The sequence below is a fragment of the Helianthus annuus genome, chromosome 10 (genome assembly GCF_002127325.2).
Source record: "Helianthus annuus cultivar XRQ/B chromosome 10, HanXRQr2.0-SUNRISE, whole genome shotgun sequence".
Lineage (NCBI taxonomy): Eukaryota > Viridiplantae > Streptophyta > Magnoliopsida > Asterales > Asteraceae > Helianthus > Helianthus annuus.
Window position 1 is genome coordinate 9,675,838 of NC_035442.2, and position 72,089 is coordinate 9,747,926.

The window sequence follows — 72,089 nt, forward strand, 5'->3', positions numbered from 1 at the left end:
ATGAAATATTTAAAATATGGAACAAAAAATACTACTAAGTGACCAAGTCTATAAAATTATAAATTTTAACAAAGCCACAATAAACATTATATATGATTGTTTAATATAAAGTTAAAACATTATATATGATCGTTTAAGTTAAAGTTACATGTCAGTCCGGTCTACATTTTTTACATAGCCAGTGGCGGATGCAGAATTTTATTCTAATGGGTTTCTTTTAGTAAATTCTCTTTAATTCTCGCTATTTTTTTCTAAATTCTACAAAGTTCTCACTAATTTTTTCCAAACGCACTGGGTTCCTGGGAACCCACAAATGTGGGTTGGATCCGCCTCTGTACATAGCCGGTTCTAAGTAACAAACTGGGCTCAAATGTTAACCGGCAAACCATTAAAACTAAACCATTTCGATCATTGACCAGCCGACTTGCTTTAGTTTGACGATTTGATATGTTTCATTTGTTTGTGAACACAATCTATTTTACGTCTAAAATATCTTAATTATATACTTTTATTTATTAATTAACTTACCTAATACCTAATACAAATCATGAGTAACGTTAAAATTATTGACATCCTTTTCAATATCAACATCCTTATACGTTTGTCTGATGTTCACTGTTTATTTTTGTTGGTTTGTATCAAAAGAACAAAAAAAGATCTTCGATATGATCATACATCATTGTGTGATTAAAATAAAAGAAAAACGTGACAGTTCTTTTATTCTTTGCACTAATAAATACTACCCGCGTTCTCATCATGATTCGTATTTTAGTGAATGTTCAAAAAACTATGTTCAGTTTCTTAAAAGTGATAATAATACATTTGATTTCAAAGAATAGCATTCAATTCAACTTGGTACTATATAAGAATGGATCACGTGCAAACTGAATATGAAATGCTAGGTTTTATTTTTAAATATCGATGGTTATTATTATGTGTAAGTTGTATATAAGACCGCAGGATGTGGGTCGGGGAAGGTGGTCGGGATGGTGAGGTGGCCCTCATCCCCGACGGGAAACAACCCCTCCCCCCCCTCGGTCCCACCTCGTCTGCCTCGAAATGCTTCTCTCTCTCTCTCTTAATATTATTGGATGGGGATAAATAGGGAAACCATTTATTGTTGATCGGGGAAGAGGAAGGTGAAGAAGAAGATGATGAGGTGGAGGTAAAGGAAAGGGGACCATAGCCCATAGTCTAAGATTATTAAAACCGACCGGGTCGGTTAGATGGGGAATCAGACCCTTAACAAGTCCAGATGGCTTGGATTGAACCTGTACTAGTTGGACCGGTTGGTTTTTGACGAGTTTCGTTGAACGAGTAGGACCGGTTTTGAGAAAAGAAAAAACCTCGGAACCGGTTATTTTTGTATATGGGTATTTTATACCAGTAACTGAACACGACCCTACCCGTAGGGTATGGATAGGGTATACATTTTGAGCTCAATACTCGTACCTGAAACCGTACCCGATTGATACCCGGAACCGGTCATACCCTATACCGGAACCCGGTTATACCCTATACCCGATAACGGTTTTTCTCATACCCAATAGAATACCCTGATATTTAAAGTATATTTTTATGTTTACTTTACAACTTTTATATTTAGGTTTTCTTAAAAATGCATATCATAAAACAAATAATTTGTATTTGAGTGAGCTTAAGTTATTTTAGTTTTACAAAACAAATAATTTGTATTTGAGTTAGTTATTTTAGTTTATTTTAATTATGTTTTACAAATTACAAACCAAATATAACTTTGACACGAATTTATTTTTGAGTAAAATAATTTAAAAAAAATAACTTATTTTTTAAAAACTGGGTATTAATACACGGACCCGTACCCGGTTATATCAGAACCCAATCATACCCTATCGAGTACATAGGGTATGTTTTTTCTCCTCAATACTCGTACCCGAACCCTGCTCAGTTTCTCTCAAAACTTGATTTTTCAACATCTGGTCATACTCGGAACCGATTCTATACCCTGAACCAGGTATTAAAAAAAAACCATTTCTACACCTCTATTTGGTAGCTTTGATGGATTTGAACGGAGACAAAACTTGGACTAAATAAAAATAAAGAACAATAAAAAAAAAGTATTTTGTTATCAATACTGGAATAAAATGAAGAATTTCATGAGAAATTATATAAGGGTGAATGAGGTGGTAGAGTGGAGTGGATGCGGTGAAGTAGTTTACCGCAAAATGGACCGTCGCCGTAACTTGTTACCTCATGCTGGAAGAGGAGAGAGGGGGTAGTGGTGGGCTCCACTCTCTTTCAACCAATCACACATTTTCTTTTTTTAAGAAAAAAAAATATTTACCACTCACCTAGAGGGGAGCACCCTTGTGGTTGAGGGGAGAGAGAAGTTGACATGGACGAATTTGATTGGCTCCGGTGAGAGCTTACCAATCACCTAGACCCCTCTCACCCTAACAATTTCAGTAGCTTCTTAGCTACAGTATATATATACCCTCATTTTTAAATTTAATTACAAAACTACCATTCCCTAGCTTCAGTGACGGATACAAGAACATTTTTCACCGGGTTACTTTTGGTAGTTTCTCACTAATTTTTTCCAAATCATACGAGATTTCCACTATTTTTTCCAAATCGAGGGGTTCCCGGAAACCTTCAAAACACCCTGGATCCGCCCCAGCCTAGCTTTCCATTTGGGTGGTGTTGTGTGCTTTTTTGTTACTGATGTTGCGTGCTATTACTTTTAGATAGGGTTGTAAACGAACCGAACGAACACGAACAAGGCCTTGTTCGTGTTCGTCTGTTAAGGAAATAAATGTGTTCACGAACGGTTCATGAACACTTACCGAACGAGATTTTATGTTCGTGTTCGTTCATTAAGGAAATGAGCGTGTTCGCGAACGGTTCACGAACACAAATACATTTGGCGAACGCGACGAAGGATAAAGATAGATGGCCCAGAGAGTAGCACTCGATCTTGAATCCCTTATTGTGGAACAGAGGTTGATTGTATTCGTGGATGTAAATATGAGAAATGAAAGGGAAATGATGCATAAACAAGGTGAAAGTGGGTTTCTTAGTTTAATTGTTAGGGAAATAAAATAAATAAAAGTTTAATAATATAAAAAGTACAAATAAAATATAAGAAAGTACAAAGATCTTCAATTCAAACACAGACATAAGAACATATACGAACACAAATCAACGAATGTTCACGAACACGTTCACGAACACCTTACCGAACGTTCACGAACACAATCGAACAAACGAGACCTCTGTTCATGTTCGTTCATTTAACTAATCGAACGAAATTTCTTGTTCATGTTCCTTCATTTATTAAACGAACGAACAGAAACGAACTTCCTGCCGAACGGTTCACGAACTGTTCGCTGAACGTTCGGTTCGTTTACAGCCCTACTTTTAGAGGAAGGGGATGGTGGTGGGTGGGTGATTTGTTGGTGCACGGAATGTCTGTTGACTTCGTCTGCATTAAGTCTTAGGTCAAGTTTGGTCAAGATTGGAGCTTGAGAGTCAAATTAGGAGGTTTAGCTTTTATGTACATAGGTTAGAAATAGTTCCGCTTTTATGTACATAGGTTAGAAATAGTTCCGCTTTTATGTACATGTGTAGAAATAGTTCCGCTTATGTGTCAAAAAGGTTTCGCTTATATGGTAGTTTCGCTTATCTGTCATGACGAATAAGCGAAACCACATGGACTATATAAGGCAGTCATGAGCGAAACCTGATAGTTAGTCGTGGACGTTGGAGCGGAACTAGACCATTGCTTGTGTAACCGAACTCTGTCAAAATTGTATCAGAAAGCAATAAAAGAGAAGGAATTGAATAGGAATAGCTGTTGTAACTTCATTTACATTGATTCCGCCTTCGTACGTGAAGATGAACGTTCTCAACTGACTGTTTAGGGTCGGAACACGGTCCAACAAGTGGTATCAGAGCTCAGGACGAGGAGTTTATACTACTACAGCTTGATTCTACAGAATTCTCTTATTTCTACTCACTTTCTCTCATACTTTCGATTTAAACTGGTTCCTACGGTTGAAATGGCTTGATTTTTTAGCATAACGTACGAAACACTGTAATAACAAACCCTAGAAAGTTTCAGGTTAAAACACGGATTAAAAATGGTCAAAATCAGTTAAAAACATAGTTCCGCTTTTACGGACATCGAAGTTAGTTCCGCTCATACGGACACGGATTAAAAAGGTTCGCTCGAAAGAACCTAGTAGTTTCGCTCATACGGTACTTTGGCTCGAAATATCAAGTTAGTTCCGCTTATTCGAACAAGTTAGTTCCACTTATTCGAACAATTTAGTTTCGCTTATTCGAACAAGTTAGTTCCGCTTATTCGAACAAGTTAGTTCCGCTTATTCGAACAAGTTAGTTCCGCTCATACGTAAAGTGAATAGTTCCACTTATTCGGACAGTGAATAGTTCCACTTATTCGGACACTGATAGTTCCACTTATTTGGACACTGATAGTTCCACTTATTTGGACACTGATAGTTTTGCTTATTTGTAATAATCAGACATTGATTTGACTTCGTTTATTTGTCATTGTGTTTCAAAATTTCGAAAATTTTTCTAAGTGTTTGTTGAATTTTCAGGTAATTCACAAATATAAGTTCATGGCAAAGAATGAACCTATTCCGTGGAAAGACAATCGTACTGAAGAGCAGAAGTATAGATATAGGAAAATGATTGCTGAAAACAGAATCATTAGAATTTCTCGTATCTATCTGGAAGCGAAGAGAGCGAGAAGATGGGATCCGAAAAGGGAGTGTTATCTTGATGAGTATGGAAACATTGCGATCGATGACAAAACACTTGATATCGAAGCCATAATCAAGGAGTTAAAAGAAGAAGATGAGTATTGGCAGAATAAATGGTGGGGAACTGGAGACGAGAAAGAGAAAGAAGAGAAAGAGAAGAAAGAAAAAGAAAACGGAAAGATGAATGGAAAATGCTCGGAATGTGAAAAATCAAAAACAGTTAATGTTAAACTTCTGAAGAATGTAGAAAGTTTAACATTGGAAATCAAAAGCTTGAAGGATGAGAAAGAATCTGACAATAAACAGATTCTTAAAATTCAAGAAATTTGCGAGAGGTTGAAGTCTGAAAATGTCAAACTGCTTAGTGATGTGAATAGTCTGACATCAGAAAACAAAATGTTGAAAGAAAAAGAAAAAGACTTTGAAAGCAAAAGGAAATCTTCAGAAAATGAAGATTTCTGGATAAAACTGGAAAACAAGAATCTGAAAGAAAATGAAACAAAATTTCAAGAACAGTTAAAAGTTTTGGAAAATGAAAAATCTGTTCTTGAAAATATTAAAATTGAAAATGAAAAATCAATCAAGTCTCATCTTGAAAGAATATCTCAGCTTGAAAATGAAGCTGAGAATTCAAGAAACAAGATTAATGAACTTGGAAAGAAATTGAAAGGTTTTGTGACTGCATCAGATAGTTTGAATTTTCCCTGTCCAAAACCGATCAATTTTGTTCCAATAAGTGACAAGGTCACAAATTTTGACAATGTCAAAATTGAAGATTGTGATGATAAATCTGATAATGAAAAAGAAAAAGAAGAAAAAAGAAAAACATTTTTGAAATTAAATGAAATGTTTAAAAATACTGTTTTACATTCTACTGAGAAAGGTGAATGTTCAACGCAAAAACCTATAAAGAAGAATGTGGAACAGAAACAAAAAGATAAAAAGTTGAAAAAATTTCAAAAAGAAAATAAAAGCTTATCAGATCAATCATCCAATCACAATAAAAAATCACAAAAATTTAAAAATCAAAACTCAAAAATAGTTGGTAATAAGTGGTGCAGGTTTGACCACAGTGCTTCAAAGTCAAATCCAACTTTTCGGAGGAGTGATGACTATCACAAAGCCAGACAATGCTATGATCTGAGCGTTTGGTGTGAAGGTGGTACATGGTATGATAACAGGGTGTGTTACAACTGTGGTTATCAAGGACACATTGCTGTTAACTGCCGAAGATGGAATTATGAGACGAGAAGATGCTTTAACTGTCAAATTAGAGGACATCTTGCCAGAGATTGCCAAATGAGATCTAAGGGAAGATCGAGGGCTGAATCTCAGAAAATGGCAAAGAAACCAGTCAACGTCAAGCCCAAAGAACAGAAGGTTCAAGAACCAAAAGTTCAGGAAACAAAAGTAAAACTTTCTCAGGGGTAAAAAGACAGACTGCGAAAGAAGAGGAAGAAGGCCAGAGAGTATCTGGAAAGGATTTTTGTCTTCGGGTTCACCGGACAGGTTGAATAAGAGTTCTGATGAATCAACTCACTCGATTGCAAAATCAAGCAAAATGAATTCATCAGATACAAATCTACAAATCTGAGGACAAAAGAGAGAAAGGAGAAAAAGAAAGGTGTCGGCGATGAATCTAACAGATCAAAGTCAGACAAGCCACATTCAGGTAATGATTCTGGTGTGTCGAAACCAGAAGAGCCAGTTGTTGAGGTAAAAACTGTCAAACCCAAGGCTGGTCAGGCTTGGGTGAATTTGTTTAAATGAAAAACCCTGACTTGCCGGAGTTCCCAGGTTGGTAAGCGTGGAACATGAATCGGCATATTTCTTGAGAAATTTCACTTTGGTGATTTTTCGTCTTACATGTGGTAAATCAGGGACATTAAGTTGTACTTGATTTTCTACAAGTGATGTTTGAGATTTAAAACTGATATTGTAAAATCTGTTAAGTGTTTAAAGGAGAACAATATGATGAAATAACCCCGAATTTGTAAAAAAAAACAAGCAAAACTATGTTTCCGGAAAAACCATTTTGATTAAAACAAACTTAAGTGTTTTGAAATCTAAAATGGGAAAATAGTTTGTTGTCAGGGGGAGTTCTGATTGTTTATGCTAGGTGGATGGAGAATTGAAGCAATTTGATATCAGTTTGTCATGTTTCTTGTACAGTTTGTTTTCAAATTTTCCCAGAAAATCAAATTGAAACATATTTTGATTTTAGGGGGAGAAAAATTTTAAAAAATTAGAAAATTTGAAAATGTCAAAAACATTGAAAAATTTAAAAAAAAATGAGTTTTTGTTGAAACAAGAGGAAATGATAGAAAATCAGTGGACTATCACAGCATGCTAAGGAAATGAACTGTCAAATGTGATAAACGGTCTTACTAGAGATGTGACGATAGGCTCAGCTAGACTAGTAGATTTGCGATAACGATACAAACATAAAGAAAAAGCCTAGTTCTAGTGGAAAACATGATCAAAAGCATAGTACTTAGTTTTGTCCTTCTTGATTGTGTACCTACTCAGTAATCGCTGAATGCTTAAAGAGCATAAAAACCGGTCAGTTTGTGAACTTTCACAACTTGCTGAAAGAGTTGCTGTGATTGTGCATTTTATTTTGCAAAGATTTAAACTTGTTTTATTTCTTTATTTTGTTTAAGCATTGGACATCCTTTGCGTATACGTGAGTATCGACCTGGATGTTATTGCCTAAACATTCTGCTTTATTTTCTTTGGTGTTTCGTTTAAGCTTTGGATCACCTCTGCGTACACGGAAGTATCGACCTGGTGGTTAAAGCCTAAACAACTTCAACTTATTTTTATTTTCTTATTTTGTTTAAACATTGGACTTTCTCTGCGTATACGGAAGTATCGACCTGATTGTTAATGTTTAAACATTCTGCTTTGTTTTCGCACATATCACAGTTGATGAAAGTTTAAAGGCATTACTTGAGTTAGTGTATTGCATGATGAGGGGATATGCTGAGATCGTGGGGTCCATAAGAATTTAGTGCAAAAATAATATATCTAAACGTATCGGTAAGCATTTCGAAAGTTTTTAGATTGAGTTTAAGAGGACAACTATATCGTCAATCTATGTGAATCGTTTAGAACTTAAAATGATTAAAGTTTAACGGTGCTAGTGATTTGTCTCGTGAACTGATATGATCCTCTTTCAAAAACTCTCAAAAATATTGTTTGTTTATATTTCTTTACTGTTTTCCATTCAAAATCAAAAATTCAAAAAGATTTTTGGCAACTGATGTTGAAGAGCTGATGTTCAAAATACTAAGTGCTAAACATGATGAATTGGATTGGGAGAATATGTTGAAAAACTTTGAATGTTATATACAGATGTTTTGTAAGGTTGTATGCTTAGTTAATCAAGGTCATTCATTTGAACTTGATGTCACTATACAGATTGATGAATTAATGATTTCTACCAGTAAGTTTCTTAAATCTAACTATTATAAATTTGTGAAACTTATGTTGAGGTAGAGAATGTGCAGGTTAAACAAGTTTTGGACTTCATCATTCCCACGGAAGATAATTGTCAAAGCTTAAACCAGATCAAGATCTCAGACTCTAGCATATCGAGAGGGGGAGTCTGTGAAAGGGGGAGTCTGGATCAAGAGTCAAAGGGAAGATGGAAGTTAGAGTCAGGTAATAATCCTGAAGCCTGTGAAGATAGAGTGCTTATGATGAGAAGACAGAGAGTTGGAGAAAAGACCAAGACTGAAGACTCGGAGCTGAAGACTTCGTCAACATCCAAGGGAGAGTCTGTTGGTGCATGGAATGTCTGTTGACTTCGTCTGCATTAAGTCTTAGGTCAAGTTAAGTCAAGATTGGAGCTTGAGAGTCAAATTAGGAGGTTTAGCTTTTATGTACATAGGTTAGAAATAGTTCCGCTTTTATGTACATAGGTTAGAAATAGTTCCGCTTTTATGTACATAGGTTAGAAATAGTTCCGCTTTTATGTACATGTGTAGAAATAGTTCCGCTTATGTGTCAAAAAGGTTTCGCTTATATGGTATTTTCGCTTATCTGTCATGACGAATAAGCGAAACCACATGGACTATATAAGGCAGTCATGAGCGAAACCTGATAGTTAGTCATGGACGTTGGAGCGGAACTAGACCATTGCTTGTGTAACCGAACTCTGTCAAAATTGTATCAGAAAGCAATAAAAGAGAAGGAATTGAATAGGAATAGCTGTTGTAACTTCATTTACGTTGATTCCGCCTTCGTACGTGAAGATGAACGTTCTCAACTGACTGTTTAGGGTCGGAACACGGTCCAACATGATTTTTGTTTTTTTTAAAAGGTCATATTAATTAATTAAATTAGTGGTATTTATCTCTTTTAAACTATATCTATGACTTACGGTATAAAGTTGAGTTTGTCTACGTTTTACACTAGGTCGTGGTATAAGTTTGTATTTGTCTTTATATTCGTTTCATGCCACATGGCGCTATGAATTCGCGTTTTGCTTTAAGATTTTTTTTTTGATCGTCGTTTGCTTTGCTTATTACTCATCACGTTTTATGACCCCGTAACACGGGATTTAAAGACTAGTTATTATCATTCTATGTTAAAGATTTTTCATTCTTCGAAAAATGTGTTTTTACTTTTTATCTTTCTCGTTCTATCTTATAATGACTTTCACAAATTAGTCTAACTTTTTGTTTAAAACTAGGGGGAACACCCGTGCGATGCACGACATGCATAATAGTTATTGTTTTTTCCTGGAACGACGACTGATATAGATAGTGCGTGACACGGTACGAAAGTGCGAATATAGTATAGATTTTTAAAACAAAAACCGTTTTTTTTAAAGTTAGCCGTTTGACCATGGTTATTTTGACCAAAGTCCACTCCTCGTTCGGCGCTTTGTGGTAGCACTACCAGTCAAAAAAAGGCCCAAAACGCCCGAGGGTACAGTGTTCCCCCGCGTTTTTAAGACGCTTTGAGAGAGGTTTGCGCCCCACCACATGTGGTCTCACAAAACTTCAATTCTATGGACGTGTGGTTTCTCAACCCTCTTCAAAAGACGTCACAGTTTTCAAATTTTTTTATTTTTATTTTTTCTTTTTCATTGTTTTAGATGGTGTAAAATAGATGTTAAATATATATATTATACTACATACACATATACATATAAATTCAGTTTTGACATCTAAAAGTCAAATTGCAGGTTTTGTTCCCTTTTATAGATAAGAAATCAGTTTATTATTTATTACTAAAATGTTGTATTAACTTTATTCTGCAACATATTCTTTATAAACTATGCTTACCTTGACATAACCTAATAGCTATATTTCCTTATTAGAAGTCTCTTATAATTGAAAATTAGTACATATTATTACCTTGCTGGTGAACACATTTACTCTATGTTTAGGGAACAATTTGATTAGGTTGCTGATATTGAATTGAATATCACACCAAATTACAATAGCAGTTTATATTGCTACTATTCACCCAAATCAAGCACCTTAAATAAGTCAGTGTTTCTCTATATTCAAAAAACGAACTATAACTGACGATTATTAAATTGCAACAGTCAATTCAATCCAAATACTGCAATAGAAACATAAAATCTACCACAATTCGTTGGTTAATCACGTATAGTTCTTAATCGATTAGAATCAGAAAAAAGGAAATTGACTCACCGTAACTTAAAATCAGGAAGAAGGCGAACAAAGGGGCGGAGTTTTTCGAAATCAATGACCCATGTCTTTCATTGTTATTCCTTGAATGAGGTAAGCAAGACCCCATACTACACACTACATACACATACATAAAAATTGGGTTCTATATTATTTGTATAAACACCGATTGGAAACCCTCACATTGCATTTGATGAAACCCTAATCAATATAAACACACACACTAACACTCACGAATCGAATCGAATTTATAAAAGGAAAAATTCGGGCTGTTTTTACCTCTTGCTGCTCCAAATCTTCATTACCATACATTATCTTCATCTTAGAGATATAGATATTGCACTTAAAGGTCTCAACCATCAAAATACGATCCAAGAGCTAAAAAATGGTTCCTAATTATGCAATGGTTATCATTTGAACCTTATTCCATGAGACTTGAGGTAAGATGCAAAGAGCATTCTTTTGAGTTTTAAACCATCTGTAATTAAGTTCATTATTTAATCATTATTGTTGCAATTATTAGGTATTATAGATAATAATACCCCATGAAATTACCTTTTAGTAATTTTCGTTTCTAATTGGTTAGCATCTTTTAAGTTTTAAAACCATTTATAGTTATAATTAAATTCATAATAACGTTGATTAAGTTTTTTTATATTTAATTATTATTATTATTATTATTTATTTTTATTTTTATTTCATATGATGTTCATCAACTATCTGATAAAATTGCAAAAAAGGTTGTAACCTTATTTGTATGATGTTTAGCAATTACTAAACCAAATAATAATGACTTAATTATAAAATTCAATCAAGCAATCGGTTACGGAGAACTTGAAATGGAAAAGCAATGTAAATATGAGGAAGGTGATGATGTTCAACTAAGTCAAATGATTTAATTCTTTATCAAGTATTTAACAATACTTAATTTATAAAGTTATCAATTTAATTGTATTTATCAATTTATACTCATGTAGAAAGACTAATTCCCTTTATTAACTTCATTGAATTGTTGTACTATAAGCATAATATGTTGCAATTATTTAAATTTGGTTGGAACCCTTGTGAAATGCTTTATACGATAGTATAGATAAACGCAATCAATTTAAATCTTTTGCACGGGTTGAAAACATCCGAGCCCTTAAAGTTTGCTGTCCAATCCTGTCAAACAATACCTCCTCAAATATTTCCTCTGCATCTATATTGCCTATATATAGTATCAATTAAATCACACAAAAGCATCATATGTTTAAAAAAAATAGTAAAGTAGAAATTAAAAAAGGAAATACCAATAGGCCAAATAAATGTCTATCTCCAAATGAATAACTTTTCTCGTACCCACCCTTTTACACCTCGATATACATGAAGCTGCAAAAAGGAAAAAGACTATAAATTTATGAACAATTAAACAATACATTGGTAAATGGTTCCAGATACTATAGTCATGCAAGGGTACCTTGATGAAGTATGAAGTGTCTGTCTTTTTGTATCCAATAACCTGTGTGTATACTTTATATGTAATATAAAATCATATTTTGAAAAAAAAACCACTAAATCACCAAAAACATAATAAAACATCAATATAAACTCATAGATTATGTAAAAGAAAACTGTTATCCCATTTGAATATTTTAAGAAACAAACCAAAGTTTTTTCGAATAAATGTTGAAATGGGTATAAAAGAACACACCTTTCCACCAAGATAAATAAATTTCATATCAACTTATCTCTTTCTTATCTCTTTCTTTTCGACTCTAACCCGCACAATAGTAGACAAAGGAGTTGATGTTGAGTGAAATGGTGAATTTATAGCAATGATAGGAGATTCCTTAATCGGTCAAATTTATTACATATTGATTGAAATTGGACCTTTGGAGTGCTTTTGCGGTTTATCCCAATAGGTTTCGTTTATTAATTGCATTTAAGAACCGAACTTATTATTGTATTATTATAATTAATTGTGATTATATTCTCATTTAATTATTTTTTTATTTTTTAATATTAATGTAGAAAGACCATTTCACCCCTTACTAACATCATTAAGTTGTTGTACCATAAGTATAAAAGATTGTAATTACTTAAATTTGGTTGGTATCCTTATGAAATGCTTTATAATATAGTATAGATATAGATAGATAGATACAGATATAGATAATTTTTATTTTTATTTTTTAATATTAATGTAGAAAGACCATTTCACCCCTTACTAACATCATTAAGTTGTTGTACCATAAGTATAAAAGATTGTAATTACTTAAATTTGGTTGGTATCCTTATGAAATGCTTTATAATATAGTATAGATTAGGTTCTAGCATTAATGTACTGTACTATATGTTAATATGGTGTTTCATGCATTGCTTTGTTGCAAATTGTGTTGTTTTATTTGTAAATTATTATTATTATTTATAATAATCTAATTAATTTAGCCAAAATCTTGTTAATAATATATTAGAATATATATATATATATAGTTATTTTAATACTTTTATTATTTTAATATTATAATAATAATTCCTTTTTTTTACTGTTTAACTTTAATTTAATGATTTTTTAGTATCACGGGGTGGGATAAGCTTGGTGTCAACCGGTACTGGTATCGAAAATACCGGTACGGTCTTGTTTGGTATCGGTACAAATAGTAAATATTTTAATAATATATATAGTTTTTTATATATTTTTATTATTTTAATATTATAATAATAATTCTTTTCTTTACTTTTTAACTTTAATTTAATGATATTTTTATGATACTTATGATCTTTCGGTTTAAATTTTATCTTAATCTATTAAATTCTGATACTAATATCATGGATAAGTTCTTAATATTTGATATCATTTGGATCCCTTTACCTATTTTTTTTATTATATGTTTTCTTTGAAAATATATTGTTGTGTTTTTATTACGAATTATATTTGAGCTACTTTTAATATATTAGTTACTTCGAAATTTAAATTTATGGTTACCTTGTCAAAGATCATTTTATAGAATAATCATAAGTTTGGAATAATTATCTTTAAACCAATTATTAAAACAAATTAAGATCAAAGTTAACTTTAAACTAATATACCTTTATCTATAATATATTATTTAGTATAATGTGTTATTGATGATATTAATTTTAATGATTATTGATATATAATTATTTTATTTTATTTTATTTTTTATCTTATCTCTTTTTTATTTAATATAAATTAAATGCAATTAATAGGATTTTTATAGGATGATGCATTTAAAACAACCATAAATTTTGGTTTTAAAATAGAACATATAACTAAACTTTAGAATATATATAGATATAGATAACATTGATATCTAAAAATAAAAATAAATGTAATTTATAAACCAAAGTGTATTAAAAATATCTGGATATATATTGTACGAGTTAAGTTATAGTACAAATAAGTTAAAAACAAGAAGTGTAAGTAAGTAATCACTAGAGAATGACAAGTGTCAAAATGGAAGTAGTTTTGTTTAAGAGAAAAACTCACTATGCACATACAGGTCATATGTTATTTCTCGCTATTTTTTAACATCCGTGACTTTTTTATACGTCATTTGTTTTTTTAACTTACACCATAAAATCGAACTTCTTATAATCTTTAATACGAATACCCGATTGTTGTATTTTTCAAAAAAAAAATGAAAACCCAGTTGCGTATTACAAATAGATATAGCGTAAAACACAATAAGTATCAAACTAAAACCACAATGGAAAGTAGACTAAAAACACAATCGATGACAAAATATAAAAGACACAACGGATAACATACTAAAACACAATAGAAATAACGTAAAACACAATGAGTATCAAACTAAAAACGCAATAAGTAGACTAAAAAAGTTGATGTCAGCAGATAAAACACGCAATAAACAGCACTCTAAAACATAATGGAAAACAGACTAAAAACACAATAAGTAACATATTAAAACACAATGGACAACATACTAAAAACATAATAAACAATAGACTAAAACACAATGAACAGCAGATTAAAACATAATCGACAATAAAACAAAAACACAATAGACAACAGATTAAAACATAATGGATAGCAAACTAAACACAATGACCAAAACCTAACACAATATATAAAAGACAAAATTGCAGAAATTAACCTTTATGTTATACCCAAACTGCACTCCGTACCTTTCACTATGAAATTGGCAAAAACCAACCTTTATGTTCATGTTTTGATACAGGTTCAACCTTTACCACTAATCTCGTCCAAAAACTCAGTTAACTTACCTCACATGCTTTGCATGTGAGGGTATTATGGTCTTTTCAACCCAATCTTTTTTATTAATAAATTAAATAATATACATATGGCCATCATATAAAATCTTCTTGTTCATCTCCCAGCCCCGACTAGAAAACCCAGATCTATGTTCATCCCCCAACATCATAACAGGTCATACCAGTTTGTAAGTGGTCACAGCTGAACATAAATCAGTTAGTCAGCCATGTATACACAGCAACAACAACACTCATATGTAGCTAGCTTGTATAATCATCATAATAAAAATGAACGCTAGCAAAATTCAACTTTGGCAATATGGCAGCACAAAATTCAATCACTTACATAGTTTCAGCTTCTTAAAGAACAGTGAAACAACAGATTTAGGGAACGGTTTAGAAGCAAGACAAGTAGGATAGTTCTCAGGTTGTTCAATCACTTACATAGTTTTAACTGCACTTCTCCTTTTACTTCTAGAGTTACCTGCACCATCCCAACCCATGAATTATCATATTATAACTAACTTCATGAAGATTTTGACCAATCAGATCCTCCAAAACACTTTCCATTGACCAGAAATTCAAGATCAAATTCATCCATTACTCAATTCTGGAGGCGGAGCTACAGCAACCACCGGTGGAGGAGGAGTAGCTACAGACATCGGCGACGACGAAGGCGGAGTTGGATTACCACTACTCAATTCCGAAGACGGTGGTGCTAGTGACGGAACCGGAGGCGGTGGAGCTAGATTCGAACTTGAACCAGATGACGGCAACGACGGAGGAGGATAGAGATCAAAAGGATTGGATGCACCGGAATCAGGAGTGGAGGCGATTGGAAAGTCCACCGGCGGCGGTGGATTGAGATTCGATTGAGAGAAAGATGAAGATCTTTGATGGTGTAGGGAGAAAGAGAGAGTAAAGTTATAAAGTTATAACTTTTTGTTTGATTTAAAAAAATATATTAAATAAAAGGTTTGGGAAAAGACCATAATACCCTCACATACAAAGCATGTGAGGTAAGTTAACTGAGTTTTTGAACGAGGTTAGTGGTAAATGTTCAACCTGTATCAAAACATGAACATAAATGTTGATTTTTTGTCGATTTCATAGTGAAAGGTAAGAAGTGCAGTTTTTGTATAATATAAAGGTTGATTTCTGCAATTTTGTCTATATAAAACCCACCTAGTAGAAAAACACAATAATCAGAACTAATAACACAATGTATAGAAAACCCAAATATAACACATTGTGTTATATGTTCTGATATAAAAACGCAATGGATAGAACCCAAATTAACATTTTGTTATAAGTTTTGATAATAACACAATGTATAGAAACCTTAGTAAAAACGTAATGACCAAAACTAGATTGAAAAACACAATGACCAGAACCTTTAATACAATGCAAAGAAAACCCAGTAAAATGATTTTTTTTATTTTATTTGTATATAGCAATATCAACACATATTAAAGATAAAAAACGTTTGTTATTATGGTGAAATTCTTTTATTAAATGTCGTATGAAAAAAGTTATGAACGCTTTAAATTGATAGGGGAATTGACATGTGTCTTACATTTGGATAGCAAAAGTCAATAAATGTAGTATTCCCTTTATGCACTTCTACTATTTTCTTTTCTCTAAAACTATTCTCAACCCTCCAAATCTAAGATCGATGGACTAAAATCTTTCTTACATTTCTTTTTTATTTTACACTTTATATTTGATTATAATCCTATAATGCACTTCGAGTTAATATATAATTTAATAAGAATGCACAAATTTAGTTCCTCGTCACCACCACAATTCTCCTCCATCGAACCCCTGTCAAGAGAAAACCTCAGCTATCGAACTACCACAAATAACGACTCATCGTCTACGCTCACCATTTGGACCACCCCTTCCTCGTGTCACCACAGTCACACTCCCCTTCACCTATGAGTCCCAAAGTAAAAACACTAAAATCAACATATGTTCACCAAAAACAAAAAAAAAAGACCTTTATGCTACGAGTCCTGTCTCTCAATCCGACCACCCAACTCCATCTTCCGTGTATCAAACCCCGAAACATGAGCCACCCCAATGTGTGTTTCCTCCACACCACTCCTTCGTTCATATACCAAATCAGTTTGCTACAAACCCATTTTAAAGTTGTGTGACATTGTGTAAATGTCTAACAAAAAGGTGGTTAGACAATTGTTTTGTTATAGACAGTCAATGTAGGGGTGCCATTTTTACTGGACCAAAATAACCCGGCCACACCCACATTAACAAAAGTAAGAATTTAATATAGATTTTTTGTTTCCAAACATTTATAGGGTGTCATGCACCATCAAGGTATCTCTATCTAAGGGAGTATAAAACGTAACTTTAACTTGCACAATAGAAGTTTTGTATCCTTTTCAAAGTTTTAAATGCGTTACTTTCTAACTAATTAACTTTTTAACGGCAATTTTTTTTCTTGACGCTAGATAGCATTTGAATTTTTTTAAATATCATTAAATTTTAGAACTTATAAGAAAAATATATTAAAAGGAATCATTTGAGTATTTATCTTGATGGCCAAAAGATCAAATACAAATAGGTTTATTGTACAAAAGGTACGCAAGACGTGAAAAGGTAAAAAAACAGGACGAAATTTTCATAATTATTTATTCGTAGAGTAATTATCAAAATTACCTTACAAATGATCTTGTAGGGTAATTTTGTAAAATAATCTTGTAGTGTAATTTTGATCTTTCAGGGTAATTTTGTAGAGTATCATAATTACTCTACAATGATCTTGTAGGGTAATTTGGATCTTGTAGGGTAATTCCGAGTAAAATAATTACGAAAATACCATCACGTTTTTTTTACATGTTCATGTCTTTCGTACGTTTTGTACAATAAAACTATTTACACAGGATCTTTACCCTTATCTTGATAACCCAAATAAAACATAAATAGCCGGAATCACTATTTTAAAAGTTAACTTGTACACGAGTTTGTTTAACTTTAACAAGTCAACGTAAAGTTTAGGTGCAGATCATACCACAAACTTTTTTTTTGGCAAAACACAAACTAAAATTATTAACATAAAAACTTAATGTTACCAAAAATTAATATTATTTAAATTTGTAAAACTCTAGAAATAAACTTCTAAAGTTTAATTAAGTGTTATAATTATGAAGATAGCACCCAAATGAGATGCTAACAGTTTAGGAAAACCAGATGTCCTTGATATAATTTTTCCAATTTTAATATTTACACACCCTTCTCCTCTATCTCTCTTAGATGTTAATATCTCTCTTCATATATACGTAGAGAGAGATAGAGTAAAAAAGATGTAAAAATAAGAATTTAAAGATGTGAGAATAGAATAAGCTCCTATAAACGATATCATGACACTTTGATTTGGTCAAGTATCATCTACCTGTTAATATCGCTCTATAATTAAATGACATTTCTGGTCCACAATACATTATCATCTAATGAAAATTGGTGGATGGTGGCATTTATTATGATGAAAATATTGATGATGACATTGTTATGATGAAGCATAATAAAAGATGAAAGGGTGTACAAAATGATGTCGATACAAAAATGCTATTAAAGGGATAGACACAATGCTAAATATCTTTGCGGACCATCTCATAAGAATGAGATAATTTGGTTTGGTTATGAGTTAAAACTAACACTATATCAATATTTATGTTTCTTAATTTTCAAAAGAGATCGGCTTTGCATCAAATAAAATATTAATATCCTTTTTACTTTCTAAAGCGAAATAATCAACACTAATATGTATTTTATAAAAAAAATATAATTTTCAAAGTAGATTGGTTTTGCATCAAATAAAATATTAATATCCTTTTTACTTTCTAATAGGATTGTGTAAAAGAGCCGGGCCGAGTCCGACATCGACTGAGATCGGGCTCAGCTCATTATGTTTTTCTAAAGCTGGAGTTCGAGCTCGGTTCGGTTAGAGCTTACATATTGAGCTCGAGCTCGGCTCACGAGTAAAACCCAAAGCTCGAGCTCGGCTTGAGCTATTTTGAGAACATCCTCAAACGAGCTAAAAGTTCGACTTGAGCTCGTTTCAATATCGCTAAAACGAGCCAAAGCTCGGCTCGAGTTCGGCTCGCCAATGTTATCATCATTATTATTATATTATATTATATATATAAAACCTTGTCTGGGCTCGTTTAGGCTCGCGAGCCTAAACGAGCTTTGTATTCCAGGCTTGAGCTCGGGCTCGTTAAAGCTCGATTCGTTCGAGCTTTTAACTGAACCGATAACGAGTAGCTTTCGAGCCTCTGAGCTTATTTACACCCCTATTTTCTAAAGCGAAATGATCAACACTAATATGTATTTTATAAAAAGATATAACACACTATTTTTACTTTCCAAAGCGAAATGATCAACACTAATTAAATGTATTTTATAAAAAGATATAACATACTAATTAGACATATAGCAAACTCTTTATAAAAAAAAAAAAAAAAGGCTGGTTTTATTGTCAGTTCAATAAATTAAGGTATTTATACACATACAATTATAACCGAATCGTTTGCTTTGTAATTTGTAATCATTCTTTATTACGATCACTAGGTGTAGATCGTTATCCCACTTGGTAAAGACACGTGCTTCTTTTATGAAGATCCCAAATTCAAACTAGGACAAAAATAATAGTTTAAAATAATTTGTGTAAAATAGAGTAGGCATAACATTTATCGTTTGAAAAAAGAAAAAAAATCCGCTAGAAATCTATGCGTTCATGTAGTAAATGGCCTATTTATTATTTGTTATTAAATTTTACTGTTTTTTAATAAATACTAGGGGGAATACCCGTGCGATGCACGACATGCATAATAGTTATTGTTTTTTTCCTTGAACGACGACTGATATAGATAGTGTGTGACACGGTACGAAAGTGCGAATATAGTATAGATTTTTAAAACAAAAACCGTTTTTTTTAAGTTAGTCGTTTGACCATGGTTATTTTGACCAAAGTCCACTCATCATTCGGCGCTTTGTGGTAGCACCACCAGTCAAAAAGGCATAATGTAAACCTATGTGCTATTTGAGTAAATATTTATCGATGATTCATATGATAGTAAGATGGTGTAACCTAAGCGAAGCCCCTCTATCATGATACTTAAGATGCTTAGATGGTTATGAATAATTCACAAGACGATATATATGATAATACAACCTTTATGTGGACGCATTCTCTCATGTTATTCCTTTTTACTTAAAAATTTTGCAATTATTAAACATTATGATGCATTTTTTAAATAAAAAATATTAGAGTATTATAAAGGTTATGTTCGTACAAAAATCAGGGGGGGTCGCTTCTTGTCATACAATAACAAAAAAATGATTTTGACCATTTTTCCCTTACTACTTTCTCATGTTGTAAGACCCAAACGTGCAAAAAAAAAAAAAAAAAAACTAATAGAACTGGGACACAAAGCAACTCCACTTTTGGTCAACTCCAACTTAGCCCATTTCTAAGTTATTTATTTGGATATACTCAATTTGAGATAAAATATAAATTAAAATAAACCTATGATAATCAAAATAAAATAAATTCACCTGCGAAGTGTATATCTTTGTTGGTGAAATATTCCTAAAACAGAATCTGAGGTCTGACTGCTCGGCATCTGCCTTAATTGTAGATGTAAGAAGGTTGACCGTGTGGCGTGCCACATCATGAACACCGCCATGATAATGGGAAGATAACACCTACTAAGCAATCCCGGACCCGATTCAGGGCGATCCTGTGTGGCCGGCGAGTGAATTTTGTGCATGTGTCGTGCCGTCTTGTATAACGTGTTTACTTGTAACATATGTGCGGCATAACAGTTACATTATAGGCCTAATAAGGATACTAATTAATATAATGGGGTGAACATCAAAAAGTTGCATGGCCACATTGCGGTCGGTGAGACAATGCATATGAAAGTTGGGGATGACCTTTTAATTTTTTCTGGCTGGACATTTCAGTTGTCGCTTTAGGAGTTTCTGTAAAAACACTTCGGTTGATGATTTTAGCGGAACAATGTTACAACAATAAAATTGGATATGTCTAATACAATATTATATTAAACCAGTTTTTTTTTTGTGTTTTACAACGAAACAGGTATATCTAATAATTATTTGTTGTGGGACATCAAGTAAAATATCAAGTATTCACAATATAAGTTTTAATAAATAAGATTCTTATTATGATTTCACTGAAAGAAGAAATATCAAGTATTCATAATATTAACAACTCGTGTTGCTGTTCAACCCGTATTGACCTGAAGCATGATTAAAAATCAATTTAAGAAAATAAATAATAAAAACATATCCATACTGAAAATTCAAAACCCAACATGAAGTAACCTCAGTTAATGCAGGCCCATACACCTCCTTCTTAAATTCATGTTTGTGTGCTTGTACCCATTGATTAGCATCAAAGATTTTTTCAGCTCCAAAATTTTTTAACGCCTGTAAACGTTTATTTTTAATATTTTCCATCTCCCTTAATCTACAAAAGATACAGGTGAAAATATTAAACCGGGCGTCAAAGAAGATTATTATGCGCATACAATGCTGAATTAAATGCACTCTAATACCGAAGAAAAAGTCAAAAACATACTGAATGTTCAAGACCCGGACAGAAAATTACTCGAAACCGAACCTTAGCCATTTGTAGAGGCATAATTCCGGTTCCTGAATTTTATAGATTTCGGGTATCGGGTCGGCTCTTGAACACAGGATAACTGAACTAAAGCATGTGGGCCGATTTTTACCAGGCAAATAGAATGGGTCGGTGCTTAAGGAGGATAAAGTTTCAAATGTGTCATCAAATCATAAAAGGGATGACTGATTTAAAACTCTTAAGTTGGTTTGCTTCACGTGTTAAAGTAATTTGATAAACCCAATCGAGATCACTTTTGATAATTTAGTTTTGTAATTTGGCTATTGTGTATAAAAAGTTGAATTAACCAGATCAAAACCATATTAAAACCCAACCCTTATATCATCACTATGAGCAATCTTTTTTGTGGTACTGATAGATTGTGATCCAAGTAGCATAATCAAACCTGACAAACAATGGGGAACACTTTTAAATTTACGACATCAATGCTTACTGTAGTCACATTTAATTAAAATGATAGCCTCACACACGCATTTCACCGAACAACTTGTATGCATGTATTGAAAACAATGTAAATGAAGAACAATATTTCTATTCAGTTCAATCGCAGTAAATAACAATAGCAAAATGAAGAATATGATATCAATTCAATTCAATCCCAATAAATTATTGTGAATTCAAGATATCACTGTGAATGGTGTGAAGCAAACTAAAGTTGCAGGTTTAAGATACCTTGAAATGTAGAAGATGATAGTCATAATCTGGATTCTAGAACGAAATTCAAGTATTATTGATCGAATTAGAAGGATTCCAAATACAGGGGTATTGATGTAGAACCGACGACCCGATCTGCCTCCATATCACCGACCTGATTAAAAGCGGGGTTGCCAGTCACCGGAGCACCAGACGTGATTACTGATTTCAAACATCAGAGCACCAATTAGAGAACTTAGATACAAATTTCAATTTACTTAGGATATGGGGTCACTTAGATTAGAACATAAATTTGAAAAATTTGGGTTTAGGATCAATCTGTTATTCACTTACTTGAAGATTGTTGTTGATGTTCTGTTGTTGCAATCGTCTGATGCGTTGAAACCATAGAAAACTCAAAATCAAACACCAAAACCAAGAATTATAAATGCAAATAAAATTCCACAATTGTAAATCACTGATTAGAGAGAGGTGGCTGGCGGAGGAGACGTACCGGAAAGAGGGAAGAGGCCAAGGGGAAACAGGGGTGATCTGAAGAATTTGAGATTTTCGGCATATAGGTAAAGAGAGTAGGTACAGATTATGAATCGGTGGCTTTCAATGAAACCCTGGACAACGAATGGTTCAAGGGCAAACTCTTAATCTGCTGGAAAAAGAAAACATAAAAGATAATTTAATGTAAAACTCCCATTCAATTCAATGGGTGAAAACCCTAGTTTGCCCGTCAAGTGTCTTAAAGTTTTAATTTTACTCTCTCCCAAATGGCTTAAAGTAGCTTGTACATGATGCTTCAAAATTTATACGTGTAGTAAAATTACAATATTGTACATCACTTCTTCTTTTTATAATAGTATATAGATATATATTATAATATATATTATAGATATATAATTAAAGTCATTGATTATAATGATTAAAGTAATGTAACTTGAATTAATTATAGGTTGGTGCATTTAAAACAATCATAAATTTTGGTTTTAAAATAGAACATATAACTAAACTTTAGAATATATATAGATATCTATGAAAACTATAAAGAATGGTTAGAAAATTAAACGTGGTTGTGAAATTGTTTGTAAATACCATGTGTTTTAAACAAAAAGGTAAAGGCATATATAATGGTTATGTATATACTATGAGCTTTTTGAGATTCTTGTGGCTTTTCAAAACAAAATCAAATTAACGAATATATAAACGTTGGATTTTAAGGAAAAAGTCAACCAGAAAAGTAACCAACCATCCATAATTTATTATAGGATCGACCATATGGGGCATGAGTATCTGTTTTATTTAGACCGAATGTTAGTCTCTTTGGAGATCACCTGTTACGTAGGCGTCATGTCATCATCGGAGGAGGACCATTTCCTTAGAGACTACCTAAGGGTGTGGAGAACTACCCAACCTCACAATAAAAATCAATATAATATATTATATAATAAACATGGAGAGAGATGGAGAGAGAGAGAGAAGTCAGAGGGCCCCACCACTTTGGTCCGTCTCCATCGTTTTGGAGAGGACGGAGAAGTCGCGACGGAGCAACCGGGGACGGAGGCGACGACCCGGGACGGAGGTGACGGGGGAGGCGAGGCCCATACCGGGCGGTCTTATATTAAAGAAAGTAAAAAAATCGGTTTTCAAAAACATGTAATAGCAAAAATTTTGTTATTATAAGGGATGTAGACATATATTACAGATGTAGTAAAAAATCAGTTTTCATAACTAGGGATGAGTTCGGTACCGATACCAAAAGTACCATTATCGAAATTCGCTAAATATGGATATCAGTATTTGAAGATAAAATTCGGTAAAACACCGGTACCAAAAGTACCGGTATCAAAAACGCTAAAAAGTAGGTATCGATTCGGTATTAGATACCCGGTACCATAAGCTCATCCCTATTCATAACCATCACCCTATTTATAACCATTAGGGATGTAAACAACCCGAAACTATAGGTACTCAAGATGTACTTGTTAACATATTAAATAAATATAAGTGGTTGTTTGTTTACCTCTTAATGAGGCTCTTAATGGTTCAGACATTTACCTCTGAATGGTTAAGCATTATGCAGAGTTTGAATGGTTAAGACCTCTAATCTGAATTGGTCAGACATTTGCCTCTGAATGGTTAAGCATTATACCGGCTCTTAATGGTTCAGACATCTTACTAGTTCAGTGCTTAATGATTCAGACCTCTTATTGATTCAACACTTAACCATTCAAAAGTTAACAAACAGCCCCTAAATTTAAATGAGGAGAAGCCTAGATTAAAGTGTGTTTACTAAACGAGCTCAAACTCAAGTTTGACTAGGCTAGCAAACTTAAACGAACATTTTTATTCATTTGAGTATAACAATTTATATGTAATCTAATAAATACATGTTAAATAACAAATACAATTATAGAAATAACTATATAGAATATAAAAGAGTTAATTGCTCGGATGGTCCCTGTGGTTTCACGTTTTTTCACGTTTAGTCTCCATCTTTTGAATATAACATGTATGCTCCCTATGGTTTGTCATTTTGTTACTCGGATAGTCCCCCAACATTTACTCTGGGGACTATCCGAGTAACAAAATGACAAACCATAGGGAGCATACCTGCTATTTTCAAACTAACTGATATCTACTCAGGGACTATCCGAGTAACAAAATGACAAACCATCAGAGTATACCAGCTATTTTCAAAAGGTGGGGACTAAACGTGAAAAAACTTGAAATCACAGGGACCATCCGAGCAATTAACTCGAATATAAAGTATTTCAAAGTCGAGTTTGAGTTAACCATATTACATCGAGTAATTGAGTCTGTGTTTTTTAATAACAAATTTTACTTTACTTTATTTTATACCAAAATCCTAAATACTTCTCTTTACTCAGGTTTGAATTTGAGACGAGACGAGACGTTACTCCAAAAAAGCATATGTCATAAAGTGGGCTAACGCTACATGCTTTATTAAATCAGGTTTCTTTAGTTATATATTAACCCCATCTTGGAAAAAAATGTATTGTCGGCGACTCAACTAATTTAAAATAACAAAAGTCAAAACTAAAAGGAACAGCTTTATGTATTTGACTTGGTTCTATAGTGACAATGTGACATCATTAAACTAAGCATGCATGAATGCTTACAAATAAATATATAAAAGAATCATTACATAGATATAAATAAATAGTATTTGCACACACACTATTTATTTATATGCTTGTATCATTTTATAAATGTGTCCCCTAAAAACACAATATTTCTCTTATACAGTTATACCTAAACTTTTTTTTTAATTTGTTATGATTTAATGTAGTTAAATTGATAAGATATTAAGATAGTTGAGTTTTTACCTAATCTTTTTTCAACTACACACATGAAATTTTTTAGATAATTTTTTTTGTTGCAAAACTAGTTGAAAATGTCAAGACAACCGGATTTTTGGGTGGAAAACAGATATGGGTTAAAAAGTTTGAAATGGCCTCGATGGTGTAAATTCAAGTTCGATACTTTGTAGTGTGCTTCGAGTTCTTCACAAGAAGTTGCTTTCGTTTTGTTTATAACGTTCTCCACCGTTCGAAAAATATAGATAGTATTGTTCGAGAAAAATATTTTTCAACTGGTCCATCCCATAACAAACATTCGATTCTATGATCTAAGTAAATACTAAGGTATTAATATTCCATGCTTCAATCAAATCCTTGTATTCCATTCTAAATCTACAAAATTATTGTTTTTCTAATATATGCACTATTACACATCAAAAAGTTATGTTTTGAAAAAAGAAAAAGAAAAAAAAAAAAAACAGCTCCATCGAAATGACTTTGTAAGACCTTTTGTTGCCAATTATTTTAGTAGTTGTAGAATTATTTAATAAGTAGGTAAATTACTCAAATATAAAACATTATTGTAAATGACATGTATTTTAATTACATGAAAAACAATAAAAACATTATTAGTCACAAGAATACATAAATTTAAATTGATGGTTACCAAACCTTCATATATTTTTTTATACATTTAGTAATTTATAAATGAAACTAAAAATCGAGTATTACCTATATTTGTTCTTTGATGGCAGGGTGCATGGGCTTTTTTCATGGTCGTGTCTTTGTCACAAATTGAGTAGTCAACCCTTTAAACAGGGTACACGGTCCTTTATGATTACTGAAAGGGGAATTGGCCTGTAATAATCCCACCTAGACTTTATTGGCCATTAATAATCCCACCTCAGAATATTCCCCCCACCAGTCCCACCTTTCACATATTTTTCCTACAATAGTCCCCCGTTAAAAAAAACTTAACGGAGTTAAGCTTTTTTCCAAATTACAAACAAATTTTTTAGGGCTTTTGATCAGAACGATGATACGAGTCCATTGATGTAAAACTTGCCTCGAAACGGTGCTCCAAGTGACTTGATTTTGGTTAATTGGAAATTTAAACACCCGAATTGAAGCGTCGTTTTCATCGTTTGGAGCACCGTTTCGAGGCAAGTTTTACATCAATGGACCAGTATCGTCGTTCTAATCAAAAGCCCTAAAAAATATGTTTGTAATTTGGAAAAAAGCTTAACTCCGTTAAGTTTTTTTAACGGGGGACCATTGTAGGAAAAATAGGTGAAAGGTGGGACTGGTGGGGGGAATATTCTGAGGTGGGATTATTAATGGCCAATAAGGTCTAGGTGTGATTATTACAGGCCAATTCCCCTTACTGAAATTATGACCATTTTTAAATGGTGTATGAGTGAGCAACAACTGTATTATAATATTAAATAATTATAATTATAAGTCAATCATATGTTCGTAATTTGTGGGTTAAGATAAGTGATTATGAGAGTTTTAGTAAGCCATTCCGGTCATAAAGTCCTTTTAAAAATATTAAATATTGTGAAGTATTAGTAATTGATTTTCTTCTTTTTTTCCCATGTTAAGATTACATGAAGTGGGGGTGGAGAGGGGAAGGCAAGCCCTATCATGCCACCCCATGCTCCTTGCCCTTAGGCGTTGGTCCCTCAAATTCTTAATATGAAGATTTCGATAGGCGTTGCGTTGCTCCTTGTTTTCACCCTTAGCCATTTACTTTTTAGCCCCTTTGCTCTTGGTCCTCTTACCTTTCATCACTCCTTTTTTTATGATGTGAAGGGCAAAGCCTTCAAAGTCTATGTGATAGGGCTTTGTCCCGTTACCCTTGCCCATGACTCTATATAGTCTATTAGAGTTACTATATTTAGTTGGTTTAAAATTGGCATTTTCAATAATATCTCGAAAACTCAACATCTTTTTATTTGGTTTAAGTTTAAACTACTAATGCGACCTGCGATCGATGCGTAGCGGGCCTATTACAAACATCAAATAGTTTAGTCCAAGCGTTATGTCATACGATAACCATATAAAATTGCATGTTTTGACGTACTCGGTTAAACTTAATGTAACCTATCTAAGTATTGCACTTGAATCAAAATGTAAAGTAAATCAAATTTATATCATACAATTATAATGTAACACACAAAAAAATGTGTGTATAGAAAAATACCTGAATGTGTAATCAAAGGGGGCTTATCATAGCTTTAAAAAATGAAAACCACAAAAGGGAAAAAAAAAATAAAACACATTCACATCAAGGGGCAACCATGAGTGTTTTGCAAAATAGAACACACTCAAGGCCAATGAGGTAGTGGTGGAGTGGTTGGGAAAAGACTTGGTGTTCCTTGTGACCTAGGTTCGACTCCCATTCTTGACTCTTCCCATTATTTTATGCGGCATCCAGGTGAAGAGCGAATATGAGTGGCGCCGATTCGTCTTGGATGGGAGGCGAGGTTTTACCGATTATTCCACTGTCGTGCCTTCGGGTGGGTGGAGGTCGGGTTTCCGCGCATCTGAGAGAGCCAAGGGGCTGGTGGCGGTCGAGTAATCGACCTTGGCCACAACGTCCGGTGTCACGGTGATTGGCACGTCGTTCCTTGCCGTTTAAAAAAAAAGAACAAAGTCAGGAGGTTTAAATGTCAAGGACTATGGTTTTTAGTATAGATATACAATTATAATATTAATAATAATATGGTTGTACTTTTGCCCGTCTTACATTGCTAGGGTTGAAACATAGAGTAACTCTAATTTATACTGTCGAATAAAAATGTATTATATTTAACCAAGCTCGGTATGGTACAAAATTTACGTCGAAACGTAGACCAACTGGAAACGTATATAAAAAAACACGAAAACATATTATATTTGAGCTGACTCGTTTCCGTAAAAAGTTTACACCTAAATGTAAACCAACTCAAATTTATACCAACACGTATTGGTCACCATCAACAACTAATAAAACATAACCTCATCACTCAATCGACTTCTTATTTTCAAGGACCCGTTTGAAAATCGATTGAACCTTTGCCTCTTGCGTGCTCACAACCTCGCACTCCAAAAGCATCTCCAGCCGTGACTATCTTCAACGACTACCACCGTGTCAGTTTCACCACCATTGCAACCCCGCGAGGGGTTGCTCCCCCTTGAAAAATGACTCTCAACCGTCAAGCTTTGATACCAATTGTTGAAAACCAGGCCCTTGATCGAATAAACAAACACGTGATATGAACAAACTTGTTCGACTCTTTTATTATTTATCAATGAAAGCACACAAATTACAATGACCCTAACCATCTATTTATACTAAACTTGTTCTAGTCCTAACCCAATTCAAACTAATAATCCGATTCAAACTAATAATCAACTAGATAACCCTATCTAATTAAATCTAACAATTATCTCTGATTTAAATATACAAGACACAATAAATAATTCACTATAATTATCTATAACCCGTCTTGATATTTATCTCCTTAATTCAAGATTAACTTCTTCACGAGGATCGTTCATTCTTTGATCATCTAACCAGAGCGGTTTACATGAAAAACATTTGATAAAAAACAATTACCTATTAGTAAGTGAGAACATAGCATATTCGTGTTGGATGTCGGATAATAGTGAATCCAGTCATCTGAAGACTCGTTATCTGGTTGTCCGTTGTTGTGTGGTTCAACGAAGTCAATTATGCGAATGTATCAACGTTGTGTGGTTCAACAAAGTCGATTATGCGAGTGTATCAACAAACAAATATGCATTGGATATTTGGATGAGATTCAAGAAGTTTAAATCACCTTCGTCATCATGGTGCCATTAAAATGAATGATTGCAAAGATAATATTAGTTAGAGACGAACATGTCGGGTTTTTTAAAACCCAAACCGGTTCCAAACTGTTTTTTTTTTCTTTTTGGCCGGTTCTTGGCCAAACCGTTTCAGTTCGGTTTCACCCCAGTTTGGTCGGTTTTGCTAGCGGGTTTTCAACGCCGGTTTTGTTTCGTTTACGGTTCCAAACCGGTTCATGCGCGCACTTTTATTTAATCATTTTTCCGACAATAAAAGTTGAAAAAACATAAAATACAAATTTTATTAAAACTTTCTTTTGTAGTTTTTGAACTATTTTAGGATGAAAATAACCGGTTATTTTTATATATTTTAAACAAAAAAATAATTTAACATTTTATTACCGGTTCCAAACTGGTTTGCCAAAAACCGGTTCGGTTCGGGACGTGGAGAATACGAACCAGTCACAAAACCTACGGTTTGTATATCAAACCGAACCGGTTTGTACAATATCGGTTCCAGACTGGTACGGTTCAGTTTTTGACGTGGAGAATGGGATGCAATCCCAAACCTACCGTTCGCATATCAAACCAAACCAGTTTGTATGATATCAGTTTCAAACCAGTTTCGGTTCTGGTCAGGTTTTAAGAACCGGCATGGTTTTAAAAAACGTTTGAGGCGTGCGCCTCAGGCGCGCCTCGAGGCGAAACGGCCAAAAAACGAGTCTGAGGCGCGCCTAATGGTGTTTTTAATGTATATGCGCCTCAGAGGGGCTGAGGCGCTAAGAAAGCTGCGCCTCAGGGGATTTTGATAGTTGTTTTTGATGTTTTTGACTTTTGTGTCGATTTCAAGCATTTCATGTCTTGTCTTTTTATGTGTGTTTTGATGATTTTGATGAATCTGATGATGAAATTAGTTAGTATTATTATTTTTATAATATATATATAATTTTTATATTTATTTATTAATACCGCCTCGGCCTTACGCCTCGTTTCGCCTCGAGGCTTACGCCTTGTGAGGCGAAGGGAAAACGCCTCAAAACTCGTTTCCGTTCTTTTAAACCTTGAGAACCGGTTTGGAGATTAAAAATAGACCAAACTGGTCGCACAAGCAAACGAGTTATAATCTCTCAAATCCTGTTTGAGCAACATATTTACGATTATACATCTTAATGAAAAAGATTTGCCAATGACATATGCATATATGTTCACTATCATACCAATTACATCTTTTTAATCTACAAGACAAGTGCCACAAATTAAAATAAAAGGTATCATTGTTTGAGAATAAAACAATTGTGCAGCTTTAAAATTTGTGAAAAAAAAAAATAATCAGACAACTATTTCTTATTGATACAACACATCTGGAGTAAAGAGTAGAATTATGCCTTTTTTGCCTCTGCCAGCAAACCTTCAAGTTCCCCTTTCCTATGTAACTTAACGGTATCTGCACCGGATCACAAAACGACATTGCAGTATTATACTATTATACAACATCATAGATCGAAAAGATCGGCTATTGTTGTAAGTAAATGTGACTTATAAGGTAAATAAATCATAATGATAACGCTTACATATACAGCTAGGACAGTCATCCTTGTTTTCTAAGTAGATATGACTTGTAACGTAAATAATTCACGATCACAAAATAAAATGTCTCTATCAACATCTATGGATGTTAAATCATGTGTATACTGTCATATATGATTTTGGTTTCATGTGATTACCGATTTTAACACAAACTATTTTCCCGAATCTTTAAACGAAAAATAACGTGTTTGCATAATCATGCATAATGATATCCAGAGAGAACGAAAACGACAGGAATAGTTGATAGATGAAGTAGCCAAAAAGCATATGGTAAAAAAGGTACCCGTACAACCGCCGATGTGTTTGCCCCCTGTTATCACAGAACAAGATAAATGAACAAATTAGAATAAGAAATTAAAGCACAAAATTTATACTGAACGCTACTGTAGATATATTTTATTTCTATTTTCATTTCAATATTTCTTCTATTGAGTGTTGTTAAATGTTAATATTGTGAAAAAAGTGATGGAAGGTCAGCACTCAGCATTTACTGCATCATATTCAGCAGCAGACACATATCCTAAATTGTCTGTCGCTACGAAAAAAAATATATGTTTTAGCGGTGGCAAAATGGGTGAGTCGACAGGTTGAGTCAGATTCTCATGACGCTTTGTCCATTTTTTTTTCCTTTATGCCTTAATAAGTAATTAATGTGTTTACTATATAATTACAAAATAAGAAGATAAATCATTACAAAAATAATTCAATTTTTTTTCTTTAGAGGTTGTATGCACTTAAATTCACTTTTGCGCAATTTTAACCCATTTGACTTGTTCCCTTTTCCATTTCAGACAAAACATAGCCCAACTCGACCCGTATATACTAAATGGGTCGAAATCACCACGCCTATTACATTTTATATCATGCAAATTCGGGCACAATATAAAATTTAGGCAATAACTGCTATGTTCGAGGTTAGTTCAATACAAATTAGAGCATACTTAGTTCTCAAGTGGAGAATCATATGAGATTCTTAATGCAACTACAACATACCAATAAAAACATTTGGAACGGTATGCTGCCCAGTAAGCCGTTCAAGAACCTTCTGTAGCTGAGGTCCTTGTGCACCTGAGAAAAGAAAACGATAAAACTACATTCAGTATTTCTAAGTCCTAACAGTTAATTTTCAAAATTGCCTCAATATTATAGTTCATGTATGTATATTGTATAATACTTCACATAATCACATTTAAGGCGCCTTCAAGGTATAGGGAAATGAGATTCTTCAGTTTCCAACTAAAAAGAATATATTCGTTTATTAAGTTGTGGTTATGTGATATGTAGCCCACCATACTTTATGCAGCAGTCACCTCACGTTCACATGCTTTAGCTCAATAGCTATGCAGTTAATGCGGAAAAATATCGGTTACCGGTCAAGGACCGATATTTGAGATATCGTTTATCGCGGTGGGATATCGGTAATTTATGCACCATTTAAACTTCGCTTTTTTTTGCTGTGAAATGCAGTTTTGTATAAAAAAAAATGTAAAAAATTGACCGAGACGAGATATCGGCGAGACAACCGATATAGATTATACAAAATATCGGCGATATATCGGTGTTTATAGCCGATATAATCGCTGTCCGAGATAACACCGATATTACAAACCGATATTTTGAGCTACCACCGATAACCGCTACATCGACGCTATAGCACCGCTACTATAGCGCCGCGATTAACTGCATAGCTCAATAGTTCCATTTGGTTTCCTTTTATTTAGTGTTATAGTTTAGAAGTAGTGGGTGTAATGGGATTAGTTTAGTTGTTCTCTTCTTTATTTGTAAGCCTATATAAGCGTAGTTGTCAATAGCGATCGCCACGGTCGATAGCGAATAGCGTGGTTATAGGTCCATGCTCGCTATATGGTCTGTAGCGATGGATAGCGGACTTCAATTTTATTTTATTTTTTGTTTTTTTCTCAATATAAATAGCAACTAAATATAGCTATAAAATAGCTGGATTTTAGGTTTTTTGTTAAATATTCATGTAAAATAGCGTATATACCAGGGTACTTTGATATAATATACATATAAAAATTTTCAAAATTCTTTTTCTAGTGTATCGCTATTTATAAAATAGCCCCGCTATTTATCGCTATTCGCTATGTAGCATATAGGTACCTTATCGCTATTTGTCGTTATTCGCCATTAACAACTATGTATATAAGAAAAAAAATAGATTCAAAGTTGTTCTTGTTCTTCTCTAATGTTCTTGGGAGATTAGTTGTCTCAAAAGTCAAATCGGCTTCTAACATTATGTAGACTTCAAGATAACATACGCATAGCATGTTGGATTTAATCAAAAAATCTTGACTATATATACAGTATGTGCATATTACATACGATTTAAACGAAACAAATGACGTACACACCTTGAATTCACATTTCTGTAAAAAAAAAAAAAAAAAAAAAAAAGCTCCCCAATACCAAAAATCTCCAAATTAACTTAATAACATGGTATACCTTCTTAAAAGCTTACAATGGTTTCAAGACTCTAAGTTACAGCCCAAACAGGACTACAAGAGAACTCGTGTCATTCCAAAAGACTAGTCTGGTGGGTGATGGAGCCCATTTGGTCTATAAACCCCACATTCGTTACCCATACTACTGATGTGGGACGAGTCCCATACCTAGCAATGGTTTCAGTCCGTATCACTCTAATTCACTTTCAGATATTTTCAATGTATGATTAAAGTTTTCGAAACTTAAAGACTATAACAGCTGCACCAAATGTTTAAACTCAAATCCAAACCCTAATTACAATAACAAAAGTACACCAAACCCTAATCAAACAAACTTCTAAACCTAACCTACAAGATCAATTTAACTTCCAACTCTTTATTTCACTTTTTCCCCAAATACATATATAAAAAACAATAACACTTACCCATCTGGTCCAATTCAACAACAAGCGGCTCCACACCGAGCCGATTAAACAACGATTTCACCTCAGAAGAATACCTTCACAATCAAACCAAAAAAGTCTGAAATAAATGAATTACAAAATATGAAAAGAGAAAACCCTAAGTGAACTTACGAACACCAGGTTTTGGAATAGACGACGACTGGATTATCAGTGACGGTTTTCTTGACAGACTCCTCTAATCGAGATCCGAATGAAGCTGTCATGGCGTGGATCTTGAGCCCACCATGTTTTGTTGTTCTGGTGGTGGTTGTTTTATATAATGGTTTTGGATATTGAATGGTGGTGAATGAAAGGGAAGAGGGAGAGTTGGGGAAGTGAGAGAGAGAGGTGGTAGAGAGAGAAACAGAGGTGAGGGATGAAGTAGTAAGATGAGAAGAAGTTGCTGCCATTGATGAGGATGGTTGTTCCTTTTGGTCTGTGTGTGTTTCTGTCAGTGACACTTTTTATGTGGTGATCTCAAAGGGGCTTTTTCTTGTTAGGTGAGGTGGCCTTTGCGTCTAATTTGAACCTTTTCTTTGCGTAAAAGCCAACGGATGGAAGATTGGAAGGGACCAAATATATTATTAAAAGTGTTGCTTGGTTGTATAAATTTGGTTTTAACTAGATTTACCACCCGTCGTAATGCGGTGGGGTCGTAAAACCATGCCGAATAGCATCAATATCACACCACCGTCAGCGACAACCAATACTGAAGTTACGGTGTATTAATGTAAAGAAATTAGACTGTAACCTAAAACATAGAAAATAATAATTAAGTCGATTTAGGACCCCGCACGTTGTAACGAACCTGTCAAACAAGGAAAAGATAGACGACGTAAAAACGTTGAACCACACATGCACGTTGAGCCATGTTAACTCGCAAAATCTAGTACGAAACATAAAACGAAATGTTAAAACGTTGAACCACACACATGTTTCTGGTTGAACCCGTTTAGCTAAACGTTGAACCACACACATGTTTCTAGTTGAACCATCTAGGGGTGTGGATTTCTGACACAACCCGAAAACACGACACAGACCTAACACGAAATTTGTGAGTTTGGGTTTAGTCTAAACTGATTTGGCTTAGTTTCTGGTTGAACCCGTTTAGCTAAACAGGTCAGGTTCGGGTCAACCCGGTCGGATTGGCAGGTTAACCCGTTTAACCCATTTCTATTATATTATATTTTTTTTTCCAATATGTTTTATGTCATAAATTAAATTTGGTGTGTATTTTATGTTATAATCATAGCTTAAAAAGTGAAATTGACACAGGATTTTTGATTTTAATGTAAATTTATTATATAATTTTTTATGTAGTAGATGTTAATTTTAATATATTAATTTGCTGAAAAAAATAAAAAAAAATGGGTTGAGTGGGTCGGGGCCAGCCTGCGAATGTTGGGGTCGGGTTCCGGTTCATACGTTGACACGAGTTTCAGGTTCGGATCGAGTTGAATCCGCCAATCTGCAAACACGACCCGTTTAGCACCCCTTAATTCCCGTCCACCCAAATAAAGGAGTCAATAATTAAACGACTTTTATTCTTTTTTTCAACTTAAAAGGGTTGGGAAAGGAAACCTTATCCACTTCTCCGTTGATTAAAAGGATTTAAAGCATAAGATTAACATGAGTGTGAGCTAGATAATTTTCAAATTTTGCAATAGAACTCTACGTGACATTGAATCTTTTTTAATAAGAAAGAATGGGGGATGAACGATTAGAATAATTTATAGAAGAGGTTACCCTCCTCCATAAAGCTTATGGTTTGTGCTTGAACCTTTACCACCACTTCGTAAGCAATGCAATACTTGTATCTCTAAACGGGATGAGCCCCAATCCACTGCCTCGTTTGGAGTAGTCACCTTTTTCCAACTCACTCAATTAGCACAAGACAAAACCTCTTCCGGATCCACCTTTATTCCAAAAAGCTTTGATTTTGCATAGTTGATTTTCAGACCCAACACAAGATGGAAGCATATAAGGAGCCTCACCATATTAAGAACATTCTCTTTAGACTATTCCCCAATAATAAGCGCATCATCTGCAAAAAAAGAGATGGGAAATATACGGGCCATTATTCGGGCAACTAAAGCCTTTGAAAATCCCAACCTCGCCTTTTTGAGCATACACTCAAAATCCTTCCACCCCCAAAATAAAAAGAAATTGTGAGAGCGGGTCCTTTTGTGTTATATCCCTAGAAAAGGGAAACTCAAATGAAGGGGAACCGTTCACTAGGACTGGTGATCTCGCCGATGATAAAATACCCTTAACCCAATTCCTCCAACACCTAGATACCACCCGACCAAATTTCATTAATTCTTGAGACTCAAACCCTCAAAACTTAGATAATAAAATAACCTTTAAATACAACCTAAGAAGCTTCAAACCTTATACACAACTAAAAATCCTCCATGAAACCAAAGAATTAAAAAAAAAAAAAAAAAAAACCACCCTCAAAACAATCTTTTTTAACACCAAAGCAGATATATCACAAAACACCACTACGAAAAAGTAATAAAAGAAAAACTAGGTGCGCCCGATGAACAAGAGGCAGGATGTGCGTTAAGTATATGGGTGTGCGTTAAGTATACGGGTGTGCGTTAAAAAGTTGAATTGTATTTATTTAAGAACTTGAGGCAAAGAATGTACATTTAGCACAACCCTATTTAAATGATTTACGTTTTGTTATGCCCTTGGTTGTTGCATTGTCGGGAGAAACGTATTGGGTCAAAAACTCGTGTTTGTAATCCTTGATAAGTTGGTAGTTCAATCGACTTGGTTGATAAAGGGTTCTACATGCACAACGTTTGATTAAACAGTGAGGGTTGGATAGATTAACGGATAAAGAGGACTCGACATGAAGCATTAAGTAGTACACCACGGTGGTTATTATAAATGTATACTCGAACCATTACTTTAGAACACCAAAACCAACAAATGGGATTCAAGAATTATAACAATAAAAAAAAACCAAGTAAAGTTGTCATTCACATCATGATGTCAAGAGATCAGCTTGATAAAAACGTGCACATTATTTAACTCATTGTCTCTTTACTTTGACTTGATGCTTAATTGCTTATTAGTAACATGAATACATGATAGTATGATGAACATGTGATAGAATAACATGATCAACTAATGTGCCTAGTTGCATGATTATATTCTTAAATGAACTACAAGCTTCAAAACACTTGGATTAGAGTCATGAATTGCATGATTATGTGATGATTGCCTGAACGGTTAGGAGATTGGGGGTCAAGTTGTGTTGCCGGTTTCTGTTGTTATTAGGAGGCAGGACTCATAGGAAGTAGCTTCACAACGAAATAAACACATATGGAAGCCTCACACTCGTGGTCGGAGGCATCTAATCTTATGCCTATGAAGATCAAAGAAGGTAAAGACAGGTCGATAAATGCTTATCCGCTGCTAAATATGGGCAGAACTGGGTCAGAACCAAAAGGGTTGTGGACAGTTTGGCTCCTAACCAGAACGAGCAGCACACGTGGTAGGGTTCATTTTGGCACGGTTATCACACTTGGGGTTATTGGCAACACAAGTGTCTAAAAGAACCCGGATGGTGATGGTGGAGCAGGTACCCATGACTCACGGATCTGAATAGCTTGTATCCATTCGTCACATTTGGGTCGGATCAGGTAAACACTCATGCATACACTCTTAATACGCATCCTTCTGGAGTAAAGATAACGGGTGAGATTCAAGGAGAAAGATTTGAAGCATTGTTCATCTCCCAAAGACCCAAGGACATCCTTGTTTGTAGTAATTTAGTACCTTGTTGCTTTCAGGTTTTCACTGGTGGTTCAGGAACAAGTTGCCTTCGAACGCTGTTTGTGAACTGTGGATGGTTACCTCAATATGGGCTCTGGCCCACCAATGATAGCCATTGGTATTGAGCCCAATCACTTAACTACCTTTCGGCTTTCGGCCACTTGTTTTTTTTTTTTTTTTTTTTTTTTTTGACAGGTGAACTTCACAACAGACGGCTAATTCACACCCGCAAGACGCAGGCCCGCCACCACTCATTACCAGGACTATGTTGTCTTAACTGGGCCCACGCCTGGTCGAGAGGGGCGTTACGCTGTCCCCGAGAAAATTTCCAGCCTCCTGCCACATGACAGGAGTTGCACCCTCCACAAGAGCCAACCCTCTCGAGTAAAATGCACTGTAGTATGACTGATAGGAGGTTGCAGATGTTTCAGTTCAAAATAATTTTCCATTCAGGAAACATTAGATCTAGCATGTTTTTATTGTTCCCGATGTATATGTACAACTACGAATACAGCGATGCAATTCAAATTAAAAATAAATTGAAAAGATGCCAGAATATTGAGCAAGAAATAACAAGGAAACAGTGAAGTTACTATGATAAAGGTGCTAAGCGAGGATCTGTGAGACGTGGAAGACCAGCACGAGCTCCTAAATCTCGACACGCGATAGCTGCCTGTAATCGTTTATACAGAAAAAAAGAAAACACTGATGAGAACATATTTTCAAATGTAGTGAACTACACTATGGACAAATTTGATGACAACTGTAAATTTTCATAACCAAAATATTAAATGTACTAACCACTTGAGCTGCAAAAGGTAACATCTGCTCTGGTGGCTTGTTGGTGCAAATACCTACAAATAACATGAACAATAAGACTTATCAATTATATCAGCTGCTTGGGGCGTTTGGTGATTAGCTTTTGTACCATCTAAGTTCCTTCATTTCATAATTCAATTTTGACCTTTTGGAAATTAAAACCTTAGCCTTCATGAGGTTAAACTTTGACATATATTTTCCCATCTATTTTATCATAAATGTCTTTATTTTTAACAACAATAGTTTACACTAAACAAAAGGAGTAAAATGCCATTTTCGTCCCTGAGGTTTGGCCAGTATTGCAACTTTCGTCCAAAGGTTTGTTTTTCCGCATCTGGATCCAAAAGGTTTGAAATCTTGCCATTTTCATCCGGCTTGTCAACTCCATCCATTTTTCTCTGTTAAGTCAGAGGTATTTCCGTCTTTTTTTTTTGTTAACGTAAAGAGCAATTCTGTCTTTTTCAGGGTATTCGGTCTTTTTACATAAAGTGAAAAAGGCCAAATTGCCCTTTAAGTCAACAAAAAAGACGGAAATACCCTTGACTTAACAGAGAAAAAATGGATGGAGTTAACAAGCCGGATGATAATGACAAGATTTCAAACCTTTGGGATCCAGATGCGGAAAAACAAACCTTTGGACGAAAGTCGCAAAACTGGCCAAACCTTAGGGATGAATATGATGGCATTTTACTCAGAAAACAAATAAATAAATAAAAACTGATGAAATGAACTGATTATAAATACGCACCATACAAGACAGCTCCTATAAATGCATCCCCAGCACCTGTTGTATCCACGAGCTCAGACTGTGGTATCTTTTCAGCTGTACCCAGGAACAACTTTCCACACACGGTCCCAACTCCCTTTGCATGCAATCTTGTAACGTCCTAAAGCAAAAAGTAGATTGCGCTCCACTATTAACATTCAAATTATTAATTTATTTCTCAGATGGAATATGAATTTCAGTTGTACTACTTATGGCTTACTAAGAGAATTTTTACACAGTTACCATTAGAGTTTGCAAGTTGGGCCGGTTAGGAGTTTAAAATGTCATGTTTTAGTCGGGTTGACCCACAAGCACTTCTTTGTCCATTAATAATTATGAATATAAAAACTATTATTTAATAATCAAAATCTTGCATTAAAAGATTTAGGAGGCCATATTCGTTGAAAGTAGACGTTGGGCGACTTTCCACCTGTGACATGCTCCTCTGTTAGCTAAAACCAAGGGTGCTAAACGGGTCGTGTTTGCGAGTTGGCGAGTTCAACCCGACCCGAACCCGAAAATTTTAGGCGAACCCGAACACGACCGAACCCGAAAATCATGTCATACATACGAACCTGAACATGGCCCGTTCAACCCGAATTTTTTTATTTTTAACTTTTTTTCCGCAAATTAATGTATTAAAATTAAAACTTACAAAAAAAAAACACAGATGTATATAATATAATTATACTTAAATTATAAAATCTTATGTAAATTTCTCTTTTTAAGTTATAATTATGGCATAAAATACACACCCAATTAAATTTATGACATAAAATATATTGTAAAAAAATATAATATAATATAAATGGGTTAGACAGGCCAACCCAACCCGTTTAGCTAAACGGGTTGCGGGTTCAACTTGAAACTGACCCGAACCGGTTTAGAGTAAAACCCAAAACCGTGAATTTCGTGTTAGGTTCGTGTCATTTGAGATAAAACACAACCCAAATCGACCCACTCATAAATAAATGAGTCGCAAAAATAAGATGCATATACAACAAGAACAAGTAGAGACACACAATATTTGTAAAATAAAAATGAGATATGTAATTGTTAAAGTTGTAACTACCGATGAAACACATGATGGCGTAGCGGTTCTACTGTCAGATTGGCACTTTAATTTCTCAACTAAATCATCTGCATCTATTTCTTCAGCTTGAACACTCTCTCCTGGAAGTGAAATTTATATCAAAAGCTGTGTTATACTGTAATGAATATTATTTTTTATATACACACCTTCGACGCTCCTCTGAAGCATCATACAACCATCTGCACCTAAAGTAACAATCACAAATTTGACCTTAGGCAGCCTTAAAAGCATCGAAACAAGTGCACTTGGAACTGTTGGTGCGCCGGTCCATGTCTGAAAAAAGTAGTAAGTTTAACAAAAATTAAAAAAATACAAAAGTACATTTCGGGTATTAGAACTTTAATTGATTACATAAAATTATACTAGAAATAAACCCATTCTTGATTATAGAGAGAAGTAAGGATCAAAAAGTCTGCTACAATTGTATTATACTAGAAACAAACCCATCCCGTGAAAGCACGAAAAGTTAAAAAAAATAGTTGAGGGATTTAGCCGCTTATAAAGTGAAAGTATGTAGGTTATTTTCAATAATTATGGAAAAAAGAAGGATAACAAATGTAAGGTGAGCAATATTATACACACACAACTTATCGGCAGCAAAGAACAAAAACTCAATTTAACCCAAGAAAATTTCCACTTAAACACAAATGGCCCTTTTTGCTGCATATAAGTTCCCTGCAGGTTGCTGCAGGGATTAAATACCCCAAAAATATATACTACTAATTGGTGCTAAACAGGTGGGGTTCGCGGGTTCAACCCAACCCAAACCTGAAAATTTAAGACGAACCCAAACCTGACCCGAACCCAAAAATCGTGTCATACATATTAACCCGAACACGAACCAAATATTCATGGGTTGACCTGAACACGTTCAACCCGAATTTTTTCATTTATTAATTTTTTCCTGCAAATTAATATATTAAAATTAAAATTCAATACAAAAAGATACAAATGTATATAGAGGCCGGTTATCGTACAATTGGCCCTTAACGTACGATGCGTACGCTGTGAAAATACAACATGCGGCTTCACAAACCTGGACAACCTATATCATGCGGCTTCATAAACCCGGACAGCCTATAACATGCAGATTCACTAAAACCGGACACCTATAACATGCGGAGTCACAAAATCGGAAAATATAACATGCGGATTTCCTAAACTCGGAAAATACAACATGCTACTTCACAAACCCGGACACCTATAATATGCGGCTTAACAAACTCGGAAAAATATGACATGCGGAATACTCATCGCGTACGCTCGTACGTTAAGGCCAATTGTATTTTACACTTTCTCAATGTATATAATACAATTACATTTAAATTATAAAATCTAATGTCAATTTCTCTTTTTTAAGTTATATATATGGCATAAAGTACACACCTAATTTAATTTATGACACAAAACATATTATAAAAAAATATAATATAATATAAATGGGTTAAACGGGTCAACCCACCAAACCAACCGGGTTGTCCCGAACCTGACCCGTTTAGCTAAACGGGTTCGCGTGTTCAACCTGAGACTGGCCCGAACCGTTTAAACTAAACCCAAACCTGCGAATTTTGTGTTAAGTTCGTGTAGCGTTTTCGGGTCGTGTCAGATATTCACACCCCTACTACTGAATACGACCCAAAATTTAGGACTGAATCAATCACAATAAAAACTGAGGGACTTAAACTTTTCATAGGGTAAGTTATAGGGTTTTTTAAAAGAGAACCATACAATTTGCAGTTATACATGGGAAGGAAGCAACAAAAGGTAAAATTTGAAAGCATCAACAGCTTGCCTGGGGAAATTTTGCGGAACACACAACATAATCCGATAAATTTAAAAGATCATCCAGTCCTTCTCTTGGTCTTTCAGCATCAATTAAAATAGGTATTTTTCTTCGATTTGCCTGCACTGGTGACATTGAACAGGGATGGTTCATTCATAGTTATTAAAGGCACTAGGCGCACTCAAGGCGCATAGGGCTCGCCTGGGGCCTAGGCGCAAAGCGCAAAAAAAGCGAGGGCCCGAGAAAAATAAAGCGCATAATGAACAAATTTAAAAAATATATTATGTATTAGAAAAAGAATACTATTCTTCAAATAAAATAAAAAAAGTCTATTATGTAACACTTTATATCATCTAAGTAGTACTAAAACATTAGTGTATTAGTGTAGAAAAGTAGTTTTCCTTGATTAAAAGTAGAAATTTGGCTAGAATCTTGTCGGAATTTAGCCGGAAACTCTCCGGAATCTAGGAATCTTGCCGGAATGTGCGCCTGAAACACCATCTGGAGAGTTAAAGCGCAATTTCATCGACTTAAAGCGCAACTGCCTCGCCTCACCTGAAAAATGGGCCTAGGCGCAAGAGGCGATGGCTTTTAACAACTATGGGTTCATTTCCATTTACAACAGAAATAGGGATGTTTAGATTTGCGTTTTGGGACTCGTTATTAACTATAAAATAATAACTTCCAAAAGCCCATCCAAACACCCCCTTAATCTGTTGCCATGAAATTGCAAAATGCACAGCTAAACAACTTTCAAAATATCACAAATCACCTAATATTTACCTCATGTGCAAAAAGTAGAGCAGTGTCAGGCAAGCGTACATCAAAATAAACAAGCTTTACCCCAGCCAATGCAGCTAACATAGTTGAATTGGAGATGTCATCAGGAATCATTGGAGGCGAGCCTGGAGTATGAATACAAGTTCGAGTTTTCCTGGATACATATAAACCAATAGACCATTCCATTATGAAAACACACTTTTACATTTTGCAGATTTGGATGCAACTCCCTACAAGCGTTGAAACGCTTTATGAAAATTGTGCGGTTATTTTATTTAACACAAACTGCAAAACATCACAATATTCTATGATAGCCCATATAGGAACAAGTTCACAATGTTTTCTGTTAGCAGAATATAGTCAACCGTATAGTCAAACCAAAGTTATTCTTCACAGAAGTAACTAAATGAGAAGAGATGCTTACGTTTGATTGTCCACAATCACATAGGTAAATGGTGAATTTCCCTCTTCAGAAACCTGCAAACAGAAAACTGTACGTTAATGTATGCAAAAGGAAGAATGTTGAAAGATATGTATTTAATATATTATACATGATCATTACCACAAAAAAAGATACATCTACACCATCAGCTTTTAGTTCCTCCAATATTCCTCTCCCTTGAGCATCATTGGCAACCTGATAACGTAATATATGAAAACCTCAAAAACCTTCATAATAGCTCAGTGAATAAAGTTAAAAATATGCATATTTCTAATTTCAGTTTGTTCGGATATTGTATGCATACCTTGGATATTAACCTTGCGTTCAATCCTAAACGCGCTGCACAAGTTAGAGCATTTCCTGCATTACCACCTCCTTGTACCTATTAATGAGCGTGTAAATTATAAGACAGTAAAAGCGTTGAAAGATATTCCAGTAACTTCAATAGTTCTACACCATTATCAATGATGGTAGCAGGATGTGCATATACAAAAGGTCGGATTTTCCAATATATTTCACATCACCAAAAGTAACCCTTTCATTAGGAGTAAGGGACCACTATAGAAGACGACTAATCACTTTTCTTACAATAACTGCTAACACCACCTTGCTGGTGATATATAAGCGTAAATTCTCGCTCAAATAGGAAAAGTAAAGAACAATATAATCATTGAACACAAGGCAATTCTCCGACCACAGTGATTAGAATAAAGCTTGGCCATTAACTCCAAGTTAGGGAGTATTTTCATTTTTTTGTTAACTTAAAGGGCAATTCGGTCTTTTTCACTTTATGTACAAGCATTTAAAATACCCCTGACCGGATCCGTTAAACCGAATTGCCCTTTAATTAACAAAAAAGACGGAAATACCCATAACTTGACGGAAAAAATGGATGGAGTTAACGAGGCGGAAAGATTGCAACACATTATTTACCTCTCAGTTTTACTTTTAGACATCCAAATACATAAAAATTCAGTTAACAATTTCACATGAATGCACTCTTGATCACCGAAAACCTCACCAACTATTAATACAAATGATTCACAAACTTTCAAAACATTTATCATCTACAGTGAGTACCTTCAAGCTAGTGCTTCGGATCTTATCATCCGGTTTAGGAAACTCCGCCACAGTAGCCAACAGATCCACTCCCACTCCACCAAATCCAAGCTGTATTTACACACATAATTAACCTATTTTAACCTAATTCTACAAACTCAAATCAAAATCACAATTCAACAACACGATAATAAACACATACCACGGTAGGACTCTCAACCTGCCTCACCGTCTCCGATGACATTTTAGCCCTAAATCTCCGCAAACTGAAATAGCAAAATCACACATAAACAGACACACACACTTTAACAATTCAAATAACAATAATAACAAAGGGAATTGAATAAGAGAATAAGAGTGAAGAGAGTGAGTGACCTGTGTGTGGTGGTTAGGGGAGAGCGTGAGGGAACGGAGATATAGGTCGGGAGCATGATGGCAGTGGTGTAGAATGTGGGAGCCATTGACGCGTGTAAAACAGAATGATTGCGTACGGCGACTCTAATTGATTTTGGTATGATTGATCTGGATAGGGGAAGGGGGATGATGCATGTTATGTAGTGGCCGTTTATTCTGTTTAGTGGAGAGTGAATGGGGCCCACCACAAGATTTCGTAACTGTCACTAGTGGCTTTTTAACTTTACAAGTTTCACATCCCATCAACCAATTACATTTCTCACCTGTGTGCCATTTTAACATTCGATTAAGGCAATTAAATCTTTTTGGTGAGGAGGGAGCTTTATTGTGGTTATATCACAAGATATGTATGTGAGTATATGTGTGAGTGGGGAAAGAGGGGGCATGGCATGATAGTTTTCACGGAGAATCAAAATTTCAACCTCATAGCGCCGGTTGTAATGGTGTTACCAGACGCTATGACCATCTACGGCGTCATATCACGTGCCATTACAGAGGGACTAAGAGTATTCGGTGTGGAGAAGCATAAAAAGGGGACATTATACGATATGTGGCAGTCACGTCAACACGTGTCAGAAATAAGTGGTGTGGTGCAATAAATGGAGACGTGGAAAGTGGCTTTTTATAAAAATAAAAAATAAAAAAATAAAAACTAACCAATTAAAACCAACCCAAAATTCATCCACCAATGAAACGGCACCACCTCACCCACACATTTGCCCCAACGCCGGTGGAGATCCTCAAGCCCCAACCACAACGTCATGCTCCACACCGGACACAGGGTGGTTAGGTTAGCTTGGCGTGGACTGACTTCCACGCCGGGTTTCAACGCCCACACCATGTGGTCTAATTGTTTGACTTTGATTGTTAGCGTTTTTCACCTTCTCATTGGCCCGCAGACGCCGACGGTGACCCGGCCCGTCACCATTCCAGAGGAAACCCATCACCCGAAGGCCCATTATGGTAAAACCCCTTGTTCAACCTCAGAGCATTTTTCTCTGGGTGAAACACGAACCCATGACCTCCACTTTAAAAAATTATAAGGCTGCCAAGGTCATTACCGCTGACCCGGTTTGTATACATATATATAAAAGTTTTGTCGTTAAAAAAATAAGATGTCTCACCTATCTATACATGATAATAAATAGATGTAAATTGTCTTCACGGGTTGGGTAGATAGAATTAGGATAAAGAGAAATAGAATAAAATGATAATGATAAATAAAATAAAACCATTTCTAAAAGGGGAACCAAAAAATGTTACTTTGAAAAATATGGCTAATGACTTGATTTACGGAAAACAAAGATGACGAAGAACTGAGCACAGATATGAACATATACATCACAACTACTATACTATCCATCTTCCAATTGTAATATAATTAAATCAAGATTGTCAAAAACTACAATCCCTCATTTTACCCCAATTTATAATCATCAAACATCATACAACAAACCCTAAAATCAAACCCAATTCCACATCACTTTCTAAACTTCATCGATCGCTTCTGTACACTTCAAAATCAACACTCATTTCCCCCGCTAGAACGAAGCTTCACTCCAGAAAGGCTTTGACAGCAGTCCACCGTGCTCACTCATACTTCCCTTTGACCTATAAAACAATGGCTTGCTCCTAACCGTCCTAAGCGGGCCCGACCTGTTCCCGTGACTAATAGGCAACGCAACCCCGACCCTGTTATCGAAACTCGAAGCTGAAAACGCTCTGTTTTCCAAATCTTCAAGCGGGCCTGAGCTGTAGTCCATTGTTATAAATGATGAAGCCTGACCGAAAGTCAATCGTGGTGTGGCCCCACCACCAGCATTCCACCAACTGCTGTCTGACGGGGCGTGGTCCCCTTTGAAGTCTGAGTCAACCACTGAAGAATCTCTTTGAGTAGAGTTGTCACCACATACTTCATCTTTGTCGTTGTATATGAGCTTTAACGCTTGAACAACTTCACCCATGAATGGTCTTTGCGTGACCTCCGGGTGTACACACATGGAAGCTATTGCGGCTACTTTTGCCATGTCATCGAAGTCGTAGGTCCCGGATAAACTGGGGTCCACGAGCTGTTGTAGACCTTCTCTGCTTGTGAGAAGCGGGCGGGCCCATGTCACGAGGTTTTCTTCGCCGGGAGGTTGTGCCATGTCAACGGGTTTTCGTCCCGATAGAAGCTCTAATAGCACGACCCCGTAACTATAAACGTCACTTTTCACTAATAGGTGACCTGTCATTGCATACTCCGGGGCCACATAACTGCAAATGAGATACAGAGATTTTAAGTAATTGTAAGATAACTGATCATTCATAAATGTGGTAGAAAACTATCAATAGTACAGGTGGCAATTCATGAATGGTCGTCTCGGTATGGTGACTATGGTCAATGCAATAAGTTTTTCATTTTCATAGTGGACCCCATTTCGATAAATTTCATGATTAGCATTTTCCGAACATGTATTGAGTAATTTGAGTCGGCATATTTAGGCCTATAAACGAATCGAACGTTCATGCACTGTTCGTGAACTTGTTCGACGGGAAGTTCGTTTATGTTCATTTATTGAATAAATGAACGAACATGAACACAGTTTTTTGTTCATCTGATTAAACGAACGAACATGAACACATGTTTTGTTCGTTTCATTTGTGTTCGTTTATGTTCTTTACATTTGTTTATGTTTGTTCGTTTATGTTCGTTTCAATTTAAATACATAAGTAGTTATATTTATATAAAGGGGTAACTTTGTAGAATAGTAACCAAGTTTTAGAAGTGTTCCAATTAGGTCACTCAAGTTTCAAAAGTTTTCAAATGAGGTCACTCAACATTCATTTTTCATTAAAATTAAGGGTTTTTTCATCCATTTCATAGGTAACCATGGTGATGTGGATTTTTGTTTCTTTTTCCCTTTTATTTGATGCTAACGTCGAGTGATGACGTGGATTTTAACTTGTTATTTTAATTTTCAATGTAACTAAAGTATTTCTATTTTTGATAAATATAATTTCCTATATTAAAATAATCCGACCCAAGCATTTTATGCTCCATTTTTTTCTTGACACATGGAAAAAAGGACATGGCTCGATTTGAATGTTATCTAATTGGGACAAAAACGATACGAGTGACCTAATTAGAACACTTTTAAAACTTGGTTGAACTTTTTAACTACTTAATACTAATTGGTAATTGGGCTTTCTAGTAATAAAAATGGTTTTTCCAATGGGATTTATCGTAATTAATCACTAATATATATAAAAATTACTTTATGTTCGTTTGTGTAGTAAATTATGTTAATTTGTATTTCATTAATGCTTCTTCAATTATGTTCAGTTGTATTGTTTATTGTTTGTTAAATTATGTTCATTTAAGTTCGTTTACGTTTGTGAACTGTTCGTTTAGGTTATAAACGAACGAACATAAACAAACACGAACATGCCCATTTTCTTAATAACCGAACATGAACAAAAAAACGTGTTCTATTATATGTTTGTGTTTGGTTAAAGTTAAATGAACGAACACGAACAGCATGCCTATGTTCGTGTTTGTTCGGTTCATTTACATACCCGAAAGTTCCCATGACACGCGTAGAAATATGACTACTTCCTTCTGTAGCTTCTCTTGCCAACCCGAAATCTGATACCTTAGGGGTAAAATCGTCTTCTAGCAGAACATTACTGGCCTTAAAATCACGATGAATTACACGGGGATTTGAATCTTCATGAAGATAAGCCAATCCTCTTGCTGCCCCAAGCGCAATCTTTAATCGTGCATCCCAGTCAAGTGGTCCTTTTTGCTTATCCACACCTAACATGTCCACACATTGATCTTTAAATTATAGTTACAAAAGTTTCTTAATCATAGAAGGGTGTTACAGTAATTTGATTATGTTGGAGGGAGAGAGTTCTTTTGTTGCACTTGTACATTTTAATGCATTAAACCGCCTAAACTTTTATTCAAAAAATCATATTATTAGTAAAATAATGGGTATTGGGTCAACCCAACCCGTTTTGACCCGCACCAAAAAAATTACCTGCTTTTAATCGTCACTCAACCCACCCGACCAGCCAAGTTTGTCACCTCTACTTTGCAGTCCCTTATCAGATACATATGGAGTTATGGACACACACACACACACACACATATATATATATATATATAATGTAGAGTAAACTTTCATTTTGCTCCCTGTGGTTTGGTCATTTTAACGGTTTTGCCCCAATCCTTTAAAAATAGTCATTTTACTCCTCGATCTATGAAGCCCATCACGATTTCCCTCACCGCCCCAAACGGCATCCATTTTAAACGTTAAAAACTGTCATGTTTCAGTCTAGTTATGGTCATAATTGTCCATCATGTGTTATGCACGTGACAATTTTTAACGTTTAAAATGGATGTTGTTTGGGGCGGGGAGTGAAATCGTGATGGGCTTCATAGATCAGGGAGTAAAATGGCTATTTTTATAGGATTGGGGCAAAACCGATAAAATGACCAAACTACAGGGAGCAAAATGGAAGTTTACTCTATAATGTATCCAAGAAACTTGTGAAATAAGAATTAGGTGGAGAATTTGGTTGCCTGTGTATTTCACTAGAGCACATGTGAATATGAAATTTTGAAGTTCTGAGAATAAAATATAGATATATACAAGGTGATATAATTGGGTGACAGCCTAACCGGTCAAATGTGTCAATGTTGAAAAAGGTCAAGGGGTTTGAGAATAAAATATAGAGATATACAACTTGTGATATAATACAAGGTGATATGATTGGGTGTCGGGTGACAGCCTAACTGGTCAAAATGGGTCAGTGTTGAAAAAGGTCAAGGGGGCTGGGTCTGGTTGTGTCGACCCGCTAACACTTTATTGACTTTTTTTAAATATATACAAATAATTAATACATGAATTATGATTACAATAACAAAACTATTACAATAATCTGATTACTTGCACTAAAATCATACTTTATCCTATTTTCAACCAAGCTCACCCATTTCCCGTTTAACTACCAATAATATTGTTTGATCCATTTGAGATAAAATACAAGATAAATAAACTGTTTTGGAGAATTGTCATACCATGCAAATGAGACTCGACGCTGCCATTTGGAACAAGCTCATAAACCAAGCACCGTGTCCTTCCTTCAATGCAGATACCGATGAGTTTAACAAGGTTACGATGGTGTAACCGGCTTAGCATCTCGACTTCTGCGATGAACTCACGATCTCCGTTTTGATTATTATCTCTATTAAGCAATTTCACAGCAACTTCACTTCCATCTTCAATTATCCCATGATATACACACCCGAACCCCCCTTCACCCAATATTTTTCTTGAACTGAACTTTTCAGTAGCCTTGTCCAGCTCAGCTAATGTGAACGTTTTCACCGACAGGAGGGACGTTGGCATTGCAGAGAAAACAGATAACGTTGAGTTTGATGGATCACTTGATAACATCGCTCCAAAGCCTACTAAAAAGGTTATATAAAGGTGATGTTCATACAAATTAATGGACAAAAAGAAATTAAAAAACAACAATTTGACATAAATATGACAAAATCATCAAGTCACGGGTTGGAGCACGAGTAAAAAGAGGTAACTTTATAGATGGGTCAAAACACTTTTTGTCTTTTCCTTTTGAGTATTACAGAAATTAATGTGTTAATTATCATTACAAATCGATGGGTCAAAACACTTTTGGTCTTTTCCTTTTGAGTATTACAGAAATTTAATGCGTTAATTGTCATTACAAAAAGATGAAAATGCCATTTTCGTCCCTGCGGTTTGGCCAGTTTTGCGACTTTCATCCAAAGGTTTGTTTTTCCGCATCTAGATCCAAAAGGTTTGAAATCTTGTCATTTTCATCAGCCTCGTTAACTCCATACATTTTTCTCCATTAAGTCAAGGGTATTTCCGTCTTTTGTTAACTTAAAGATGGCCAAAACTCAGGGACGAAAACGGCTTTTTTACATTATTACAATACTAATCTAGCTATTTGAACAAAATAAATTTACGTGGTTATATGAATTTTACTACAATTTAGCAACTTCCGGGATGTTTCACATATCTTTAATTTAGCTAATATTTAAATTTGGCCCATTAAAAAAACCCAAATCAACCCATTAACCAAAAAATGTATCGAAACTGTCACACGCAGTTTGAACCGCTAAATTAACAAGAGCTGCAAAGAGGAATCCTCTTTATATTCACTTCCCCCATAAAATAACGTAATCATATATTCATATTCATCATAGTTTTTAATGTTAACAGAAAGCACAAAATCAGGTTTACTGGAAATCAAACTGTAAAAGTCAAAATGATTTTGAAAAATAACAGATTTACAAGACTTACCGCGTCTCTTGCTGGTTGGTGTTGTAAAAACAGGGCCGACTGCGTTTGATGATCTACCTAACTTTCTGTACTTGATAAAAACAGATATAGCCGCACAGCAAACAACCAAAAGTACGACTGCAGACAAAACAATCACAAAAATGGTTCTAGGGTTCATTTTCTGACTTTTTCCAACGAAAGTTGCGGTGATCGGATTTTGTTGATTTCCAGGACTTCCATTTGGTCCGTTTCCGGGGAGATCTCCATATGGTGGTGAAGAGGGAAGTCCTGAAATTAACTTTACGTAATTAGAACAGTATATTTAAAAAATAAATAAAAAGAGTAAAATGCCATTTTTGTCCCTAAGGTTTGGCCAGTTTTGCGACTTTCGTCCAAAGGTTTGGCTTTTCGCATCTGGATACAAAAGGTTTAAAATCTTGCCATTTTCATCCGGCTCGTTAACTCCGAAGTGCTCTTTAAGTTAAAAAAAAGATAGAAATACCCCTGACTTAACAGAGAAAAATGAATGGAGTTAACGAGCCGGGTGAAAATGGCAAGATTTTAAACCTTTTGGATCCAGATGCGAAAAGCCAAACCTTTGGACGAAAATCGCAAAACTGGCCAAACCTCTGGGACGAAAATGGCATTATACTCGTATAAAAAAATTGTTAAAAAGTTGTGGCCTTACCTGGATAAGTAATATATACCACCTCATAATCTCCGAAAAGGGTTCGGTTTAATGCAAGTTTTTTCCGCCAGAATCTATCATAAGTGAGTAAAGCAGTTGTATTATCGAATTTCTCTCCAAGTGGAACCAAATTAATATCAACTGCTGTTTTATCCTGATCTTGACTATCAGCACTGGCACCTGTTATAACCACTTGACTTTGCGTCAAATATGTGCCTTGGGCAATCTCGATTTCTAACTCGTTAACAACGGGAAATACAGCGTAGACAGATACTTGCAAAAGTAGTCTGACTTTCATAGGAAAAACACAACCGCAAGGTGAACCAATGGGAGTTGAAGTTAGTGGGTCCGTACAGGTTTGGTCACAACCTGTCAGAGATTATAGTTAAAGAAGATAAATGAAAAATGGGTAAAGAATGTCAGAAAATATACATAGAGCATGTAAGTATTGTTGGTCAAAGCCCAATAGTGAGATTAATAACACCCACTAGTCGTAATATTGCTCTATTGAAACATTCCTTTTATACTTTTATTTCAAGCTAAATGCTTACTACATGTTTTACTTTTAGCTTCAATATGGAATTGCTGGTATTACCTTTCTGGTCCCAATTGCTGCCATCTAAAAGAAGTAACAAACCTTTACCTAACCATAAAAATACATGCACACTTACCATCTAGCCATCGACATTATTGGTCAAGATTTGTTATATAAACAGTTTCCGCTTGTGGAATTAAGTGTGAATGTATTAGTACGCACATGAATAGGAAGGTTTCTTGTTGGTATTTGATTAAGTCATAACTAGTGTCTAATAAAATAAGACAACATTTCTCGAATGGTACAAGCATATTGATTTATTAATCACAAGACCGCTTACTAGTTCATTTTAGACTTATACATGTTATACAGATTTATTTTAGGAAAACTTAGAATGAGTTAACATGATTCATGAGACTTGTGATGATGAATCTCATTTCTATTAACATATAGTCAACCACGGTGTGCTAACAAACAAGAGGATAACACACACACACACACACATATATATATATGCAGCATCTTTATACTGATAAATAACTAGACTTGTATACCTGGGTGAGGCGATGGGGATGGAGGAATCACATGAGTGATCTTCCCACGATGAAAATGATGGCGATGTCGCTTGCGAAAAGTGGGACCCGCAACAGGACCTAAATTTCAAAAGAAATTTTAGTAAGCATATAATTGTAAAAAAAATCATAATAAACATGCCATCTGCAAGTACCTTGAATTGTTGGAGAAGGAGCAGGTACAGATGAGGGCCCCATAAAGGGCTGAGGTGGAAGTGCATATGATGTTTTAGTTGGAACGACTGATGAACTCATTGACATCAACCTCACTGAAAATATAAAGAAAAAAATGAAAATTGTTTCAGCACCGAATATGTAAACATCAAATTCATTTAAAAAGGCACCTCGACGCCTGACGGAAGAAAATTTCTCAACACAAAATGCAACAGACCTAAAAAATGAAACTGAAATAAGCAATATATGCAACCTAATGTGCAAAGGTTGAGTAAGAGTATCTTGCTCAACAAGAGGCGCATGTTGTTTAATTAAAAAAACATACGTAGGCGATTAATGGTATGTGTAAAGTATGGACACCAACAAAAAACTGATTTAGATTAGCAAACCTGACCTTTGATTCATTAGGGAAAGAAAATAAATACCCGAAACATAATCATACAACTGTATCTTAATAATTAATATTAACAAATAACAAATGAAAACTTCACTTCATTCATTCTAAAGTTATTCGCAATTTATATTGCATCACATGTACTTTTGCAATAAGTGGTGATTAGGCATGAAACAGCTCATTTATCAAGCAAATTGAAACAAGATGTAATTCACGAAATGACACAAGCTATAACAATTTTACTATTCCAGTCATAAATTTCCATCTTTGAATATGGTATTTATGAAATTCTTACCTTTGAGATGTTCAAACCCATTTTTCTTCACAAACATAGGTTGGCTTGGCAGCAGGGAAGGAGACAGATTGATGTTCAGGAAAGGAATGCCTGAAATGGAAGTAAATAGCCATTGAGCATTTGAACTTTACAAGAAATATTTATTTCATCTTTCATAGAGATTGTTCTTCGTTTGTTAAGGCAAGTAATTAAAGAAGAATCCGCAATAGACAACTTCTACAAAACAATAACATCACGAAAGCGTGTAGAGATTGAGGATGAATGAAAACTTGTGCATACAATAAACAAGCAATACTGCACACATACATACGCTATTACATATATATGGTGTGCTTTTTTAGTAAAATGCATACTAACATAGCATTGACAATTAAACAAACCAAATTAGCTTACTCACTGGACTGTGGATATTGCTATGTAGAAAGATAGATGTTAACAAGCAATGCGCATGAACTTGCCAACACGGATAGAACCACTTTAAGGGGACATTGAAAATTAAACATTCTTAAAGTAACTTTGTCATTATCCCAAATGAAAAACTGAAAATCAACTTTTTCAAGTCTAAATCCAGTACACGGAAAAAGACACTCTTGCAAATCAAACTCTTAACTTCTTTTAGTCATCCAACTCTCCAAGAATATACACAACTTCAATACAAAAATATCACATGGACATACCCATGCTAATACACTATACTCAGTCAGCCATGTCACTATTCCATGCCCTTTGACTTCAAAAGTCAAATCAACTACCTCTCAATTCACAACTTATACTAAATTCCAAATTAATAGAATAAATACCCAACTAACTAGAGTAACCTTCATAAAAAGTCAAGTATCAAGACTACAACAAAAATTTTCGTAAACTACTCATACAACCGATACCGATTTCACATTTTAACGGAATTGAGTTCAGCATCAAATCTTAGCATATTCTTATTCTTAAGCAACAGAATATATAACTTCCACATTAACCAGGCACTCTCAAAACATACAATATGAACACACAAAACAAGTAATCCGATATTTTCTCTATAAATATAACCAATCAACGGTCAGCACTCAGCACGCCCAAAATTACAACCAAATCATGACTCTCTACACACAATTTAAACTAACATTCAGCAATTTTCCTTTACTGCAATTCATCTACTAGTGAATCAAACAACAATGCCCTAAATAACTTGCAGAACAAGAAAAACAAAACGCATAAACTGTAAACATTACCGTAACAAACAGTAGCGGAACCGAGAGTAACGAAATGAAGCACAAACACAAGCATTAGAAACTTCAACATCTTGTAACAATAATCTCACACATAAACACCATCGTCAAACCAGCAAAGCTCGAATCAACTCCACAACACTGAACTCGAAGCTAGGGTTTCGCACGCGAACTAAACTCCACCGACACACACCTCCGTCCAATCGTTGAGCGCCACGTAAGCACACCATCACTCACAACACTTCTCGAGCAAAATCAACTGAAAACCTAGCTCATTCACCGCAATGCAGATCCATAAGCAAAATAGTTGTAGATACTGAAACTGAAACGGAAAGTGAGTGAGGTAGAGAGAGAAAAAGGAGATCTAGAGAGAGAAAACGGTTGTAGATCTTGTGGAAAATTGAAGAAAAAGTGTGTTTAGTGTGTGTGTGAGAGAGTGTGAGAGAGTGTGAGAGAGAAAGAGGAAGAAGAACTAAATGACAGTATTCAGCTGAGGGAGAGGAAACAGGGGAGATGGAAAGGGGGGTGGGGTGGGGGGTCTGCGAGTGAAGTGGGGTCGATTATTATTACACGCTCCAGGACTAGCAGATTACATAATGAGTGTCTGGTCTACGCGCGTTTGTAGGCGCGTGCTGAAAAGGAAAAGACTGTACGGGGATTTTATTTCATTTTATATATTAAAGAAAAGAAAAAGAATAGAAGGGTCTGTTTTTTGTTTTTGGTGATAAGTTGTTAATTCGCTTTTTAAAATCATAATGGGTTTGTTTGACTTGTTTTTGTTTGTAACAGAAGCGATAATTAATATTTAATTGAATTTAGTTTAATTAATTATATGTTTATGTTTATAAAATTTAAAAAGTTTATACGTTTATGTTACTCAAAAGAGTAGGTGTTTTTTATGCTCGTAATTGTGCCTTTTGGGGCAAGGAAAGTGGTGGATTGCATACACCATTACAACCTGGCAAACTTAATAGTCGAGCCATGCTTAATTAATAGTAAGAGTTAAATATGGATGCATGTCATTTTTTTTTTTTTTTGAACGGCCATATGCATGTCATATGATACGTTCACTATGGCTTACTCCTTCGAGAATATATTTGAAATTACCGACGTGTGTTTGTAATCGTAGTGGCTTACCTATTCTCTTATGTTTGTGTATATATCTAATATATATTAATCCGGGGCGCAGCATAGTGGGGAGGGGGCGTCCGACCCTCCGAACTTTTCGCTCATTAGTGTCCGGTATGTAGTTTTCGTATACAATTTTTTAGGTATATACGTTTTCGACCCCCCGGTTTATAGAATTTTTTAGCTATATACGTTTTCGACCTCCCGGTCGGAAATCTCAAGCTTCGCCACTGATATTAATCAAAATTTATTGTAACGATAACATTTTATGGTTTTATTATGTTTAGATTTAATTTGTAGCTAGGGTAAATTACAATTTTCGTCCTTTATATTTGTACCGGATTGCAGTTGATGTTTTTCAATAGTACTTTATTTGTAAAATCCATTGCACCATACGTCCTTTGGCCCTAACCTAATTAAAGTTTTCAGTTAAGTATGACATGTGCTTTGCACATGAGGGTAGATTCGTCATTTTACGATCTTAAAGACTATTTGTGTAAAAATAGGTTTGACTCTTTAATTAATCCATGCCCCCCCCTCTCTTTCTCTCTCTAAACTCTCTCTCTCTCTCTAGATATCCATGCCCCTTTCTCCTCTCTAGTCGAATCTACTGTAACCACCACCTTGCCTACGGCTCCATTCCCCACCACCTCTAGTTTTCCGATGTGTCCTGTTTGCCGGAGCCGCTCCCTTCCCCAGACACCACCACCACTACCAAACTAGAGAGAGATCGAGAGAAGAGGGAGCATCGAGAAGGTCGCTCCTCTCTAGTAGTTTTTCCATGTTATGTTCGTAACTCCTGTGACTTTCTGCACGGTTTTTCAGGTGAGGATTGGTGTTTGTTGTAGTATTTTTTTTCGAATTCTTGATTTTCGGATTCCCTTCGCCGTTGTACTCGATTTGGTCATCTGATAAATTTGAATCATAAGTAGGTTTTCTTCGATTACGCATGAACTTGGTTGTTATTTTGTCGATTCCCTCATGTTATATATTTTAAATTGTGTGTTTTGAATTCTGATATCGATGGTTTTTCTATTTGAATGTGTATAATATTGAAGGAGTATGGTCCCAATTCCTGCGCTGACACATGTAGCTACAAGCATGGGTCGCGCGCAGAAGACCATACGCAAGTAAAACGTATGTGACACTTAGTCATTTTTCAAGAGATTAGCACAAGCCTAGGGCGCAGCGCGAGTCTGAGCATGCTAGTGAGGCATAGTACGACCAGTACAAATGTCAGAACATGCGACCAATACGCGCACGCCAGGTTGTGCCCAGTAGAGCCTCACGATGAATAATCGTGCAGGAGACAAAAAGTACAAAAGGACAGTGACGTGTCACCAATCACTATGCGCCAACCACTGCCCCATGATCTCCATTAGCTGCTGATGACAGACCAGACAACAAGGATAACTGCCACGCCACGTGTCCAATCAGCATGCACCATTTTCTCATTTGCCTGCTTTTTAGTGTTAAAGTTCATTGCTTTTGGTGGTTATCTAGTTCTAAACTATTTGCTTTTTGCTAACTGAGGGAATTGTTGTGAAAACGAATTTAATTATTGCAGTTGTAAACAATTGTGAAAAAAGGGGACCAATCTTCGGGTTTTCAGGTTGTGAAGAAAGTCAGGTAACCTAATTACTACCAAGTGGAAATAACATAGACATGATTTGTTAACCTACTTGTTTTTTTATAAATAACCAACAGATAATATATTTGATTGCAATTATCCACGATCGAAACCGAAAGATTGATTCAACTTAATAGTAATTGTAACATTTGTGCTTGTAATCATTGTGAACAGTTCAGTTATCAATAAAACAATGTTATTTGATTCCAATGTTTGTTTGGTTATGTTTTACATTTTTCATGTTTTGACTTTTGTTCAATTTCAAACTCTATATCGCTTTCTGGAGAGTTATACGCAAACTGGTGCATAAACGTAATCAGTTTAATGCGACAAATACTCCGGAACATCAACATATACTTAACATATCTTAAATAACCTTTACATAACTTAGAAATAAGTTTTGAAGGCTTTGGTATGGCAAAAACAAGTTAATTCGCCTACAGGGACTAAATTTGACAAACTGCGAAAGTATGCCAATTTGAACTGTAACAGACATTCCGGAACATGACCATAAGTTAAACACACCTTAAATGTCCTTTATATAGCTTAGAAATAGGCTTTGAGGGGTTCGGTGTGCTAAAATAAACTTTTGGGTCATTCAGGGACTAAAAGTGTCAAAAAGTGCATAAGTTTGCACTTTCGCGCATAACTTACGTTCTGCGTACATCCGGACATCCAAAAATTTATGTAAGCACTAAAGTATTTTATTTTAGTGTTTGGCATGAGAAAAATCCATTCGTCGCGTCATTTGGATCGTTTTTCGCGCTTATGCGCATTCCGTCGTAATTAACCGAACATCGCGATCGTACGACCAAACAAACCGACATCCGGCATATTTTTGAGCATGTTTCATGTCCACAATGTTTAAGCATCATTTTAGGGCCTTAAATTTGGCTTAACGGGCCTTAAACATGTCGGAAATGGCTTTAAACACCAACAGGGACTGAAACTGTCATTTTTCAAAGTTGGTTGCAGATCAGAACACTCAGGCGGGGCGTGTAAACCCCTGTCTGATCCTTACGCGGGCCGCGAGGCCTCCTCAGATGCATAAACTCGTTTTAACTGCTGTTAACAGCCTTTCAACACTCCAAAGTCCAATGCCTCATGCCAATCTCTGGGGGTGGGGGCAAATTGAGTTACCATAACATTCCGACACATGTACGGATGAGATTCGAGCACGGTATTCGATAAACGATCCTAACGGTCTTGCATATCCTATAAATAACCCCCCCCCCCCATTTCTTGCAAAAACCCACAAAATCTGATCTAAAAGCTCTAAGTTGAAGCCATTGCTTCATACCTGAGCTACTTGGATCAAGATTAGCTTTCGGGGACCCTTTGTAAGTGTTCCTTCGTTCTTTTATCGCTTTTCGAGTCCGAAAGTCAAACTATGTTTGACTTTCTGCGTTGACCAGTTTATGGTCAATGCGAAGTTCGTTTGAATTTCATAACGTGAGAGTAATCACGATGGTTATAGCCCCTAGTGACTATACCTACTGATTACCACGCTATCTAGGCTCAGTGTCGAGTCGTAGTTTCGGCCAAAATACGTGTTATTGCGTATTTTGTAACCAAACTACATTTAGGTATCAAAACCGTTTATTTTGATACCAAACCTGTTTTCTAAACTTAGTTAAGAATGTTTTAACATGCTTAGCTCGTCACTTTTAGTTTAGTGCTTATATAGGGTCGTAAGGTAAGCGATCTAACAATCGCTTATACTTTCGAACCTGGCCCGTTTGGTCGATCATTAAGATCCGACCAAACGCATTAGGTGACCATAGTATATAGGGAATAACCTTTCGAGGTTATGACTTATGGTCACGACGTTTATTTAGTTATATGATAGGTAGTTTATATGCCTTAGGTAAATTATCAAAATGCCCTTTTTACGCCAAATTCCATATTAAGCATATGTAACATAACTTTTGATATCTAAACTGATTTGGCAACAATATTTGACATGTTAAAGCATATTTTACTTATCATAGGGCTAGTTAGGCGTTCCAAACGCGTTTCACGCGAACGACGCGTTAAAGTAGCATAAGCTACCTAAACGGGACGTAATGGGTCGTAAGCACTTAGGTTAGGTTTCATTTTAGTATGTAGGCTTTGTTAAACCATATTACACGAGTCTCCATACTCGTTTGGTTTACGAACCCTCATTCTATCCAATCCTCCGATTTAGGTACGGTATATTAACATAGTTACCTATATTAGGTGTCGTTTGATATCCGTGATCTCTAGCATTGTTTGGTTGTTACACAAGGACTTCTAAGCAATCTCAAGTGAGTACATAGACCCCTCTTTTACTGTTTTCCAAACATTTTGGGGTGAAACACATGTGCCTACTTGTTACTTTCGTGCCTTTCATGCTTTCATATCATATGCTTGTTATGTTCATTAGTACATTATAGTACATGATTCATTTACATTTCATGCTATGTATGTCCATTGTGTGCATACCTAGTACATTTTTTTACATTACATTTCACGCTATGTATGTTCATTTGATTACATACTTAGTGCATTGTTTTCACATGCTTACATTGTTGGTATGACATTGGTTTGTTCAAATGGGACAATATACATTCATTAACATTGATCACGCCGTTCGTTAGTAGGTAGTGGTACCATAGGACTTGACAACTCCCATTCCTGAACTCTAGGTTTGTTTGGGTGGAAGGAATGACCGAATTCGATAAACATAACACAGATAGACCTTTAATTTGTTTAAAGGTCTATCACCACAGTCACAAGGCCTGAGTGTATGCATTTTCACAATACCGCATAGATGTTTGTATCAGTATAGCATGCATTTGCTCCACAAAACATAACTTTGACTTAAACTATGTTTAATTCGATACCCTGTTTTTGTGCATTGTACCTATGGTTTAGTTGATATATTTCACATGCCATACATGATATTTTTGGATACACATTATATGATTTACATTAAACATAAACATTTTGACATTGAAATACACATTTGGTGATTTACATTAGACTTGGACATTTTGATATGGTTTACACAATAACACTTGACAATTGATTTATACATGAACAAATTTACATTGGTGGTTGGTTTGGGTAAATGATTTGAGTAACGAGGCGTGTGTAATATGATACAAACATGGTGGATACGCCGCTGGTACTTTCTATATATAAGTGTTTGTATAATATTACATATCGTAGAGTTATTTAAATCATTTCAGTATAGACATATTACATTTTACACAAATAACATATTCTTCACAAGACATTGTTTTACAAAACAGTTTATTTTATACAACTCATTTTACTTGGTTATTTCATTAACCATACACCTTTCTTTTATATAATCTGATTTCTTATCGAGTTTTCATACGATTTATAAAAGAAAACATTTAACAAGATTCATGACTAATTTTTATTAAACCTTTCTTCTAAAACCCAAGTCATGAATCTTATTTTCACAAAACCTATGTATCTCACAGGCATTTTTATGCTGACGTACCTATTTTGACATGTGTTTTCAGGAGCTGTTGCTTAGGAAGATGATCGTGACACTAGGGCGGACCTGTGCCTTAGAGACTTAAAATAAAGATAGAACTAGTTTAATTATGTTATGAACTCTTTATTTCCTGTTTTGAGACAATGTAACACGCTTGTTTGATAAATAAAATATAAACTTTGTATGCCATGTGTAACACCTCGGAAATTCCTGTCCAATAAAATAAAGACACGTGTCATGAGGGACAAACGTGTCAGGAAAACCGAATTAAATATAAAGATGTATGGTAGGATTTTAAATGCAAGGGCGTCATGTTATTTCAAAATACCTCTGAACGACCCAAGGGTGACATGTTATTAAAATACCTCTGAGCGACCCAAATTTAAAAATCCCGAGATCCTTAAATCATTTGACAAACATCTTATATATATATATTAGCCGGTCGTTTCTAAAGTTCCATCTTTTATATGGAATTTGGATTATTGGGAGTGTTGCTACTAAAATGCTGAATAAAATTCTTGTGTAAAAGAAATTAATAGTAGTTAACTAACATGACCAACTCTTGTGAGAATCCAAGACTTAAATCCTTGGAAATATCCGTCACTTTAAGAGATTACAAGATGCCAAGGTTGTAGAAACATGTAAGGGACATACAAGCATGCAATGGCTGAGCCACTAGGTCCCACAACTGAGAAAGTTAGCATGTAATTCGGAATCCACGAGGTTGCATGGTCAAGACTTGAAGTTTGTGAAATTTTTGTTTTCCTGACCACCGGTTACGGACCGCAAGGCCCTAGTCTTACGGTCCGTAAGGCGGGTACCTGGGCGATTTCAGCAAGGGTCGGTTACGGACCGTAACTGTTTCAGCATACGGTCCGCAAGAGGGGCTTACGGACCGCAAGGCCTTAAGCTTACGGTCCGTAAGGCAGTCGCTGGCAGCAGAAAATGGACAGCTGCCTGTTCAGCCTGTTACACCGACTTAAATGAATGGTTTTCGAAACCAGGGACTTGCTAGGCAGTATATAGCATCATAGAGACACCTGGGATGATCTTGTAACCACTCTAGACTATCTTGGCATCATTTTGGACCTCAAGGTTCACTATATAAGGGCTTGAAGTTGTGAACACTTTACATGCTCACTTGCAACTTTGGTTCAAGACTTCTCTGGAATTTCCTTGGACAGCAACAAGTTCTCATTAAATCCCTAATCCTTTTTAGGACTCTTGTAAGTGTCCTTAACCTCTTTTAAGTTGTTTTAGCTTAGTTAATTAGCTAAAAGTCAAACCGTCGTAATTAAGGTTTGACTTCGTGATTAATTAAAATGTGCTCTGTCAAATCACGAATTTAAGATACCTTTAAGTAGGTAATTATGTGGGTAACAAACCCTTAAAAGGGTATTTTCAGATTCCCACTCTAGGCATGTCAATTGTCGAGTCAAAGCTAACTTTAAAAAGTCAACAGAATGCTTAAATCCGAATTAACTTATAATTAGCAATGTAGGATGCATGCAACCTGTTTTAACATTTAAATAACTTGGTAATTAATGTAAGAACATGTTCCAACATGTTCAACTCGACAATTTTCAGTTTAGGCTCGGTTTGGAACCGAAAGTCGCAAAGTTTGACTTCTGCTTTGACTTTCAGTTCTGACCCGTTTAAGCCAAGATTAGGATTGCCTTAGAGCTTCTTTTGAACCTATTTACATGTTAGTATAACTCTCTGAGATTATACAACTTGGTTCATTGGATATCCTATTCACATGCATGTTTCCGTTAATCACTTATATGTTGACCATTATGCCCATTTGACCTTAAAACGTGATTTTTGAAAATGTAAAAGGGTAGGCACCTTAGCTACTGATTTATAAACTTGCACCCAACATTTGAAGTCAGTTTGAGGTCTAGATTAAGAGTTATGCTCAATAGCGTAATTAAGAGCTTCTTTGATAATTAAATAGCGTAAATTATGTATAGCCTATCAAAACCCAAATTTTTATACCAAACTTTTTACCCACTGTTATAAAATAATATTTTGGGATTTTTGGTGATTTTTATTTATTTTTAGGCTGAGCATAACTTAGTGTTCTAAGATTAATTCGGTTTATGCCGGTTTTGCCCTTTTTAGCCATAAAATGAGTTTTACAAAACCTTTTGACCTCAAACCAATTTCTACTGATTTGTTATGATAAATAAATTATTTTGAGCCTTCTGGAATATTAAAAATATCAGCTTTTTACAGAAAACCCGGAAATGACTCCAAATCGCCTTTTTAGGCATTTTTAACGCATAAGTGTGCACTAGAGCCTTATTAAGCTTAAGGGTTTGAACCTACTGATGTAATTAGTAAATTTTTATATTCTAAACAGTAGGCAAATTTTTTGAACTCAGAATTCCAGAATTGACCTTTTAGGCACTTGTGAAATTACCAAAATGCCCCTACGGTGCATAGTAAGGTTAAAGATAGTTAAAGATAATAAATTTCACATAAATTTGATACCCTACTGTTATAACTTAGTAAATTAATTATATTTACTAATTGAATCAGACCTGTAACTCAGGTTATCATTTTAACCCTTTTTCACCTTATAAAATGACCAAAACGCCCTTATGAGGCATAGTTTTGGTTTAAAATCATTTGGGGCATAATGGAAGGTATCATTCTGATATCACAACATATTTTGAGCATATTGACTTCAGAAACTTGTATTTGACTCTTATGGTTACTCGTTACGCATTATACGCGTTTGGATCGGCTTATGTGACTAGTTTGGCCATATTAGCCGAAACGGGTCAAACCATATCTTTTTGGTCTCAAAATCCAGAATGTGATTATGTTACCCATATAAAACAAGTGTGCAAGCTTGTTGGGACAAACCACATTCTAAAGCGGTCTTCGCCTTATTGTGCGTTTAAAACCGTAATCTTCATATAAAACTAACCGGTCTAAGCTTAAGACCCGTTAGGATTCTAATAGGTTATTAAAACCTTAATTTCCAGATCTAGGAGCCCAGTAAAAGCTACGTGCACTCATTATATTTGGTTTATACTTTGCTCAGGTAAATACGTTTAACTTATTTTCCCTATACGGGCTTGGGGTACGGTATATAAAATACCGCTTGGTCGGGGAATTGACCTTAACCGGTCTTGGTTATGTGCAGTCAAATTAACCCGTTTAAAAATGTTGTTTTGTTTGTTTAACGCCTTTGGGGGCTTAATAACCATGTCCCGGATATCCTTGGCATCATTCAAAGAATGGCCACGACCTTAGCACTCGGGTGTAGGCGTACACCCGTAGTGTTGTACAACATGTATAATCGTCGGTACGAGAAAAGTCTCGCGGCGGAATTATATTAAGTGGTGTGTCTATTAATCTTTAACCCGGCATGACCCGGGCTACCGAACGCAGAACGAACATGTAATTCTTTTACGAGATTATTAAGCAAATAATTATCCCAAGTTATAAAAAGTTTTATGCCACGAGCATTTAAATCAATTTTAAACATTTTCAAAATGAGTCAGTTAAATTGTATTTACCAGTGTAAACTGACGTATTTTCCAAAAAGACTAAGTGCAGGTACTACGCGTAATAGGCTGGTCACTCCTTAAGCATCCATAGAAGTCTCGCAAGCTTAGGATGCATGAAGTCTGTTGAAATGAAGTTTCCTTATTTATTTGATTCTGCCAGTGGATTCTATTTCGACATTTTGTGATACTCGAATATTACAATAATTTAAGTTGAAATGAATCTATCTTTACTTCCGCTGTGCATTATAATTTGTGTCGTTTGACTATGATGATATCAACTACGTCACGTTAATCCCCCACCGGGCCCACCGGTGACACGTGGAAATTAGGGGTGTGACAGGTTGGTATCAGAGCCAACACTGAGTGAATTAAACACTAGCCTTTTGTGTTTAGTCTCAGTGCACGAATTGCACATTCTTCGAGTTCCGAGTCTAGACATAGAACATAGGACAAACTCTGTTTTGTTTTATTTTTGGGTCTTATTATTATATGTTGTTGTTATTTAAAACTTGTATGCAGGTCAACATGCCACCAAGATTTCTTCGCGGTAGAGGCAAAGCACCAGTCACGGGTCACGATCACGAAGCCGGGCCTTCGCACCGGCGTACCCCATCCATCACCATGAGCACTAGTCCACAAGAGCCGTGGAGGCTCTATGTTGAACCCGGGAGACGGTCAGTTTCCCTTAGCTCTTCACCTTCTTACCAGCACTCCTTTGGGCCCCAATCGGAAAATGAGCCCAACGAACAACCACCCTATTTTATACCGTTACAGAGATCCAACTCGCACCATTCCTTTGGTGACCCAACCCCAGTTTTCCAAAGCCGATTCAACCTGGCCAACATTTTTCCAGAACCCGGGGGTTTTAACCTACTCGGACCGGAAGACCACTTCTATGGGGAGAATTAACTGGACGAGGATACTGATCCAATGGAGCCTGCTATAGGAACGCCGAACCACCCCATCGAAATCTCGGATGGGTCATCTTTCCACGGATCACCATACCGCGGTCCGGATAGTTATCAAGAGAGGTTCAAGCAGTGGGACTGGTACTTCACGCCTTCTGAACACTCGTCCCCGTATCAGCAACAGCAACAACAGCAGCAGCAAGATCCTTCTGAGGATCAACGATTCGTGGCAGTCACTCTGCCACCACCACCACCAGTGGAACAGCAGCCGCCTCCGGAGCCACCGAGGCGGAGGAGGTCGAACGCACGGATGTCCGTGCGAGGGGGTGTCCGTATCAGCACACCCCAACCATCAAGTGGCAGCCATTATCCGCCACTTCAGGAGGAAGAAGAAGAACCACAGATGGGGGTTCCATCAAACCCCATTCCAGATGTCAACTCAGTACCTGGGGCGCCTCCGTTGGGTTTTGACAACCCAATTCCTGCTTATTCTGCGGCATACAACCCGTTTGAAATGCCGGACCACAACAGCTTTAACTATGCCAACGTGGACCCATATCAGGAGGCTTGGGATTACAACGCTCGACACCCTGAAGGGCCCTATGGTGGTCCTTGGACTACCGGGTACCCTCCATATGTGTTCCAGCAGCCACCACCTCCTCAGCCGTTGTACCAGCAACCGCAGCCACAGCTTATCCCGCCGGAGCGTCAGCAGGAGGTTCTTGATAGGTTGAACCAGGTCGAATAAGAAGTTCGAGAAGACCGCAGAGAGCGGCAAGGCTTCTTCAAGGGTCTGGCAGACTTGCTAAAGGGGAAGTCCAAGAGGAGGGGTCACTGAAGACCTTGTTGCTTAGTTGTAGTCAGTCCCTGCGTGGACTTGTTGTTTCTGTATTCAGCTCCTGCGCGAGCTTGTCTTTTTGTATTCTGCCCCTGCGTGGGCATGTCTTTCAGTTAACCCCTGCGTGGGTTTGTTTGTTGTTTGTTAGAGTGTTTATTTGTTTGTTATGTTTCGCCCCTGCGTGGGCATGTTATTTGTAGAAGTCCCGTTTAGGGCAAGTTTTGTACTGTTGAATCTTTATTTAGTGAAATGTTGCATTTAAAATTTTCATGATTTTTGTTATAAATAAGTATATGAATAAACTTAAAAAATAAAAAGGTAAAATGAGAATAACATTTCCTAAATTAAAGAAGACCTACCAATAATATAAATGGCAAAATCTAAAAAGGGACAAGACCTAGCCACATGTCATTTTAAGACAAGGCCAAGATGGTATCTCCATAATTAGATTCAGGTCCATAATTAACGTCTCAACTTAGGATTGATCTGCGTTATAAAGAGAATCTAAGGGGTAAAGCCTAGCCACGTGTCGTCGCAGACATGGCCAAGATGGTAGAACCTGTCTAGAAGATTCCAAATTCTGTTAACATCTGTAAGTATGTTAACATACTGGGCAATTGTGACACAGTAAAATTCACATAAGCCATCATTGAAAATTGGGTTAATTTAAAATTCCCTGTAAGTAAATGTCCATTCCTTGAGAATGAAGTGCCTACAGGTAATAATTAGTGTCCTAGTGACTAAGAGACAGTTTGAGTCTGCAACTCACTGTCTAGAATAGGGTAAAGAACTGTGATTCAGACCCTAATACCTTGATTCTGTAAGAATCCGGGTTATAAACTAACACTGTCCTTGTGACTAAGTTATATGTTAATTCTTAACTATAATATAGGATTATAATACAGATCTTGAATTAATATTTGATTAATAAATTAACCTGCAATGGCTATTTAAAACCATGGTTAATAAAATACATAAAATACTGTATTACCTGTTAAATAAAACCTTGCCCATTATTGTTATATGTAGCATTTGAAGCTACATGGCGGGGTCGGATGAAGTGAATAGTCGTCCGGTGGAGAACCACGATAATGCAAAGATACAGTTAACTGGTGCGGAGTTGAAAGCACTGGTGGATGATGTGGTCACTAAGGCATTAGAAAGACAGTACAGTGAGTACAGCGGGACCCATAGTAGAACCCTGTCTACACCGCATAATAAGTCTAAGACTCATTCGGAGGCTCTCAGCAAGCCACCTTCTGTCCAACCCAAGTCTAAAAAGGAGGAATCTAAGAAGGAGGATGATAGAAATTCTTCGAATGAAAATGATAATCATTCCAAGAAGATTGTGCTTTATGATGCCCCACGTGCCAAGGGTTGCACGTATAAATACTTTGTGTCTTGTAAACCCCGGGATTTCACTGAGGAGAAGGGGGCAGTGGACTGTATGACTTGGCTTGATGAGATGGAGACAGTAGTGGATATAAGTGGCTGTGCTGAAAAAGATATTGTGAAGTTTGTGACACAATCTTTTAAAGGTGATGCACTGCAATGGTGGAAGTCGCTGATTCAAGACACCGGAAAGATACCGCTATACAACATGTCTTGGGAACAATTTGTTGCCCTAATCAAGGAGAATTACTGCCCTCAGCACGAGGTCGAAGGAATAGAGTCTGATTTTCTATCTCTGGTGATGAAGAACCTGGACTGCCAGGCTTACCTCACAACCTTCAATACCTTGTCAAGGCTAGTTCCCTACCTTGTAACACCTGAACCAAAAAGGATAGCCCGTTTCATTGGGGGTCTGGCCCCAGAAATTAAAGCAAGCGTCAAGGCCTCTCGGCCCACTACTTTTCGATCAGTGGCTGACATATCTCTGTCCCTTACAAAAGACGCAGTTAGACAGAGATCAATGAGAGCCGCAGATGCCGAGAAGCGAAAACACGAAGATGATAGTTCGCGACGCTCAGATAAAAAGCGTAAGGGCAATGACGACCACAAGAAAGGGTCGGGATCCAAGAAGGGAGATCAACAGTCGGGTGAAAAGCCCAGGTGCAAGGTTTGTAAGAAGCACCATTTCGGGAAATGCAGGCAGGAGTCTAGATCCCAATCTCAGCAGAAACTATGTGGGATTTGCAAGTCCCCGGATCATAAGGCATTAGATTGCAAGAAACTTAAGGATGCCATCTGCTACAATTGTAATGAGAAGGGACATATTAGACCCAACTGGCCGAAGCTTGCCAAGAAAACAGAAGAAGGAAAGAAGACTAATGCAAGGGTCTTCCGCATGGATGCAAAGGAAGCTATTCAGGACGATAATGTCATAACAGGTACTTTTCTCATTAATGATGTCTACGCAAGGGTATTATTTGACTCTGGGGCGGATAGGTCCTTTGTAGATAATAAGTTTTGTGAACTGTTGAAATTACCTGTTAAAGTTTTAAGTATGAAATATGAAGTGGAATTAGCTGATGGAACAATAGAAACAGTTTCGACTGTGTTAGATGGATGTGTCCTATCCATTAGGAACCACTCTTTTCCTTTGTCCTTGTTACCTTTTAAGCTAGCAGGCTTTGATGTAGTAATAGGAATGGATTGGTTATTGCGTAACCAAGCCCAGATAGTGTGCAACAAGAAGCAGGTGGTAATCAAGACCCCATCTGGTGAGCCACTCACTATTCAGGGTGATACTCAACACGGAATACCAGAGCATGTGACAACCGGTAACTAACGCCTCTTAATTACACGATTAGCAAGCGTTTAAGGTGATAATAAATAGTGTTTAAGACACGAATTAACTTAATTAGGCTACTAGAATGCCTAGGAACGCTTATATGACGTTACAGTGCGCGTACAGTGATTTTCGGGAAATCTGCTGAGTATTAAATGATAACGAACGGATGCCGTACAAAATATTGACATCACCAACAAATACGAATTTTATACGCATATTTTATACCTATGAGATTGGTTTTGCGAACTTATAGCGCTATCGAATGTCACAAAGCGCAAACGTGAACGAAGATGCGGAAACAGTAACGCCGGCAATCAACGACGAAACGGAACCACCAGACTCGAATTTCCGTCGCAATACTAATATATTATGATATATTTAACGTCGTTTCAAATTTATTATCCGTAGTTGGAAACGGATTGAAAAACGGATTAAAACGGTGAACGACGCCTTTTACGCGATTTTTACCGTTATTAACAAACGAACGCGCAAACGACAACTACCGACACTATTCTACATGTTTTTAAATCTAAAATTTTATTTTACGATGTTACGGTGAATTCGGGTTTTGAAAACGAGTTCGTAGAAATTAACGGGCCACTTATAACACGCGTTATTGGGCTTGTGTGCCTTGGGCCCAAGCCCAAAGCCCACTTAAAACAAGATTTGACCTACATATTTAAGGGTAGTAAGACCCTAATAACCTCATATTCATCAGCCGCTCACAACATTTTCACTCTCAAATTCCTTTCCCTGCTCACTATCTTCTTCAAGATTTGAAACCCTAACTTCATCTCCTCTAAAACACACACTCCTAAACCACCCTCCCCCCTCCGATCAACGAAACAACCGACCCCCACCACCACCGTCTGGTGGTGGTGCTACGATGAAACAGAGCGGGAACGAGAGACTGAGGAGAGAGAGAGGGACCGAGGTGGTGGTGAGCGGCGGAAACAGAGTCGCCGCTAGTCGGCGGTGGAGGTCACGACGGAGTTTGAGCGACTGAATAGGTGGTGCGGTGGTTCTGGCGGCTGTGTTGGGGATGATGGTGATGATTATGATGATCGATGATGTTGAAGACGATGGTTGTGATGAAGACCGGTGACCAACAACGAGATAAAGAGAGTATCCGAGAAAGAGAAGGAGCGGCTGCTCCGAAAACCTCTAACAGGTCGGTAAGTGCCGATTATCTTCCGTTTCGTGCAGTTTTGTTAGTTTATACGTTGCTGATTTTCTTTCTTCTTCGTTTGGGGACATCGTTGTTTGTTCCGGTGACAGCAGAGACCTGCCGTCGGCGGCGGTAGGGCCGACCGGCCGGCAACAGAGTCGACGGTGGTAATATGGCGCAGCCCGCTCGGTTCTGGTTCACACGATTCACATTTGGTTCGAGTTCGGTCAACCTAAGCTCCTGTTCAAGACTCGGTCAGACCCGAGTCAACTCAGTCGGGTCTCGTTTTGGGTCAACACCTCACGGGTCAACTCCGTTTCAGTTCGAGTCAACTTGGTCAAACCGAGTCAACTCGGTCAAACCCAGTCAAACTGGTCAAACTTTGGTCAACAACAGTCAACAGGGTATGGTCAACGCGGTCGACACGGTCAACACAAGACCTGGTAAAGTTTTAACGATGCGTTAAACTTTATATAAAGATCCGTTAGATTTATAGTTATACGCGACCGAGCTCGACCCACTTTGACTAGATATTAGTTACGTTTTGATACGTTTGACGAAAACTTATTATATATTGATTTGTTTGATTGAATTATCGTTGCGTTTTGATTTAAAATATCAACACTTTGGATGTCGGTGTTATTCCAAAAACAGGGGAAACTCTGTCCGTTTTCCGTAAAAAAAAATCCGTTACACGAAACAGTTATAATTCCTAAACAACGCCTACCGAATGTCAAAAGTATATTTTTCAAAACAAATATGAAGTGTAATATATATTTTGACGACGTATAGATTAACGAAACTCGACTTATACAAAAAAAATAAATATGATTATTTATTCTTATTACAAACATCAATAGTTCAACGTTTCGAATATCGCTACTTATTTTAAACATCGACGATTCCGAATACTTTTATAAAAAAAGAATAATAATAATAAACATAACGTTTTATATTTATTTCAAACGTCGTTAGGCCATGTATTTTTATAAGATGAATATAATGTTATAATTATTTCAAATGATGAAAGTCGTAAGTTATATTTCAAACGTCACGACTAAAATATATGTATATTTATATATACACTTTTATTTCCATCTTACGAGGACACGAACCGCTATCCACCTACGTATTTCTATTCGCGACAAATAACACGATGTCGTAAGTATATTTTTATTTAAATATATAAATATATGTATTTTAAACCATTCGAAAACTAAGTCGATCTCGAGACTTAGTTTCATCCCGATTATAAACGGGATCAACTAACAATAGTTTGGTTATTTCAAACCAAAATAATAACACCTTTATAGAATCGTTTAGTTAACGATTCGGTAGAGCTCGGACACGTAGTTTATCTACATTTAAATTAGAAAACTTATAACTGTTCCTTCGTAGGAATGTCGTAGTTTCACGCTAGCTACTTCACGTTCTTGGAATGACACTATGGAATCACACTAAGCTAGCCTTGCACAGGAATATCCAGGTGAGTTCATAACCCCCACTTTTTACTATTTTACATTTTTATAAATGTTTTCGGGGGTGGAAAGACATGCAAGTTTTGCAAAAATAAACAACTTTTCGTTGAACGAAAACTCATATTTCTAAACCATATTGCGAATGGATTTCAAGGAACTCAAATGGTTTACGAACGGTTTATACTAAACATACCGGTTTTACAAAACAAACGCGTATTTTCACAAACGTGCATGATTTTCATGACTAGTGACAGGAATGTCCTAGTTACTACAACGGGACTGGGTTGTTCTGTGTACGAACAACGAGACAACCCAATGGGTTTATGTTCCCCCTTTTCTTTTGAAATACATATTAACTAGGGTATGATTAAGCTATGGAATGAACTCTTGGATCACGTGCGAATAGG

General features: G+C 35.8%; 3 protein-coding genes and 1 long non-coding RNA gene across 6 annotated transcripts; all 4 read right to left on the reverse strand.

Annotated features, from left to right (window-relative positions):
* Positions 1-20,915: 20,915 nt before the first annotated feature.
* On the reverse strand, positions 20,916-22,596 carry LOC110880699. Of its 2 annotated transcripts, XR_004870528.1 has the most exons (4): positions 22,510-22,596; positions 22,350-22,386; positions 22,035-22,217; positions 20,916-21,188 (listed from the first exon to the last, which is right to left on the reverse strand). It is a non-coding gene; the product is annotated as an uncharacterized LOC110880699 (long non-coding RNA). The 2 variants fall into 2 exon arrangements; XR_002559423.2 differs by lacking the exon at positions 20,916-21,188 and having other exon boundaries at positions 21,917-22,217.
* A 7,713-nt stretch (positions 22,597-30,309) lies between these two features.
* Positions 30,310-34,172, reverse strand: LOC110883956 (glutaredoxin-C5, chloroplastic). The gene is made up of 5 exons (XM_022131623.2): positions 33,768-34,172; positions 33,618-33,691; positions 31,724-31,798; positions 31,014-31,040; positions 30,310-30,587 (listed from the first exon to the last, which is right to left on the reverse strand). Exons 1-5 carry the CDS (start codon positions 34,043-34,045, stop codon positions 30,523-30,525), a joined length of 519 nt encoding a protein of 172 aa, XP_021987315.1. The 5' UTR covers positions 34,046-34,172; the 3' UTR covers positions 30,310-30,522.
* Positions 34,173-37,588: 3,416 nt separating this feature from the next.
* LOC110883955 (ribokinase) lies at positions 37,589-44,763 on the reverse strand. Its single transcript, XM_022131621.2, has 13 exons — positions 44,542-44,763; positions 44,369-44,432; positions 44,188-44,277; positions 43,412-43,489; positions 43,228-43,302; positions 43,090-43,142; positions 42,669-42,819; positions 41,895-42,005; positions 40,249-40,375; positions 40,082-40,182; positions 38,992-39,130; positions 38,226-38,278; positions 37,589-38,097 (listed from the first exon to the last, which is right to left on the reverse strand). Exons 1-13 carry the CDS (start codon positions 44,625-44,627, stop codon positions 38,017-38,019), a joined length of 1,209 nt encoding a protein of 402 aa, XP_021987313.1. The 5' UTR covers positions 44,628-44,763; the 3' UTR covers positions 37,589-38,016.
* Positions 44,764-45,917: 1,154 nt separating this feature from the next.
* LOC110883954 (receptor-like serine/threonine-protein kinase ALE2) lies at positions 45,918-55,311 on the reverse strand. Of its 2 annotated transcripts, none has more exons than XM_022131619.2 (9): positions 54,785-55,311; positions 53,559-53,648; positions 52,851-52,964; positions 52,678-52,776; positions 51,589-51,957; positions 50,922-51,188; positions 49,649-50,041; positions 48,139-48,379; positions 45,918-46,836 (listed from the first exon to the last, which is right to left on the reverse strand). In XM_022131619.2, the coding sequence occupies exons 1-9, from the start codon at positions 54,852-54,854 to the stop codon at positions 46,122-46,124; spliced, it is 2,358 nt and encodes a 785-aa protein (XP_021987311.1). In that variant the 5' UTR covers positions 54,855-55,311; the 3' UTR covers positions 45,918-46,121. The 2 variants fall into 2 exon arrangements, with proteins under 2 accessions (XP_021987311.1, XP_021987312.1); XM_022131620.2 differs by having other exon boundaries at positions 49,649-50,038; positions 54,785-55,269.
* Between the last annotated feature and the right edge of the window lie 16,778 nt (positions 55,312-72,089).

Coding starts and splice junctions, on each gene's coding strand:
- LOC110883956 (XM_022131623.2), bottom strand. CDS start 34,045: ATGGCAGCAACTTCTTCTCATCTTACTACTTCATCCCTCACCTCTGTT. Junction 31,041..31,723: donor CGTTCCAAATGTTTTTATTG/GTATGTTGTAGT, acceptor CTGTGATAACAG/GGGGCAAACACATCGGCGGT. Junction 30,588..31,013: donor ACACATCGGCGGTTGTACGG/GTACCTTTTTTA, acceptor GATCCGGTGCAG/ATACCGTTAAGTTACATAGG.
- LOC110883954 (XM_022131619.2), bottom strand. CDS start 54,854: ATGTTGAAGTTTCTAATGCTTGTGTTTGTGCTTCATTTCGTTACTCTC. Junction 52,965..53,558: donor TGGGTTTGAACATCTCAAAG/GTAAGAATTTCA, acceptor TTATATTTTCAG/TGAGGTTGATGTCAATGAGT. Junction 52,777..52,850: donor TCCTTCTCCAACAATTCAAG/GTACTTGCAGAT, acceptor TTTGAAATTTAG/GTCCTGTTGCGGGTCCCACT.
- LOC110883955 (XM_022131621.2), bottom strand. CDS start 44,627: ATGGCTCCCACATTCTACACCACTGCCATCATGCTCCCGACCTATATC. Junction 43,303..43,411: donor ACGCAAGGTTAATATCCAAG/GTATGCATACAA, acceptor TTACGTTATCAG/GTTGCCAATGATGCTCAAGG. Junction 38,279..38,991: donor TATAGGAGCTGTCTTGTATG/GTGCGTATTTAT, acceptor TGTTATTTGTAG/GTATTTGCACCAACAAGCCA.